This window comes from Gigantopelta aegis, chromosome 7, assembly GCF_016097555.1.
Source record: "Gigantopelta aegis isolate Gae_Host chromosome 7, Gae_host_genome, whole genome shotgun sequence".
NCBI classification, from domain to species: domain Eukaryota; kingdom Metazoa; phylum Mollusca; class Gastropoda; order Neomphalida; family Peltospiridae; genus Gigantopelta; species Gigantopelta aegis.
Genome location: NC_054705.1, coordinates 5,217,980 through 5,290,068, shown reverse-complemented (window position 1 = coordinate 5,290,068; position 72,089 = coordinate 5,217,980). Strand labels below are relative to the sequence as shown.

At 38.8% G+C, this 72,089-nt stretch overlaps 1 protein-coding gene across 1 annotated transcript; it reads right to left on the bottom strand.

The window, feature by feature from the left end:
• Window positions 1-13,800: 13,800 nt before the first annotated feature.
• LOC121377341 (sialin-like) lies at window positions 13,801-46,229 on the bottom strand. The gene is made up of 11 exons (XM_041505290.1): window positions 46,019-46,229; window positions 37,384-37,574; window positions 34,862-35,101; window positions 29,468-29,555; window positions 23,771-23,866; window positions 23,118-23,239; window positions 19,602-19,751; window positions 17,758-17,890; window positions 16,670-16,825; window positions 14,881-14,966; window positions 13,801-14,329 (listed from the first exon to the last, which is right to left on the bottom strand). Exons 1-11 carry the CDS (start codon window positions 46,116-46,118, stop codon window positions 14,183-14,185), a joined length of 1,509 nt encoding a protein of 502 aa, XP_041361224.1. The 5' UTR covers window positions 46,119-46,229; the 3' UTR covers window positions 13,801-14,182.
• Between the last annotated feature and the right edge of the window lie 25,860 nt (window positions 46,230-72,089).

Sequence of the window (72,089 nt, the reverse complement as noted above, 5' to 3'; positions counted from 1 at the left end):
TGTGGCGTGCTATTATATAGTGCATGGTATAAGTCGTCTGTGGCCCAGGCGTGCTATTATATAGTGCATGGTATAAGTCGTATGCTATATATAGTGCATGGTATAAGTCGTCTGTGGCCCAGGCGTGCTATTATATAGTGCATGGTATAAGTCGTCTGTGGCCCAGGCGTGCTATTATATAGTGCATGGTATAAGTCGTCTGTGGCCCAGGCGTGCTATTATATAGTGCATGGTATAAGTCGTCTGTGGCGTGCTATTATATAGTGCATGGTATAAGTCGTCTGTGGCCCAGGCGTGCTATTATATAGTGCATGGTATAAGTCGTCTGTGGCCCAGGCGTGCTATTATATAGTGCATGGTATAAGTCGTCTGTGGCCCAGGCGTGCTATTATATAGTGCATGGTATAAGTCGTCTGTGGCCCAGGCGTGCTATTATATAGTGCATGGTATAAGTCGTCTGTGGCCCAGGCGTGCTATTATATAGTGCATGGTATAAGTCGTCTGTGGCCCAGGCGTGCTATTATATAGTGCATGGTATAAGTCGTCTGTGGCCCAGGCGTGCTATTATATAGTGCATGGTATAAGTCGTCTGTGGCCCAGGCGTGCTATTATATAGTGCATGGTATAAGTCGTCTGTGGCCCAGGCGTGCTATTATATAGTGCATGGTATAAGTCGTCTGTGGCCCAGGCGTGCTATTATATAGTGCATGGTATAAGTCGTCTGTGGCCCAGGCGTGCTATTATATAGTGCATGGTATAAGTCGTCTGTGGCCCAGGCGTGCTATTATATAGTGCATGGTATAAGTCGTCTGTGGCGTGCTATTATATAGTGCATGGTATAAGTCGTCTGTGGCCCAGGCGTGCTATTATATAGTGCATGGTATAAGTCGTCTGTGGCCCAGGCGTGCTATTATATAGTGCATGGTATAAGTCGTCTGTGGCCCAGGCGTGCTATTATATAGTGCATGGTATAAGTCGTCTGTGGCCTATTATATAGTGCGTGTGCTGTCTATTATATAGTGCATGGTATAAGTCGTCTGTGGCCCAGGCGTGCTATTATATAGTGCATGGTATAAGTCGTCTGTGGCCCAGGCGTGCTATTATATAGTGCATGGTATAAGTCGTCTGTGGCCCAGGCGTGCTATTATATAGTGCATGGTATAAGTCGTCTGTGGCCCAGGCGTGCTATTATATAGTGCATGGTATAAGTCGTCTGTGGCGTGCTATTATATAGTGCATGGTATAAGTCGTCTGTGGCCCAGGCGTGCTATTATATAGTGCATGGTATAAGTCGTCTGTGGCCCAGTGCTATTATATAGTGCATGGTATAAGTCGTCTGTGGCCCAGGCGTGCTATTATATAGTGCATGGTATAAGTCGTCTGTGGCGTGCTATTATATAGTGCATGGTATAAGTCGTCTGTGGCCCAGGCGTGCTATTATATAGTGCATGGTATAAGTCGTCTGTGGCCCAGGCGTGCTATTATATAGTGCATGGTATAAGTCGTCTGTGGCCCAGGCGTGCTATTATATAGTGCATGGTATAAGTCGTCTGTGGCCCAGGCGTGCTATTATATAGTGCATGGTATAAGTCGTCTGTGGCCCAGGCGTGCTATTATATAGTGCATGGTATAAGTCGTCTGTGGCCCAGGCGTGCTATTATATAGTGCATGGTATAAGTCGTCTGTGGCGTGTGCGTGCTATTATATAGTGCATGGTATAAGTCGTCTGTGGCCCAGGCGTGCTATTATATAGTGCATGGTATAAGTCGTCTGTGGCCCAGCGTGCTATTATATAGTGCATGGTATAAGTCGTCTGTGGCCCAGTGCTATTATATAGTGCATGGTATAAGTCGTCTGTGGCCCAGGCGTGCTATTATATAGTGCATGGTATAAGTCGTCTGTGGCCCAGGCGTGCTATTATATAGTGCATGGTATAAGTCGTCTGTGGCCCAGGCGTGCTATTATATAGTGCATGGTATAAGTCGTCTGTGGCCCAGGCGTGCTATTATATAGTGCATGGTATAAGTCGTCTGTGGCGTGCTATTATATAGTGCATGGTATAAGTCGTCTGTGGCCCAGGCGTGCTATTATATAGTGCATGGTATAAGTCGTCTGTGGCGTGCTATTATATAGTGCATGGTATAAGTCGTCTGTGGCCCAGGCGTGCTATTATATAGTGCATGGTATAAGTCGTCTGTGGCCCAGGCGTGCTATTATATAGTGCATGGTATAAGTCGTCTGTGGCCCAGGCGTGCTATTATATAGTGCATGGTATAAGTCGTCTGTGGCGTGCTATTATATAGTGCATGGTATAAGTCGTCTGTGGCGTGCTATTATATAGTGCATGGTATAAGTCGTCTGTGGCGTGCTATTATATAGTGCATGGTATAAGTCGTCTGTGGCCCAGGCGTGCTATTATATAGTGCATGGTATAAGTCGTCTGTGGCCCAGGCGTGCTATTATATAGTGCATGGTATAAGTCGTCTGTGGCCCAGGCGTGCTATTATATAGTGCATGGTATAAGTCGTCTGTGGCCCAGACGTGCTATTATATAGTGCATGGTATAAGTCGTCTGTGGCCCAGGCGTGCTATTATATAGTGCATGGTATAAGTCGTCTGTGGCGTGCTATTATATAGTGCATGGTATAAGTCGTCTGTGGCCCAGGCGTGCTATTATATAGTGCATGGTATAAGTCGTCTGTGGCCCAGGCGTGCTATTATATAGTGCATGGTATAAGTCGTCTGTGGCCCAGGCGTGCTATTATATAGTGCATGGTATAAGTCGTCTGTGGCCCAGGCGTGCTATTATATAGTGCATGGTATAAGTCGTCTGTGGCCCAGGCGTGCTATTATATAGTGCATGGTATAAGTCGTCTGTGGCCCAGGCGTGCTATTATATAGTGCATGGTATAAGTCGTCTGTGGCGTGCTATTATATAGTGCATGGTATAAGTCGTCTGTGGCCCAGGCGTGCTATTATATAGTGCATGGTATAAGTCGTCTGTGGCGTGCTATTATATAGTGCATGGTATAAGTCGTCTGTGGCCCAGGCGTGCTATTATATAGTGCATGGTATAAGTCGTCTGTGGCCCAGGCGTGCTATTATATAGTGCATGGTATAAGTCGTCTGTGGCCCAGGCGTGCTATTATATAGTGCATGGTATAAGTCGTCTGTGGCCCAGGCGTGCTATTATATAGTGCATGGTATAAGTCGTCTGTGGCCCAGGCGTGCTATTATATAGTGCATGGTATAAGTCGTCTGTGGCCCAGGCGTGCTATTATATAGTGCATGGTATAAGTCGTCTGTGGCCCAGGCGTGCTATTATATAGTGCATGGTATAAGTCGTCTGTGGCCCAGGCGTGCTATTATATAGTGCATGGTATAAGTCGTCTGTGGCCCAGGCGTGCTATTATATAGTGCATGGTATAAGTCGTCTGTGGCGTGCTATTATATAGTGCATGGTATAAGTCGTCTGTGGCCCAGGCGTGCTATTATATAGTGCATGGTATAAGTCGTCTGTGGCCCAGGCGTGCTATTATATAGTGCATGGTATAAGTCGTCTGTGGCGTGCTATTATATAGTGCATGGTATAAGTCGTCTGTGGCCCAGGCGTGCTATTATATAGTGCATGGTATAAGTCGTCTGTGGCCCAGGCGTGCTATTATATAGTGCATGGTATAAGTCGTCTGTGGCGTGCTATTATATAGTGCATGGTATAAGTCGTCTGTGGCCCAGGCGTGCTATTATATAGTGCATGGTATAAGTCGTCTGTGGCGTGCTATTATATAGTGCATGGTATAAGTCGTCTGTGGCCCAGGCGTGCTATTATATAGTGCATGGTATAAGTCGTCTGTGGCGTGCTATTATATAGTGCATGGTATAAGTCGTCTGTGGCCCAGGCGTGCTATTATATAGTGCATGGTATAAGTCGTCTGTGGCGTGCTATTATATAGTGCATGGTATAAGTCGTCTGTGGCCCAGGCGTGCTATTATATAGTGCATGGTATAAGTCGTCTGTGGCCCAGGCGTGCTATTATATAGTGCATGGTATAAGTCGTCTGTGGCCCAGGCGTGCTATTATATAGTGCATGGTATAAGTCGTCTGTGGCGTGCTATTATATAGTGCATGGTATAAGTCGTCTGTGGCCCAGGCGTGCTATTATATAGTGCATGGTATAAGTCGTCTGTGGCCCAGGCGTGCTATTATATAGTGCATGGTATAAGTCGTCTGTGGCGTGCTATTATATAGTGCATGGTATAAGTCGTCTGTGGCCCAGGCGTGCTATTATATAGTGCATGGTATAAGTCGTCTGTGGCGTGCTATTATATAGTGCATGGTATAAGTCGTCTGTGGCCCAGGCGTGCTATTATATAGTGCATGGTATAAGTCGTCTGTGGCCCAGGCGTGCTATTATATAGTGCATGGTATAAGTCGTCTGTGGCCCAGGCGTGCTATTATATAGTGCATGGTATAAGTCGTCTGTGGCCCAGGCGTGCTATTATATAGTGCATGGTATAAGTCGTCTGTGGCCCAGGCGTGCTATTATATAGTGCATGGTATAAGTCGTCTGTGGCCCAGTATAGTGCATGGTATAAGTCGTCTGTGGCCGCGTGCTATTATATAGTGCATGGTATAAGTCGTCTGTGGCCCAGGCGTGCTATTATATAGTGCATGGTATAAGTCGTCTGTGGCGTGCTATTATATAGTGCATGGTATAAGTCGTCTGTGGCCCAGGCGTGCTATTATATAGTGCATGGTATAAGTCGTCTGTGGCCCAGTGCTATTATATAGTGCATGGTATAAGTCGTCTGTGGCCCAGGCGTGCTATTATATAGTGCATGGTATAAGTCGTCTGTGGCCCAGGCGTGCTATTATATAGTGCATGGTATAAGTCGTCTGTGGCCAGTGCTATTATATAGTGCATGGTATAAGTCGTCTGTGGCCCAGGCGTGCTATTATATAGTGCATGGTATAAGTCGTCTGTGGCCCAGGCGTGCTATTATATAGTGCATGGTATAAGTCGTCTGTGGCCCAGGCGTGCTATTATATAGTGCATGGTATAAGTCGTCTGTGGCCCAGGCGTGCTATTATATAGTGCATGGTATAAGTCGTCTGTGGCCCAGGCGTGCTATTATATAGTGCATGGTATAAGTCGTCTGTGGCGTGCTATTATATAGTGCATGGTATAAGTCGTCTGTGGCCCAGGCGTGCTATTATATAGTGCATGGTATAAGTCGTCTGTGGCGTGTGCTATTATATAGTGCATGGTATAAGTCGTCTGTGGCCCAGGCGTGCTATTATATAGTGCATGGTATAAGTCGTCTGTGGCCCAGGCGTGCTATTATATAGTGCATGGTATAAGTCGTCTGTGGCCCAGGCGTGCTATTATATAGTGCATGGTATAAGTCGTCTGTGGCCCAGGCGTGCTATTATATAGTGCATGGTATAAGTCGTCTGTGGCGTGCTATTATTATATAGTGCATGGTATAAGTCGTCTGTGGCCCAGGCGTGCTATTATATAGTGCATGGTATAAGTCGTCTGTGGCCCAGGCGTGCTATTATATAGTGCATGGTATAAGTCGTCTGTGGCCCAGGCGTGCTATTATATAGTGCATGGTATAAGTCGTCTGTGGCCCAGGCGTGCTATTATATAGTGCATGGTATAAGTCGTCTGTGGCCCAGGCGTGCTATTATATAGTGCATGGTATAAGTCGTCTGTGGCCCAGGCGTGCTATTATATAGTGCATGGTATAAGTCGTCTGCTATTATATAGTGCATGGTATAAGTCGTCTGTGGCCCAGGCGTGCTATTATATAGTGCATGGTATAAGTCGTCTGTGGCCCAGTGCTATTATATAGTGCATGGTATAAGTCGTCTGTGGCCCATTATATAGTGCGTGCTATATATATAGTGCATGGTATAAGTCGTCTGTGGCCCAGGCGTGCTATTATATAGTGCATGGTATAAGTCGTCTGTGGCCCAGGCGTGCTATTATATAGTGCATGGTATAAGTCGTCTGTGGTGCGTATAAGTCTGTGGCCCAGGCGTGCTATTATATAGTGCATGGTATAAGTCGTCTGTGGCCCAGGCGTGCTATTATATAGTGCATGGTAGGCGTGCTATGCTATATAGTGCATGGTATAAGTCGTCTGTGGCCCAGGCGTGCTATTATATAGTGCATGGTATAAGTCGTCTGTGGCGTGCTATTATATAGTGCATGGTATAAGTCGTCTGTGGCCCAGGCGTGCTATTATATAGTGCATGGTATAAGTCGTCTGTGGCCCAGGCGTGCTATTATATAGTGCATGGTATAAGTCGTCTGTGGCCCAGGCGTGCTATTATATAGTGCATGGTATAAGTGTCTGTGTGCTATTATATAGTGCATGGTATAAGTCGTCTGTGGCCCAGGCGTGCTATTATATAGTGCATGGTATAAGTCGTCTGTGGCCCAGGCGTGCTATTATATAGTGCATGGTATAAGTCGTCTGTGGCCCAGGCGTGCTATTATATAGTGCATGGTATAAGTCGTCTGTGGCCCAGGCGTGCTATTATATAGTGCATGGTATAAGTCGTCTGTGGCGTGCTATTATATAGTGCATGGTATAAGTCGTCTGTGGCCCAGGCGTGCTATTATATAGTGCATGGTATAAGTCGTCTGTGGCGTGCTATTATATAGTGCATGGTATAAGTCGTCTGTGGCCCAGGCGTGCTATTATATAGTGCATGGTATAAGTCGTCTGTGGCCCAGTGCTATTATATAGTGCATGGTATAAGTCGTCTGTGGCCCAGGCGTGCTATTATATAGTGCATGGTATAAGTCGTCTGTGGTCCCAGGCGTGCTATTATATAGTGCATGGTATAAGTCGTCTGTGGCCCAGGCGTGCTATTATATAGTGCATGGTATAAGTCGTCTGTGGCCCAGTGTGCTATTATATAGTGCATGGTATAAGTCGTCTGTGGCCCAGGCGTGCTATTATATAGTGCATGGTATAAGTCGTCTGTGGCCCAGGCGTGCTATTATATAGTGCATGGTATAAGTCGTTGGTGTCGTCTGTGGCCCAGCTGCTATATAGTGCATGGTATAAGTCGTCTGTGGCCCAGGCGTGCTATTATATAGTGCATGGTATAAGTCGTCTATTATATAGTGCATGGTATAAGTCGTCTGCGTGCTATTATATAGTGCATGGTATAAGTCGTCTGTGGCCCAGGCGTGCTATTATATAGTGCATGGTATAAGTCGTCTGTGGCGTGCTATTATATAGTGCATGGTATAAGTCGTCTGTGGCCCAGGCGTGCTATTATATAGTGCATGGTATAAGTCGTCTGTGGCTGCTGTGCATGGTATAAGTCGTCTGTGGCCCAGGCGTGCTATTATATAGTGCATGGTATAAGTCGTCTGTGGCCCAGGCGTGCTATTATATAGTGCATGGTATAAGTCGTCTGTGGCCCAGGCGTGCTATTATATAGTGCATGGTATAAGTCGTCTGTGGCCCAGACGTGCTATTATATAGTGCATGGTATAAGTCGTCTGTGGCGTGCTATTATATAGTGGCGTGCTATTATATAGTGCATGGTATAAGTCTGTGGCTGTGCATGGTATAAGTCGTCTGTGGCGTGCTATTATATAGTGCATGGTATAAGTCGTCTGTGGCCCAGGCGTGCTATTATATAGTGCATGGTATAAGTCGTCTGTGGCCCAGGCGTGCTATTATATAGTGCATGGTATAAGTCGTCTGTGGCCCAGGCGTGCTATTATATAGTGCATGGTATAAGTCGTCTGTGGCCCAGGCGTGCTATTATATAGTGTCATGGTGGTATAAGTCGTCTGTGGCCCAGGCGTGCTATTATATAGTGCATGGTATAAGTCGTCTGTGGCGTGCTATTATATAGTGCATGGTATAAGTCGTCTGTGGCCCAGGCGTGCTATTATATAGTGCATGGTATAAGTCGTCTGTGGCCCAGGCGTGCTATTATATAGTGCATGGTATAAGTCGTCTGGCGTGCTATTATATAGTGCATGGTATAAGTCGTCTGCTGCCCAGACGTGCTATTATATAGTGCATGGTATAAGTCGTCTGTGGCCCAGGCGTGCTATTATATAGTGCATGGTATAAGTCGTCTGTGGCGTGCTATTATATAGTGCATGGTATAAGTCGTCTGTGGCCCAGGCGTGCTATTATATAGTGCATGGTATAAGTCGTCTGTGGCCCAGGCGTGCTATTATATAGTGCATGGTATAAGTCGTCTTTGGCCCAGGCGTGCTATTATATAGTGCATGGTATAAGTCGTCTGTGGCCCAGGCGTGCTATTATATAGTGCATGGTATAAGTCGTCTGTGGCCCAGGCGTGCTATTATATAGTGCATGGTATAAGTCGTCTGTGGCGTGCTATTATATAGTGCATGGTATAAGTCGTCTGTGGCCCAGGCGTGCTATTATATAGTGCATGGTATAAGTCGTCTGTGGCCCAGGCGTGCTATTATATAGTGCATGGTATAAGTCGTCTGTGGCCCAGGCGTGCTATTATATAGTGCATGGTATAAGTCGTCTGTGGCGTGCTATTATATAGTGCATGGTATAAGTCGTCTGTGGCCCAGGCGTGCTATTATATAGTGCATGGTATAAGTCGTCTGTGGCCCAGGCGTGCTATTATATAGTGCATGGTATAAGTCGTCTGTGGCCCAGGCGTGCTATTATATAGTGCATGGTATAAGTCGTCTGTGGCGTGGTATTATATAGTGCATGGTATAAGTCGTCTGTGGCGTGCTATTATATAGTGCATGGTATAAGTCGTCTGTGGCCCAGGCGTGCTATTATATAGTGCATGGTATAAGTCGTCTGTGGCGTGCTATTATATAGTGCATGGTATAAGTCGTCTGTGGCGTGCTATTATATAGTGCATGGTATAAGTCGTCTGTGGCCCAGGCGTGCTATTATATAGTGCATGGTATAAGTCGTCTGTGGCGTGCTATTATATAGTGCATGGTATAAGTCGTCTGTGGCCTAGGTGTGCTATTATATAGTGCATGGTATAAGTCGTCTGCTGCCCAGGCGTGCTATTATATAGTGCATGGTATAAGTCGTCTGTGGCCCAGGCGTGCTATTATATAGTGCATGGTATAAGTCGTCTGTGGCGTGCTATTATATAGTGCATGGTATAAGTCGTCTGTGGCCCAGGCGTGCTATTATATAGTGCATGGTATAAGTCGTCTGTGGCGTGCTATTATATAGTGCATGGTATAAGTCGTCTGTGGCCCAGGCGTGCTATTATATAGTGCATGGTATAAGTCGTCTGTGGCGTGCTATTATATAGTGCATGGTATAAGTCGTCTGTGGCCCAGACGTGCTATTATATAGTGCATGGTATAAGTCGTCTGTGGCGTGCTATTATATAGTGCATGGTATAAGTCGTCTGTGGCCCAGGCGTGCTATTATATAGTGCATGGTATAAGTCGTCTGTGGCCCAGTGCATGGTATAAGTCGTGCTATTATATAGTGCATGGTATAAGTCGTCTGTGGCCCAGACGTGCTATTATATAGTGCATGGTATAAGTCGTCTGTGGCGTGCTATTATATAGTGCATGGTATAAGTCGTCTGCTGGCCAGACGTGCTATTATATAGTGCATGGTATAAGTCGTCTGTGGCGTGCTATTATATAGTGCATGGTATAAGTCGTCTGTGGCCCAGGCGTGCTATTATATAGTGCATGGTATAAGTCGTCTGTGGCCCAGGCGTGCTATTATATAGTGCATGGTATAAGTCGTCTGTGGCCCAGGCGTGCTATTATATAGTGCATGGTATAAGTCGTCTGTGGGCCAGGCGTGCTGTTATATAGTGCATGGTATATGTCGTCTGTGGCGTGCTATTATATAGTGCATGGTATAAGTCGTCTGTGGCCCAGGCGTGCTATTATATAGTGCATGGTATAAGTCGTCTGTGGCGTGCTATTATATAGTGCATGGTATAAGTCGTCTCTGGCCCAGGCGTGCTATTATATAGTGCATGGTATAAGTCGTCTGTGGCCCAGGTGTGCTATTATATAGTGCATGGTATAAGTCGTCTGTGGCGTGCTATTATATAGTGCATGGTATAAGTCGTCTGTGGCCCAGGCGTGCTATTATATAGTGCATGGTATAAGTCGTCTGTGGCGTGCTATTATATAGTGCATGGTATAAGTCGTCTGCTGCCCAGACGTGCTATTATATAGTGCATGGTATAAGTCGTCTGTGGCCCAGGCGTGCTATTATATAGTGCATGGTATAAGTCGTCTGTGGCGTGCTATTATATAGTGCATGGTATAAGTCGTCTGCTGCCCAGACGTGCTATTATATAGTGCATGGTATAAGTCGTCTGTGGCGTGCTATTATATAGTGCATGGTATAAGTCGTCTTTGGCCCAGGCGTGCTATTATATAGTGCATGGTATAAGTCGTCTTTGGCCCAGGCGTGCTATTATATAGTGCATGGTATAAGTCGTCTGTGGCCCAGGCGTGCTGTTATATAATGCATGGTATAAGTCGTCTGTGGCGTGCTATTATATAGTGCATGGTATAAGTCGTCCGTGGCCCAGGCGTGCTATTATATAGTGCATGGTATAAGTCGTCTGTGGCCCAGGCGTGCTATTATATAGTGCATGGTATAAGTCGTCTGTGGCCCAGGCTTGCTATTATATAATGCATGGTATAAGTCGTCTGTGGCGTGCTATTGTATAGTGCATGGTATAAGTCGTCTGTTGCCCAGGCGTGCTATTATATAGTGCATGGTATAAGTCGTTTGTGGCCCAGGCGTGCTATTATATAGTGCATGGTATAAGTCGTCTGTGGCCCAGGCGTGCTATTATATAATGCATGGTATAAGTCGTCTGTGGCGTGGTATTATATAGTGCATGGTATAAGTCGTCTGTGGCGTGCTATTATATAGTGCATGGTATAAGTCGTCTGTGGCCCAGGCGTGCTGTTATATAGTGCATAGTATAAGTCGTCTGGCGTGCTATTATATAGTGCATGGTATAAGTCGTCTGGCGTGCTATTATATAGTGCATGGTATAAGTCGTCTGTGGCGTGCTATTATATAGTGCATGGTATAAGTCGTCTGGCGTGCTATTATATAGTGCATGGTATAAGTCGTCTGTGGCGTGCTATTATATAGTGCATGGTGTAAGTCGTCTGTGGCGTGCTATTATATAGTGCATGATATAAGTCGTCTGTGGCGTGCTATTATATAGTGCATGGTATAAGTCGTCTGTGGCGTGCTATTATATAGTGCATGGTATAAGTCGTCTGTGGCCCAGGCGTGCGGTTATATAGTGCTTGGTATAAGTCGTCTGGCGTGCTATTATATAGTGCATGGTATAAGTCGTCTGGCGTGGTATTATATAGTGCATGGTATATGTCGTCTGCTACTGTGATGACATAATATGTTGAGACTATAGTACTATAGGGCGGGACGGAACGTAGACCACTGGTAACGCACTTGCTTGATGTGCGGTAGGCCTGCGATCGATTCCCGTCGGTGGGCTCATTGGGCTATTTTTCGCTCTAGCCACGGATTACGGATGGTGTATGGCTAGCTTAACTGAGTAGCTAATCCTGAGGCGCGATCTAGACAAGATGGCAAAACGCTCGCATGAAGTACTTGGGCCAAATGTTCGAATTGCTTCGATGGGTATATTAGCAAAGGGACACGCCCTAGTTACGGCTAGTTGTTAACCATTACGGCGTTGTTTTTCGCTATTAAACCCATTTTTTCACAAATAAAATTGCACTTTACTTACATTTTATTATTTAGAATACACATTTCCATTCACCTGAAGTGCTTTTTGGTAATCCTGGTAATCCTGATGTTTGTAAAACCACGAAATGCATTTTTTGTATTTCTTAACAAGCCGCGTGCACTCGAGAAAAAACCCGTTAAGCAAGCGAGGTCCAATCTATTTTTAGAGCGAATCTTCCTGTGTAAACGTCACAGACGTTGGTATACCACGTGACCGTTATCACTTTGGTTCGTTTTGTTTTCTCGTGCACGGTTCGCGCAATCAACATCCGATTTGTTGTCGTTTGCTTGTTGTTCATTTGTGAGATTTTTCTTCACAGTTCGTGAACATTTTCAGTAACAATAAAGTTCAGACAAGTAAGTGTCTCAAAACAAAACGTTACAAACCCTTAAAACCAATACTTTTGCTAAGTCTTACGATATCTGGAGAGGGGATACAACCAGGACAGAACAGTTGGAACATGTCCAGGAGAGGTGAAAAGAACACACCCCGAGTCTGTGCGCACTCTGCAAAATTTGTCGTGACGTAGGCATTGTTGTGCTTCGAGCAACATCTACCGGTGACATCAGAATACTAACTTTCAAAATTTTTTCAAGCAATTGGGACATGGGGATTCCCATGGTATTTATCGATATAAAACCTGCTTTTTCACTCCATTTGATAAAAACGTGATCTAAGTGTGTTACAGGTTTGTAGATTAACCAAATTATAATTTATTTTCGCTGGATGGAACTAGGGCGTGCGGCTTTAGCAATGTTTTCACCCCCAACTCAGTCAATGCCCAACTATTACGAAAAACTGCATAATAAAGATATTTTGTTGTTAAAGGACAAATGTAGCGGGTTTCATCTAAACATTTCACAATTATCATGTTTGAAAAGCCGCGGTATGTGCTATCCTGTCTATGGGATGGCGAATATAAAAGATCCCTTACTACTAATGGAAACATTTAGCGGGTTTCCTTTGTTAGACTATATGTCAAAATTACCAAAATTAATGTTTGACATCCAATAGCAGATGATTAATAAATCAATGTGTTCTAGAGGTGTCTTTAAACAAAACAAAATTTTGGCAAATAATAATAATATTATTAAATAAATAAAATAACATAATGGTCTCTTAAGACATCAAAGCATGAATCTGCGCCATATGTGGTCTAGTGTTATATAACACATCTATATATCACCTCTGTTTAACACATTGAATTTATGTTGGCTAATGAAAATTCACACAAATTTTTCTATGCAATACTGAACAAGATCGGACGGACGCAATATCCACCATATTCGTTGATCTTACAACCATCATGGCTTATGTTATTATTTTAAGTGATTATATGTAATGTTGACAATTAATATAATTTATCACACAATATGTCCAGCACGTGTAAAGTAAGTCTAACACTAAGTATGAACTGTACTTACATAATAGCATTTCTAATTCATGTTTGGTGTGTATATTTAGGTTTGTGTTTTGATCTGCTGATGCAAATGAGTCAAACTAATTATTATAAATGCATTTTGGTACAGACAAAACGTCGCACTCTCAGTCAAGTCTTCCATTCCAAAATATAAAACCTTATACTAATTGCAATTTACTGCAGTAGTTCTGTTGGCTTTTGAACCTTCACAAAACGCATTAAAATAACATAAAATATGGTGACATATCAACAAAAAACATTTAAATATCTCAATCATGAACCATATAATATATATATATATATATATATATATATATATATATATATATATATATATATATATATATATATGTGTGTGTGTGTGTGTGTGTGTGTGTGTGTGTACGTACGTACGTACGTACGTACGTACGTACGTACGTATGCGTGTGTGTGTGTGTGTATGCATGTATATATTAGTAGGTGTATAGTTTAGAATATTGATAAGGTACTCTTCACTAGCCTGTATAGTGCTGTATACTTGAGGTATTTGCGGTTTGGGAACGTGAGAACACTGGCGAATCTCTGACATTGTAAGTTGCATTGCGTAACAGAAAACATACAATTTAAATTGAATTGATGAATATATATCTGGTACGCTTATGTTTCAATATTTACAATTTATTTGATGTGCTGATAATAAAATCCTTTATGAGTGATCATGTCTAGATTACACCATAATAAATCATAATTGCATGTCAAACCATTTCACATAATACTTCATCACACTTATGCAAGATCTACAACAATGCTGCGAAATATATTTAAAACGAAAATCACAACATAGTGCAGTCAATTCACCATGTAATTGACACGAACTTGCTATATGTACCTGGACAGAATTATGTCCATGACATGGGGCATTTGATGTCTAAGACATTTTTTCTGGAAAAGTGCAACAATTATTGGTGCTCTTTCTCATGCGCAAGTGAATAATCAGCCCCTTTGATGTATCATGGTTCTATAATAATATCCGTCTCAGAGTTTTTTCGAGACCACGGCATCTCCTCACCACGGGCGAGAAGTGCGAAAATAGCAGCTCCGAGTAGTATGATTCCTGCAGATATGAAAAAGATGATCCGCCATTGGCCACTTGTTTCCTGTCAAAGAATATATATATATATATATATATATATATATATATATATATATATATATATATATATATATATATATTTATGTTTTATTATTATTATTATTATTATTATTATTATTTATTAATGTCATCATTATCATCATCATCATCATCATTATCATAAAAATACATAATCTAGTGATGTACCAATACTGAAGTTAATTAATTACTGCTATCAAATAATGTTTAAATAATTATATTCACGTTACATCCATTACAATTTAACTTTATGTCATTGGTCCAGTGTAGCAATCCGAGTTTGTTAATTTATCAGTGAAAGTAAAAAATGCATTAAGTGTTATTGTTAATGCATAAAACATTAATTCAGAATAAAATATGGGCTTTTATTGTTATTATTAAAAGGTATAAAATTGGGGTATGAACAAAAACAAATCATCTCCAAAGTTATGAGTGAATGGCTTCTTTTTAAATGATTTCTTTTCCTTCCCAGTTGAATGTATAGGCTATAATTGACAATCCTTAAAGACATCCAAAATGTTCAAGCAATAAACTTACATTGTGATTGGTAAGCACCCCAACAACAATAGGCGCCACAAATCCTGGAATAGTTGCCACGGTATTAGTGATTCCAAGCAGAATTCCTGGAATGCAGAAATATGTAATAACTATCACATTTATAAGCCAGTCACAGAATACCTGTTAAACAGAAAGATAGAAACATTGCAAACAGCTAGATTTTATTTTAGAAAACAGCAAACACAAACACAACAGTAGAAAACACGAGCTTTGCCTCACCTACGACAAACTTATTTAGCGTTGTTTAAAGGGACATTCCTGAGTTTGCTGCAGTTTTTAAGATGTTATCGACTAACAGAGAAGTTTTAACGATTGCAATTACACATCAAATATATTTTCTGCATATAATATTAGTGGTTATGCATTAAACTTGTTTCTGATCGTTCTAATATTTGTGCAAGGTTAAATTTCATTTTGTTTCCTAAAATATTTTTTCGTACGTTCGAAATTATTTGAAGACAAACTCTAGTTTGGGCTTCTTACAAATATTAAGACGACCAGGAACACATTAAATATACAGACACTGATATTCTAAACAAAAAAACAAAAACAAAAATAATATGTAAGTTCAATCGTAGAAATATGTTATTAATCGGAAACATCTTACAATGCAGCCAAATATGTTACTGCGTTGAAAAAGAATGTATGCATACATTCATACACAAATACACATACATACGCACACACACACAAATACATACATACATAAATACATGCACACACATACATACATAAATAAATACACACACACACACACACACACACATGCAAACATACATGCATACACACACACACACATACACACACATAAATAATACACATACATACCACACGCACGCACACACGCGCACACACGCGCACACACAAACACAAGCTGTTATTGTGGTGGCCTGAGAACTGCGGCTGATTCGGTGCCAGCATTGGCGTGAGAGTCAATTGGTGAGGCCAAAATACACGCATATTACATATGAAAAAACCCACTACGTGTTCACTGTTTTTTTTTTTAAATTAAGATTTGTTTCTAGGGTTCACCAAAAAACCCACCCCCCCAAAAAAAAAAAAAAAAAAAAAAAAAAAAAAATAATAATAATAATAATAATAATAAAAAAAAAAAAACAATGCGGCAGCAGAATGTTTTGGAAATTAAACATTATTTTTAATTACTTATATCAAATGCTTTTTTCTTTGAAATTTCGGGATTTGGTGGTACGTAACGTAACGATAAAAAGTTAACGTTTATTTTGTTTAACGATACCACTAGAGCACATTGATATATTCGTGATCGTCTATTGGGTGTCAAACATTTGATAAATTTTGTCACGAAGGTTTAGTGGAAACCCGTTACATATTTTCCATTAGCAGCAAGATATATTTTATAAACGCTTTTCCATAGACGGGACAGCACAAACTACGGTCCTTGATAAGCTAATCGTAGAGCACTGGTTGCGATGTAAAAAAAACAAACACCCAAAAACAAAACAAAAACCAGCCGGAGAATGGGTCCCCTGAGGTGGTTCGATCCCATGAACAAGCGCCTAAAGCGAGCACTTTACCGACTGAGATGAATCCCGTGTTGTACTTGGTGACGTCAGGACACTCAAGACCAAATCGTCAGTAGTGGCTGCTATACAACCGCCGTGTATTGGAATAATGAAAACAAAACTGAATTATCCTGTTTTGAAGTAATTAGATCCGTTTAACACTTAGCTAAGCCACACGTCTGACTAATTCACTGACATGCCAATAATATTCCTAAATTTTGACAGACCTGCAAATTTCGGTGCAATATCAAGAGGGTTGACGACGTATCCTGGTGTGGTCAACGCGGAAGTACCCAACGTCAGTGCTAACAGAACAACTGCAAGAGTATGGTCACAGCCAGTGTAGCCGACACCAACAATAAGGACTGCCGGTATTAGAAAACCTGGTGGAAAAAACATATTGTTTTAAAAAATCAAGTTGAAACTTTAAGCAAATTATTAGCAGTATGCAATATGGTGTAACCTTTTTTCTGTCACCAAAAGTCATGCGCTATACCGTAATCACGCACAGTATCCACTATTAAGGTCGACAACAGTCACTTTTCGCACCCTTGTTTTGGGTTCGTACACAATAAATATAGCATATATCCATATTTCGTAAAAGGTAAAAAAATTTAATCACAAGATTTTCTTCAGACACATTCAGATGCATTAGTAATGTTCAAACAAAAAAAATTCAATAACAAGTTTGCATTGGAATTTTTCCAGCATTCTAAAAACGGAAACGTCATGTACCCAGTGTATGGTTATTGTAAGGCGATTCAAAGTGACGTCATTGGAATACTGACGTCATTAAAATAAAAACTGGTCTACTAACAAGCGGACAACGTTGTTTACAGATTGGTATTTTGTTATTTTTCATAATTCTGGACAAAATATTAATTTTAAGTTTCAAAAGATGAAATAAATAAAAAGTACCTTTTGTCAAATATATCATATAAAAAAAATTACCGTTGGATATGTTTTATTTACTGTGTACGAAGCCAAAACAAGGGTGCGAAAAGTGACTGTCGTCGACCTTAGGCAGTTGAGGTGTTGATAAATGCATTCCACCAGAATAATAAAAACAATTATTTGAGCTCCGTGTTTCAGCATTACGACTTGTATTCTACAAGTCCCCAATTTAAACAACAACAACAACAAAGTCACTGGAATCACGAATGATTTGATACATGTTATACAAGCTGAGAAACCTTAAAACTGTGTACACTGGGTCCAATATTACAAAACAGCTATAATCCTATTCATATACGTGTATGTGCTCTTGAGTGAACTAAATCCACCTGAATGTGTTAGATATTTCAAAATAACCAACCTGCTGTGGTGAATAGCTGTCTTGTCCTTTGAGTTGATAGATAGTGGTTTGCTCGCAAGTAGTCAGCAAAATAACTTGAAACCATTTGTATAAACCACGACAACAGGTACGGCATCCCAGATAGAAATCCAATCTACATCAAAGCAAAACAATCCAATAAGTTACTGGGACGGATCCAGCTTTTCTGATGAGGGGGGGGGGGGGGGGGGGGAGGGGGGGGTCCAAGACAAAAAGGTCACCATAACATTATGAAAAGGCACTATTGAAAAATTACACACGGTTCACATGGACCATCATATAATAGTGCTACAACAGGGATGCTGGCAGACGTATTCTTCAGTGTTCTATACATTGACAGAAAATGCCAATATTTTATAATATTAAATTACCGTGGTATTTGAACAAATCAAAACGGATATGATCGTTCAAATATCATGTGAGTTATACTGAGCTTGCGCAAATCTAGTATTGTTGTGCAGGCAGCGGGAGCCCTCTAATCGTTTGAAAATAATAATTTTAAAAAACTAAATAAATTTGTAAAAAAACCCTTAAAATCCTAAATAAAAGGGGCACTTCTCAAATTTGAGAGGGGGGGGGGGGGGGGTCCAAGGTGTCCAGATCCGCCCCAGAGTTACAATAAATGCAGCATTTAAGTAAAATAGTTAATGCATCAAAAGAGGAAAGACAAATCCAATAGTTTACAATAAACACAGAAGTTAAGTCAGACGAGGAAAAACTAATTTAGCAATTGAAACAAATAAGAACATGGACCTTAATCCTTGGCCCTGATGGCACCAGAACAGGCTTTTTTTAAACAAAAGAGAAAATGCATTAAACAGATCGAACAACTTCTTGTTGCAGCCAGTTCACCATGACTGAACAATGAAATGCCGTGGTATGTGTTGTCCTGTTTGTGGGATGATGTATAAAATAGATCCCTTGCTGCTAATGGAAACATGTAGCGAGTGTCCTCTCTATATGACAACAGTACGAAATGCTTGACATCCAATAGCCGATGATTAATAAAACAATGTGCTCTAGTAGTGTCGTTAAACAAAACAAACTTTAGTTTGACATCCAATAGCCGATGATTAATAAAACAATGTGCTCTAGTAGTGTCGTTAAACAAAACAAACTTTAGCTTGACATCCAGTAGCCGACGATTAATAACGGAAAGAGTATCCCATGAAGTGGCGACAGCGGGTTTCCTATCTCAATCTCTGTGTGGTCCTTAAAGCCTACCGCACACGAGAGTTATCAGCTGAGCAAAACGTTACTTGAGACGTTTTGCTCAGCTCATAGCTCTCGTGTGCGGGCAATGTTGCTGAGTTTTTCGTCTCTCATCTCATGGTCGTGAGGAAGATATCTATTGTGTTTGATATTTTTGGCCTCGCGTGGCAAAAATCTCATCGTGTGCGGGCTACGTGAGCTATCAGCTGAGCTGAGCTGAATTTACTAACTGACCAGTGGAAACACGAACATTGCGTTAGAGTGACGTCATCGCTACAGTCGTAAGCAAAGTAGCTCAGCACTTAGCTCATCGTGTGCGGTGAAATTGTTCAGAGCTATTAGCTGAGCTAAAAAAGTCTGAAGTAACTTTTTGCTCAGCTGATAGATGTCGTCTGCGGTAGGCTTTAACCATATGTCTGACGACATATAACGGTAATTAAAATGTGTTGAGTGCGTCGTTAAATAAAACATTTCTTTCTTTTCGACGATTAATAAATGAACGTGCTCTATTGGTGTCGTTAAACAAAACAAAGAAACCTTTTTATAATAAAAAATGTACAATAATAATATCGACTGTGGATTAATGAAATGATGTGACAAATTCACGAACATACCGACTTCATGTCAAACTTGAGTATGTTCTTCATGTAGGTCGGAAGGCTGGTCAAGATCATGTATAATAACCAGTTTTCTGCAAAATGGGCGGCGGCGATACCCCACAAGGCTGGACATGTTAGTATCTTCTTCCACGGAGTAGGCAAGTACTGGAAGGAAATTATTAAAAATAAATCAATAATGCAAAACGAGAGTTCCTACAGTTGCAATTAAAGAGACATACCCTAGTTTTTAAACACTAAGGCATATTTTTTACTATTATAGCCGTTTTTGACAACTAAAATCATACTTTACTTATATTTTATGGTTTAGATTATCAATTTTCGTACATTCGAAGTGTTTTGGGGCATCCTGGTGTTTTTAACATCACAAAATGCCTGTCTCATATTTTTAAAAACGCACGTGCGTCTGAGAAGTAACAGTTATGGAGTCGAGTTTTACTAAATTTTCAGAGGGTATTTCACCATTTCAAAGTTACAGACGCATGTTTCACTAAATTGTAACTTTATCCAAATGTGTTACAGGTTTGTAGATTAACTAAACTTAGTGTTAATTTTCAAGAGTTGAAACTTGGGTCTGTCGCTTTAAGTTATTTATTTTAAATAACGTTTTAGTTTATGTACATTTAGCCCATAATTTACGGATTACATAGCTCTATAGAATTAATTCATACATATTATACCTGATTTATTTTGTTTGCCCACAGCACTTAATTAGCTAGCGTTTGCAAGATGTAACTTAAATTTCAACTTATTTTCGTCCTTATAGCCAATTAAGGTTCAATCACGCTGTCATGGGCACATACCTCAGTTATCTAGGCTGTTTGTCTATGATAGTGGGTTAATTGTTAAAGGGACATACCCTAGTTTTTAAACACTAAGGCATATGCTTTACTATTATAGCCGTTTTTGATAACTGAAATCATACTTTACTTAGATTTTATGGTTTATATTATCATTTCCCATCAATTCGAAGTGTTTTTGTTCATCCTTGTGCTTTTAATATAAAATAATGCATTTCTCATATTTTTAAAAACGTACGTGCGTTTGAGAAGTAACAGTCATATATATATATATATATATATATAGAGAGAGAGAGAGAGAGAGAGAGAGAGAGAGAGAGAGAGAGAGAGAGAGAGAGAGAGAGAGAGAGAGAGAGAGAGAGAGAGAGAGAGAGAGAGAGAGAGAGACGAACTGTTAAAAGTGCTGGAAAATGTCAGTTAGTATACCAAGCAGACCACATTCTTGTCGAGATATTCAATTCCTCTTTTGAATTTGAGCCAAACCCTCTATTTCTACAACACATTCACCCTGAACGTCTCCCACACTCCCCAGCAAGTTTAATCATGCACACAATAAAACCATGTTGAATTTGAAGGGGGTAATGTTTTTGCTGTTCCTGATGAATCCAAAAATACATTGACAAAAAGAAAAACACAAATACACGATTACAATGTTAACGTCATCAAAAACTACTTAAATTCCACCCCTCAACATGCTAACGATCTGCTTCGGTTTATCGTGAGTGTTGTGGCTATATACAACTCTGTTTTGATGCTGACATTGGCTCTAAATACTTAGTATTTGGAACACAAACAAAGGCAAAACAACAAACAAAACAAAAAACACGAACAAAAAACAAACACACACACCCCCCCCCCCCCCCCCCCCGAACTGGTGTTGATATATACAATGTTGTATGTGAGACAGATGTCACTATATTTGGCCGCCGTGGACTCGTTAACTAACGGAACGACAGTGGCGTGACGTCACTAATGTTAGGTTTAACGCTGAAACTTACACAGTGACGTAACAAAATAATGTCTTGTGATTAAATTTAGACCAATCAAGATTATAAGAAGCGATATCATCTAGGACAATATCGCAGGAGATATCTCAAATAATAATAGTGCCAGCGATATCTTCTAAAAAAGCCTTTAATGGATGATAAATGAATGAATGAATGAATGAATGAATGTTTAATGACACCCCAGCACGAAAAACACATCTGCTATTGGATGTCAAACAATGGTAATGCAAACAAATAAGGTGATGATCAACATCAATATAAAACTTCAAAATTTAAATAAAAACAGTGTAAAGAACTGTGCAAAAATACAAATATCACTGATAGATACTGACTTTTACTGAAAAAATCAATTTGTGCTGTATTCGCCATTCTCAAAGAGAATGTTACTCCCCTGCACATCGGTGAGGTTACAGCACGCGCAGGGGTTAATGGTTGATAAAGACAGAAACGTAAAACACTGTAAAACGCTCAGTGACCAACATGACAACAGTGAAAGTCAGTGACGAACTAACGACAGCGAGTGATGTCATACATTTTCTCTCAAAATTGTATTGAATTATTTATTTACAAAGATGCCGATTCGTGTATTTATTTAATATTTTTATATTATGTTCGCTGACTTTTGTCGTTGTACAAGAGACTATATTTTTGGCGTATGTGGTTTATTCAATTGTAGGAGCAATGTGTACAGTGAGCCAACAAAAGATTGCCAACTAAATAAATAGTTTACAAATGTTGTCTTCGTTTTAACATTAAGTGAACAAGAAAACTGTATCAATCAGTGCAGACGGTACGGCCGGTATGGCCATGGCCGTACCACTTTTCAAACTCTGGCAACCACGAGCCGTACCACTATTTTTTACACTGTGCCGCCCGTCAAACTTCGATAACTTGATCTCGAAGGGGACGAGGAACTAGTTCGAGTTTCAGGGAGTTCGAGGTTTCGAAATTATTATATATGAGTTCAAATTTCAAACTGTATTGCAGCTGATTGATTTCGCTTAATATTGTAAGAAGCGTGCACTTCGCTACATACTTCTGAACTCTGAAAACTATACATCCCAAGTTGACAGACGAATAAATATATTACTGTCGCCAGACTCCAGGCCACCCCATCCCATCCCGCCCACCCCACCTGTTATTGGCACCTTCGACGATGTGGAGTACATTAATTTTGCGTATATTGTAAAAGCAAGTAAATATCAAAACACAAAATATAACCCAGATGAATTTGAAATATATGCTTGGGTATATAGGCTAAATATATTTATTGACAGAAAAATCGAAAAAAGAAGACACTTACATACATTAGTTATAATTGACGTTGACGAATTACAGAGGTCAAAACCTGGCGGTGCGTAACTAACAAATAAAACACTGAATGCACTAAGTACATTTGTTTCAAACAGAATTGTTTACGCTTCGCACCTTTACTTTCTTTCTCCATATAAAATAATATATATATATATATATATATATATATATATATATATATATATATATATATATATATATATATATATATAAATATATATATATACACACACACACACACACACACACACACACAAGGCAATTCCAACCCACGGACAAAAATGCTCGGCCATCACAAACAATTTTTATAAAATAAAGCAATAACATTTGCTCGAGTTGGAATAGATTACCCATAACTAACATCCATGATATATTGTATTGAAACACAGTACCTCTTTTTCACCAATGGACTCCTCAATATACTGCCGTTCTGCCTTTGTTATTGTTGGGTGGTCGGCTGGTGTCTCGTGAATTATCCACATCCAAAACACAAACCACAGTAAACCCAGGCCACCTGCAACATATTTTACATAATATATTACTGATATATCAATAATGCATTAAAACAATACCAGATTTGATAGAATCTATTACAAATATAACAATAGCAGATTTAAAAAATAAAACACAATACCCACTGATAGAAAATTTCACAGATGGGCACATCGATAGTGTGTTAGATAAAGCCACCACGGGAACGAAACACAGGAATGAATTGAACCGAATAACACATACCATGATGTATCTACCAGAAACAACAACAACGATAATAATAATAATAAATATAATAATAATAATAATAACCATAACATGTTATTCACATCAGCTTCAGTACCGTGACATATGTACCATTTTTTACTATCCTTTAGACGTAATCACCAAAACGTGCACTGGTTCGTTAACAACATTCAAGACACGAATAAAGGGATGCATCAATGTTTAAAGACACCCTATCACGAAATTTTCATCGGCTCTTGGTTGTCAAACTATGGTAAATCAAGACACCTATCAATAAAGACGCCACTGGTAACACCATGTCACTTACCAAACACATAGAACACAGAGGGCCATCCTCCAAGCAATCTGGAATCGCAGAGGATTCCTGATATTGGCATTCCGAATACTATCCCAAATGAAGATCCTAAAATATTTAAAAGAAAAACGTAAAAAATATATAAATCCTATAAGCGCAAAACAATATACAATTTAAAACATACAACAGTTTCGTAAGTAAGCATTTAAATGTACTCTCCTGTGTATCAATGTATTATATTTTACTCAGCATAGTGTTTATTGTTATCAAGATAAAATGCATATACCTGTGCTCCCACTTGTTTAATCAACGCGTATGTTGGCCATCAAAATGTTTGTAGTAGTGCAGTGTGACCCCCCCCCCCCCCCCTTTACCACCACCACCACCACCACCGCATTATAATGGTATATGCAAATAAATGAAATTAAAAAAATCGACCTAAATATTTTTTATTCAGTTGCTTTGTAGCCAGATAAACTAGTTGACAGGGGCAGACAGACAGAGAGGATACAAGAGAGAGATAACACAGCAAAAAACAAAACGAGAAAGAAAGAGAGGAGTCGAAGCAGAAGGACAACAGAGACATAACGATCAAAATAAACATAAAGAGACAGGGAGACAGACAGACAGATATAGAGGCACACACAGTTATAGTACCCAGGGGACAAATTGGAAACATTAACTCGGCGCGTTGTAAAAGGTTTGCCACCTAAAATCATATCTACATATCTCTAGGATCACAATCTAGGTGGACAGCCTTGACAACTGATTTTTGGTTTATTCGTTGTTAAATATGATGCACCTTTGTGAAATTCGCGCAGTGCTCTCCATTTGCCCACTAGACAGCCTCTGATTTGTTCTCGGTTTAGAAAGTGTTTAGTTTATGTTTGAAGTTGATTCCAAATTGATTTTTGCAAAGGAATCTAATGGTGCAAACCGATTTGTGATAAATGTTTTGCTGGGCGGTCAACAAGAAAACTTACTTATATATGTAAATGTTGGTCGATTTGAATATGTTTTGCGTCGATTTATATCAATTAAAGGATGGCCAATTCAATAAAATCATTTTCAAAATCCACGAAGGCCGGCATTAAGCTCAACAGTAAAAATGGCCTCGAAAAATGGTGACATTTTCTAATGGTTTCACAAATCAATTTCAAATTTCGTTAATATCATTGCCTTATATATTTACTGCCACTGTATTGTTACAGTTGACTGGAAACACTTACAAATTACTAAACATAAATGACCACCTATTGTTCTTCCTAGCCTCCATGAATATTATTGTCGTTTTATTTTCAGTGATGTGAAAAGTAAAATGTTTTGGAAATAATAAAACCCCACTATTTTTGTGTCAGTTTAGAAAACAGTTGGCCCAGAATTAAATAACTTGTAGTAAATATCATAGTAAGAAAATGGCGTTTCTTCTCGTAAGGACTACATACTACTAACATGCATCATATATAGTAAAACGACAAAATTGATATCATGATTCAAAAAGTATCTCAGCCGAAAGAAAAGTATGGCAGTTGTGAGTCACTCTCAGATGGGTGATGTATACAGAATACCTAGAATAATGTAATAATATGGAACAGTGTTGTAAACATAAATGTCACATTTCCGTCACTGAACTGAACATTGTCTTCCGATTTCGACCTTTCATCATCGGTATCAAACTGGAATCATTATTATATTAGCTCATCTATTATGTCATGTCTAGTAGGTCAGTGGTGTTGGCCAACTTGGTATTCAGGCAGGTGTTTCATAAGTCTGAGTCGCATCTTTATCCCTTTGTCAGGGAATAGCACGATGTACTGACTTTCCCCAGATGTTTCTGTTTTCCTTTGGTCCAGTTGTCAGTAAGAATGTTGTGTCATGACGTTTTCGCATCATGAAACTCTGAAACTTGGAAAGCCCAAATAATGGATGGGTATAGTCGGCCCCAGTTGCCACATGAAAAGTTGATAGGCATTCACAAGGTGTTCCGCCAATGCCTTGAAAATGTGGTAGATTATCCCTCTTTACAATGTTGGTGGTCCTTGCATTTGATAGCAATAAGAAGCATGAGTTCCAGTATGTAAACATCAGTGTAGTCAGCTACGCACATGTGCCTGCATGCCTCGACGAAACATTGACAATATGCAGCCTCTTTGAGGAATTAACGAAGGTCAGAGAAATCTGTATCTAGAATGCATTTATTGGTACATTTATATTTATACTGGCATAGGCGTACGGACTTCCATTTGTGTAGGGGGCAGGCTGTTTTTTTCTGAATTAAAGGAAAATGCATGAATCTGGATAAAAACATTTATTCATATTAGCAATACTACCAAACAGCTATATATAGTGTTGCAAACGAATTTTTATATGTATTACAACTAAGTTTTAGGGTAGAATAATGGAAATGCATGTACATAGTAAAACGGTCTCAGGTTAACACATTTTCCCGAATATCTCCTGCCCGAATTTGAGGTTTTGCTCCAGCAATTTCCCTGGATGGAACCGATGTTGGTGGTTGTGAGCAAACATTCTGGATATTGGTTTTTAACAAAGACTTTGGTGATGTTCTAGTTGCACCTCGCTTATAATACGTTTTGTGATCAGCCACGTCATATTAAATAGGTCACGTCCAGAGGTTTTTTTTCATCAATATCAGCAAGAATCTTTGGTATTTTTCTATTAATTTGTAAAGTGTGATGTGTTATTTCGTAACATGATCACTGTATTTGTGGCTTCTGTTTCTGATGTAGTTAGAGATTGTTGTTAGGGGTCTGAAGTGATGTTCTTCGTGATTCGCAGTTTTCTGCATTCGCTTTACACCAAATTCAGTAGCCCGTTGCCTTTGTGCCCTTTTTGCAATATTGACTGTAGCCAAAGCATACTTTATATACATCCATCTCTCAATAGCACACGACAGACCACCTGCATTCATAGAGAATGTGTTAATAGGTATTCCCATGATCTGATCCAGTGGTATTTTAGTTTGTTTTTCAACACGCAGGAATCCATTAAAACCTTTCTTTCAAGATACGCTAATAAACAGCAGGGATTCTGAGATGTTGAATAGTTATCATCTCTTCAGAGATATAAGACGTGTTTGTCAAAGTTTTGGCGATTAAAAATAAAACAGCATAACAGCAACTGGAAAATTGTTTTCTGTACGTTGGACGTGAACCATATTTAGAAAATCAACATATCAGTGATCTATTTGGGCATTCCTCAACAGTGTGGCGGAGACAGTTTAGTGTTTTATTGTTTAGTACTTTATTAAGTGTAGTTGATGCCAGACTTGAAACGGCAATTTCTATACAAACATGTTACTTCCCATATTGCTGAACTATCCTAATCTGCTGACAAGGCGACAGCAGGTTTGTATACTATCAGGATGAGGGTTTTCACATGTGGAATCTATCCAATGTATCTAAAGTTGATCTTAGAGTGCTTTAAACAAATGCTTGTGGTGGCTTATACCCTGTTTTACATTTCCCACTTCAGTTCCCATATCACATTTGCAAGAAAAAGGTAAAGGTAACACAAATTTTATTTTCCCGTAATTTATTAAACAAATAGTCCATCAGTCCCCCTTCCCCAAAAATAATTTAATAATAATAATAATAATAATAATAATAATAATAATAATAATCCAACAAAAATAATTCATAAACTCATAATTTATTAACTGAATAGTCCATCAGTCCCTCACTCACTCAAAAAAAAAAAAAAAAAAAAAAAAATAATAATATTAATACTTCAACAAAAATAATTCATTGTTATAATTTATAAAACAACTACTAGATCAATAAACTTCGACATAAATTATGTTCATCATCAATTATTTCCAATAAAATTCACAACATAAAGGCATAATTTTTAACAAGTTTAGTCTACGTATTGTGTTTCTTTGTGAACTTGTTTTACAAAGTCTGTATATTAGATGCATATCTGATAACATTTTTCTATTTGTGATGACCATTCTGAGTATTTTTTTTATATTGACTACAAAGATGCGACAATAAATACTGTATACAAGAAAAAAACATTAAAGGAATTTGAAATATATTTCATGAACCCATTAGAACATTTTACCATTTTGGCGGCCATTTGGAATGTTGAGCATAATAGCGGTCATCTTGGATTTTGAAAATTATTTTATTGAATTGGCCATCCATGAATTGATATAGATCGCAGCAAAAATTATCCAAATCAACCAACATTTACATATATAAGTTAGTTTTCATGTTGACCCTCAGCAAAACATTTGGGGGGGGGGGGGGGGGGGGGGGGGGGGGGTGCGAGAGGTCATGTTGGACACACTTTATCAAAAATCGGTTAGCACCATCGTATTCCGTGGAAAAGAAATCCATTTGGAATCAACTTCAAAAATAAAGTAAACACTTTTCAAAAAGAGACCAAATCACAAACTGACTACTAGCCAAATGTAAACACTGCGTGAATTTGGCAGAGAGGAATCATATTTAACAGCTAATAACAAATTTTCAGTAGCTTGTTGACAAGGTTGTCTACCTAGGTTGTGATCCTAGATATATGCAGATATGTTTTTTGGTGGCAAACCTCTTACAGCACGCCGGGTCCATTTTTCGAAGAAAACAATGTGTGTTTCCCCCTGGGTATAGGGGCAGACACAAACAGACATATATAGACGCGGCACTAGATCTTTCGCCCCAATACCCAAGTCTGACGATCAATTTGCACGTCGCTGTGGACTTCAACCAGAGTTCCTTTGGCTTCGTCCTGCTTAGGCATAGTTCACCATCTTTCGGGTCCCAACGTGTGCGCTTCACCGACGTGTGCGGGACGAGACGGCCAGTTGTGCGCCCTCGCGCCGAACGAGGGACGGGGGAACCCACCGAGTGGCCAGCCCGACGAGGGTCAGAATTTCATGGAATCAAACACTAACTTGCCTTTTGCCTTTTCGGCCCTGCATTATGCAGATATATGGTCCTAATCACGCGCTACTGTTTTGTCGTTCGGATAGCCACAACGACACCAGTAGCTCACATTGATTTATTATTCATCGGCTATTCTAATACAACTTTCATATAAGCTTTTTTCCCATTGTTTAATTGTCGTGATAAATCGGACGGTATATGTACGCTGTCATGGGCAACCAGGATTTATCACGATAACAAAATTCCGAAAACTGTCACTTGGCCTCATGTGTGGTGTTTTCGTTTGTATATTAATTCCGCGTCTTCGATTATATTTAAACGTCGATATAAATACTTTTCAACAAAATTACTTACTTCAGTTGAAAATGATATTATTGTTTACTATCTTGTTATTATTTCGTGCCATTATAACTTTCAACACTTCGTTAACAGCAATGAACGTGCATCCATCCACGTCCAAGTGAGGTCCATTCACTGATCGATCGCAGCAGTCACCAAGCATGTGTCTTGTGGTCTGCTCTTCTAGTTTGTGTTCCCAAAAGGGTGCAAACAGGTTCATCAGAAATAATTAAATCACAATCTGAAGACCGACCGCGCATCAGGCGAATGCATTATCATTGGCCTACGCCCCAACCCAAAAGAGTGAAGAAGACTAGGGGTGTCGGGCGCAAGGTGTGAGCATCTGTTTTTGTCTGCCACGAGAAGACCCGCGAATTGTTTCTGGACTTTAATCACCTCATATGTTAGGTTATATGCTGTGAGGAACAGAACACTGATATTCACATAATTAGAGTAATACCCGCAATGACAAATCCAGTTAATTGACTGCGTTCCAACGTAGGGGCCCAGTTGCCCCATAAGACATACATGCCCGGAAATGTTACTCCCTGTAAATATATAAATTAATACATATTATATAGATAGGCAGATATGCACACATACACATACACACACACGCACACGGGAATAACCTACGATGTCACACTTTTAGCATTTTGACATAACTGAACTTTAAATGTACAACTCTGTACTAATGTAATCGTGAATACCTAAGAGTGCATGGTTTACCAACAACCATTACTGGCCTACTACAATGATATAATTTTAGTTTATTGTCCTACTTTGACCTTGACCTACACGACATTTAAAACATTCACTCTCTCTACAGCATACCGGCCTCGGTGGCATCGTGGCAGGTCATCGGTCTACAGGCTGGTAGGTACTGGGTTCGGATCCCAGTCGAGGTATGGGATTTTTAATCCAGATACCGACTCCAAACCCTGAGTGAGTGCTCCGCAAGGCTCACCGACCAGTGATCCATAACTGGTTCAACAAAGGCCATGGTTTGTGCTATCCTGCCTGTGGGAAGCGCAAATAAAAGATCCCTTGCTGCTAAGCGGAAGAATAGCCCATGTAGTGGCGACAGCGGGTTTCCTCTTAGAATCTGTGTGGTCCTTAACCATATGTCTGACGTCATATAACCGTAAATAAAATGTGTTGAGTGCGTCGTTAAATAAAACATTTCTTTCTTTCTCTGTACATCATATTTATCAAGAGTATTCTGTGTTTTTGATAATACAACTCCACGTTATTTTTGTTACATTATTTACTACCTGTGTGACCTATTTTAACGTAACGTCAGTGAAATATAGATAACTAAAGTACTGTCGGAAATGGAATACAAATGATTTTCGTCGATTATTTCTTTCATATTAAACTGACAAGTAAATATTTTGTAAATACCCATTCAGTGATACTTTACCTAATTTAGCATCTACTTGGTTTGTGCGCTCATTGATATTCAAGGTGGTGTTTACTCTTGAAATTAAAATAAAAATGTCAGTAAACAGGTGATTTGTGACCTTTATTGGAACATAATATAACACATTTTGATCGATATGTGTCAATTTCATTTACCCTTAAACAAACTTGTAATTTAAAACTGAAAGTTAACTGATTATTTTGAATTGCAGCATAAATTATTAATTATGACAAGCATATTTATTGAATATAAATTCAATAAAAGTACATTAGAAATTTACACAATCTTACATCAATTTAAAGGTGCTATATAATGTGCGCTGTGATAAAGATTCTCCAATAAAAATGTATTTTCTACCAGTAGATAAAATTATTTGCTATAATCATTTATTGGGCATGTTGTTAAAGGTGTCTTCTTTAAATGTTAATCAAAATTTTTATATATATATATAATTTGCAATAGCTGTCATTGGGCAACATTGAGACAGCACCTTTAATACCGGTATAATGGATCACTCATAATGGCTCTTCACAGTTTTGCTCAAAAGTACTTATAAATGACTTCAAATATTTTGTTTTGGAGAGGGATAGGGGCAAACCATCACCAGAAACAGTCCCTCACCTATTGTAACAGCAATGAAATTGACACGTAGACCAAAATTTGTTATAGTCTGTTCCAATAAAGTGCACAAATCACCTGTTTACTGATATATATTTTTTTTAATTTCAAGAGTAAACACCACCTTGAACATCAATGAGCGCCCAAAACAAGTAAATGCTAAATTACGTAAAGTATCATTGAATGGGTATTTACAAAATATTTACTTGTCAGTTTAATATGAAAGAAATAATCGACGAAAATCATGTGTATTCCATTTCCGACAGTACTATAGTGTACTCTTTCCTATTAAATGCATTTTAAATACGCTTATACCGTGTGAATGAGCATGATCTATCTATATATATATATCTATACGTCTGTCTGTCTGTCTGTCTGTCTCTCTATCTATCTATCTATCTATCTATCTTACTGAATTTGTTAAAAAGTGCATACTCTAAATATGAGATAGAGCAAATAATTGACACAGACAGTAAAGTACACTTATAACGAACATGCTTAGAACGAACTACTGCATAAAATGAACTGACCGTAAAGTATCTCCATATAATGGAATGGGTATCCTCTGAAACAAAGTCCTTGCATAACCGTATAATATTGGTTCCAACAATAACAGGGCACACAGCAGTAAAATCTGTATCATGCACTACCAAAACGGGAATGGTAAACTCTGTGTTGGACAAAAATGGGATGACAATAGCACATTCAATATAACCTAAATACTTCAAAGAAGATCCATCTGCCACAGACACCTTTATTCCTAGTGAATCTAGGTTCCGAAGATCTGGTTCATCTGTTAAACTCTGATAACCACTCTCTGAAATAGTTGTTACCATTGATCCACTGTCGATCAATGCTGTCATTTGCTGTTTCTGAATATGTATCATGCCCTCATTGGATGAACCAATCAGTCTTTTAACAAAAGTTTGGCCTAGAAATTTCTCATCAACCCTGACCTCTGGTTGGCCACCATGAGAGGTCACTGCCCGCTTGGGTTAGTAATATCACCATCATCCAAAAGAAGACCATGATCCACAACTTCACGCTGGTTGAAATAACCTCGACCTCGTGGTTGAGTAACGTTACCTCTACCACGCTGATAGAAGTAATTGCCCCTACCACGGGGTTCACTGAAATTGCCTCTGCCCCGTGGCTCAGTAAAGTTACCTCTACCACGTGATTGATGGATCAAAGGATTAATATTTCCCAATCATAAAAATAAGTTTTGTGAAATAGAACACATTTTACAATGTGATACCATGATTGCAATTGCAATGTGCAGCAGCACAATACAACACACTCAAAAGATGAAATCTTCGATTCTCCCATCCAAGAGCATCAACCATAATCACCTTAAAAACAGTTAATACTGATACATTATATACACATTATAAACTATGACTGACACACAATCTAAACAAACACTTCATCGTGTACCTGTTGGCAATAAACCCAGTCTCGAAATCTATCGGGAGATTTTCGATTCCGTTGGGAACGTCTATTCACTTGTTCTGGAGTTTCCAGAGATTCTTCTGCTACGACATCCTCCACAGTCTAAGATACTGTTACGTCTCTGGAAACTGTCAATCACCAGCTCCCTAGAAGTATCCTCTTCTAGGTGAATTGATGTCTCCAAAGATACTGGCACTGTTCTTCTTCGCTGGGGAATAACATACTTCACGTATGTGTGAGAACTGTTGCTTCCTGAACTGGAAGACTCGGAACTCGAAACAGACTCAATATGACGAGGTACGACAACATGTGAAAGAAATGTTGAATGCGGGTATTATTAGGGAGTCTAATAGCCCATTTGCTTCAAACGTAGTACTTGTCAGGAAGAAGGATGGTTCGTTAAGGTTTTGTTTGGATTTTAGGACTTTGAATTCGAGAACTCACAAAGACAGTTATAGGCTCCCTCGGTTTGATGATGTCATAGATACTCTTCATGGTTCTAGATACTATTCCAAATTAGATCTTCGTTCGGGGTATTGGCAAGTTGAAGTAGAAGAGAGGGACAAAGAAAAGACAGCATTTACAGTGGGCAAGTTAGGATTTTATGAATGTAACCGGATGGGTTTTATTCTAACTAACGCGCCAGCTACTTTTCAGAGGTTGATGGAGAAATGTATGGGAGAAATGCATTTAAAGACATGTTTGATTTTTATTGATGACATATTGATATTTTCAAAGACATTTGATGAACATGTGAGACGTTTAGAAGCGGTCTTTGCCAGACTTGTCCAACACAGAGTTTACCATTCCCGTTTTGGTAGTGCATGATACAGATTTTACTGCTGGGTGCCCTGTTATTGTTGGAACCAATATTATAAGGTTATGCAAGGACTTTGTTTCAGAGGATACCCATTCTTTTGATATTCCTACTGTGTGGAAAGTTGCATTTGATAGTATCACCTGTAACTCTTATGTTGTCAAGTCATTGAATAAAAAGGCCGTACATGTAGCTCCATACGAGACGACAGTTGTTAGTGGAATGGCAAAGGGAATTGAATTTAATATTTCTGAAGTGGTGACAGAGAATATTGTGGATAGTTCTCGGTACACAGTCTGTCCCAGGGTTATCAAGTTGAACCAATACAAAACAAGTGTACGACTACCAGTGAAGATTTGTAACATGACCGCAAAGCCTCTCATTATAAAACCAAGAATGGATCTGTGCAATATTCATGAAGTTAAAGTCGTTGACAGCTTGATAGAATGCAACTTGCCAAGTGATGAGTTGGGGTCATCTACTCTGGAATATTGATAGCAGCAATTTGAATGAAGACGGGTTGAACAAGATGTTTTGGTTTTTCTTTATGGTATGTTTTTATTCTCTTGAATAAAAATGGCTGAACCTACGCCGAAGTGTTGTTAACATTACTTCAACCGAGTGAGGGTTACAGATGGCGCCCAACGTTGGGCGTTCAAGAGAATAAAAAATGCCATAAAGAAAAACCTAAAATACATAAAAACAAAGCATCCTTAACATTTAGTTTGTAACACATATGGATGCGAGACAATATATACAAAGTACAATGTACACGTCGTCGCGTGCACACATAAACAAAAATGCAATTTCCTCACCAGAACATCTTGTTCAACTCGCACCAAACACAGCACTCGAATATATATATAAACGAATAATATATATATATATATATATATATATATATATATATATATATATATATATATATATATATATATATATATATAAACAATTAACGACTTTGCAATCTGTTAAGATCTACAGTTTAGTTTTCACTTCATGTAGCTCTACATTTGCATCTCGATGTCCCAAGAAAAAGATGGAAGTGCCCAAGGTGTGGTTATTTTTGGCGGGGAAAAAGATCGGAATTTTACCAGCATGCATTGCTACCTGTCATGTGTCAGAGTGTTCAGTCAAGCGTAACTGTCACTAACTTCACGTGCCCTGATCTCACACCCAACTGCATAAAACACAACACAGCTAACCAACTGCTAGACAACTGATAAAATAATTATGCAACCTGTTGTGACACTATTAAAAGTGTAACTGAAATAAATGTAGGATATATAAATAGTAACAATAGGTATTAATATAATATTCAAATGCGGTAGTTATCATTAATTGCAAAACTACCCCTGGTTACACATTAATAACCAACTTTCGCAAATGTGTACAACGAACTACTTATATAATGAATTAACCTTTCTGGTTCGTCACAAGAGTATTTTACTCTATGTCCAATGTGGACATCGTAGTTTATTTTCTTGGACCTTTCATATATAATAAAATAAACAAACAAATTTAGGTTTTGTCACTCGACTCACCTCTCCCAGTCCACCGACAACCCTTAGCACTATCAGAACACCGACGTGAAGTCTTCCCGCCATTGGTATGAGCATCGTCATGGTGGAGGTACAGAAAAGTCCAACGGCGAGAAGACGTTTGGCGCCAAATCTCGTGGCCAGATATCCACCTGGGATCTGTGTGATGATGTAGCCATAGAAGAAGGCGCCAAGAACCCAGCCTTGAGTCTTCTCGTTCCAGGAAAATTCTCCTGACTGGCCCTAGTTTCAGCCCGACAAAATGGAAACCAAGCTTAGTTAATCTACAACGCTAGGGGCTGGACGTACCCCAGTGGTAAGGCGCCCGCTTGATGTGCGGTCTGTTTGAGATCGATCCCCGTCGGTGGGCCCATTGGGCTATTTCTCATTCCAGCCAGTGCACTACGACTGTTATATCAAAAGCTGTGGTATGCGTTTTTCCTGTTTTTTGGATGTGCATATAAAAGACCCCTTGCTACTAATGGAAACAAATATAGCGGGTTTCCTCTCTAAGGCTATATGTCAGGATAACGAAATGGTTGACATCCAATAGCCGATGATTAATAATCAATATGTGATGTCGTTAATAAAAACAAACTTTAATCTACAACCATGTAACACATTTGGATAAAGGGATGAGATTTAGTTTAATCACTTCAGTGATCGCTTGAGGTACGTGCACTGAAAGATCGAACCAGCTCGATGGATCCATTCAGCTACTTGAATTTCTTTCTCGACTCAACCAGTGAACCACAACTGGACAAAAGTCATTATTGCTTTCCTGTCTGGAAATACATATAAAATATCCCTTTCTGCATTATGAAAAATATAGCAGGTTTCCTCTGATGACTATGGGTCAGAATTACTAAATGTTTGACATCCAACAGCCGATGATTAATTAATCAATGTGCTCCATTGGTGTCCTTAAACAAAACAAATAAACAAATATTTGGATAATTTTACACCAGCACGAAACACCATTATAAAATAAACTAAAACTCAACTCCATAACCGTTACTTTTCAGACGCACGTGCGTTAAAAAATACGCAAAATGCATTTTGTGATATTAAAAACACCATGATGTACGTAAACTGATAATCTTAGCAATAAAATCTAAGTAAAGTATGATTTCAGTTATCAAAAGCAGCTCTAATTATGACCGATATTATATAGTGTTTAAACACTAGGATCTGTCACTTTAATACTAAATATTAAAGATAAAAGTGTACTGTGTTAGCGATAAAAATAGCGAACGTTAAATAAATAATCGACGGCTATTTGATGTCAGGTATTTAGCAATTCTGACTTGAAGTCTTCAGATGACACCTGCTATTTTTTTTTCAGTTAACAGCAACTGGTCTTTTATAATAATTATTATGCACTTTCGCACAGACAGACCTGTTCACACCACGTCCTTAGATGTACCAGACGTGGGAAACTTGTTTAGAAGGTGGACATGTCAATAAAAGAATGGACCCACGGAATATATCAGGCGCCCGTTCTACCGACTGATATAGACAACACTCAGTATTAATAAGAAGGACAAGAAGGAAGTGATTTATTTAACGACACACTCAACACATTTTATTTACGGTTATATGGCGTCGGACATATGGTTACGGCCCACACAGATATCGAAGGAGGAAACCCGTTGTCGCCACTTCATGGTCTACTCTTTTCAATTAGCAGCAAGGGATCTTTTATATGCACCATCCCATAGAAGGATAGCACATACCACAGCATTTGATGTAGCGGTCATGGTGCACTGGCTGGATCGAGAAATAGCCCGATGGACCCACTGACGGGGATCGATCCCAATCCAACCATGCATAAAGCGAGCGCTTTACCACTGGGCTACGCCTTACCCCTATTAATAAGAATACATTAAAATAAAACAATAAATCATTGTATATGCTAATCAAGAACTAGAAATCATTTTAATTACTTTCAAGAGGTATATTGTGCACGATTGCCAATGGTGTGTGTGTGTGTGTGTGTGTGTGTGTGTGTGTGTGTGTGTGTGTGTGTGTGTGTGTGTGTGTGTGTGTGTGTGTATGTGAGAAAATTAAAACACTAATTGTATGAATTCAGTTCATGGTGTGTCCATCCCAATACAGCCTTTCGTCGTTTAAGGAGAGCTATCAATTTGGTACTCCATCACTCCACGTGACTGACCGACAAATTCCTAATAGGTGGTTACGTTTGTATCTATGCACGATGCAGAGTCGAATGGGAATTTGACAAACTAGGGCTTGATCTCATGATTCTCTCTCTAGCTTCTCGTCTAAAGCTTATTTTTATTTCACCTTAGCTTGCTAAAGTTTGTGAAGTTTTGAGCTGTCTGTCTTATCCTGAATACCGTCTAGTTGTAGAAACGTCGCCCTTTGTTGTACAAATGTTGTAAGATATATATCTAACGGCGTATCATATAATACTCTCTGTAGACCACCGACTGTTTTGTTGACATACAATATCACAAATAGTTAATATAGAGACCACTCATGCAGTATTATATACACATTACCACATCTTGTTTTGTCGTATAATTGGGTCCAATGCATTCGTTGTTTTGCGATTCATTCTTTGTCGAGGCTGTGTTATTCACCATGGCCACTAGGGCCACACTGAGACCGACTCGCATAGCGTACATAGTGCCGATACCAAAGAAAGCCCAGATAGCCAGGATATGTCGCTTCTGCATCCTCGAACGACACACTGAAATAAATGTAAACCAGATATTAAATGAGGAATGTGTCCCTTTATTACCCAAGGATACGATGACCCACTGTAGATATTCATCTGAATATCAAAATCGTATTTCTGCACCATGCAGAGTCGAATGGATATTTGGCAAAAGTGTAACCAAGTGCAGTTTTGTCATTAAATATAGAAATAATTATGTATTTAGGGTATTAATCGTTTACATTTATATTCACTTACTTTATCACAGTTTATATATTAATATTGAGTGTAATGTTATTTGTTAGTTTGTTTAATCGTGTACGTTGGTTTGTTGTGTATTCGGGTAAAGTGCACGGTCGGTGTGGGATCGACCCCCGTCAGTGAGTCTATTGAGCTATTTCTCGTCCCAGCCAGCGCACCACGATTGATATGCCAAAGACGTGGTATGTGCTATTATGTCTGTGGGATGGTGAAGATATTAAAAATACCTTGTTACCTGAAGGATGTTGTGTTGTTTGAAGTCGCCATACATTTATATTTATGTATTATATACATGGCTGCATCCATGTTTGAGAGAGAGAGAGAGAGAGAGAGAGAGAGAGAGAGAGAGAGAGAGAGAGAGAGAGAGAGAGAGAGAGAGAGAGAGAGAGAGAGAGAGAGAGATCTAACACTAAAGCAGCAATATACAATGTATACACCCAAACAAAAACCAAAAACAAAACAACAAAGACAGACAGTCGTATATATATACACACACACACACACACACACACACACACACACACACACACACATACATACATAGAGAGATAGGAATAGATTAGATGCCAATGTATTTATCTACTGAAAATAATCGTCTGATCATACCATATTATGTGTAGTTCATGATCATTACAACTGTAGACATGTTGGATTCCATGTTAAATGACAATTATTGCAACTGGTTGTAAACTTACAGGTGGAACTGACGAGCAAGCTGTTACAAACCAGTTGTTTCGTTCCTTTCAATCTAGAACTGAAGAAACATCGTGCACTGGTATATACATATACTGGATTTAACAGACATTATGTCCCTTTTACGAAAACCTTAGAATACGTATTTAACCACCATTGCCTTTATTTCGTTATCAGGTGCTGAGGTCGACTACAGCCACTTTCCGAAATGTATATGTGCTGGCTCCCATTTGTGCTGTGGGGGAGGGGCAGAGTGATATTTGCCCAAATTAAACAAAAGTGTCCGAATCTGGATGGCAACGTGTATTCATATTAGTATTGTTGACAAAGAGCTACAAAGGGTTGGAAACGAATCGCGAAGCATTTTTACATGGATTGCAAACAATATTATGGGTAGAATGTTGAAAATGCATAGTCAAAAGTATTCAAACCAGCTCATTTTCCCCGAATATCTCTTGTTATTTTTGCCCGAATTTGGGGATTTTCTCCTGGACTGGGGGGAAGGGGGGGGGGGACGGGCAATGGGCTGTCTCTTACTCTTATGCTTTGTACACAGAGAGTATAACATTCCTAACCATATTTTCTTTAATTATAACTGGTTATACAATCAAGGGTAATTAAATTACTAATCTTCAAGCAAATGTGTTCCAGCGTAGTTTGAAAGCGGAAGTGTAAGGCACTAAATTGATTGTTATTGCAGGGGGATTAATTCTCTCTCTCTCTCTCTCTCTCTCTCTCTCTCTCTCTCTCTCTCTCTCTCTCTCTCTCTCTCTCTCTCTCTCTCTCTCTCTCTCTCTCTCTCTCTCTCTCTCTCTCTCGAAACATGACAAGCTCGATTCGGAAACGTTTCCCTATGTCACAAATACATTTTATCGAGCTTAAATTTTCGGACATACTTTTGGCTAGTCAAGAAACCTGTCTTCGCGCGTGTGATTCTGGCTGGGCAAGACACCACCCACCGGACAGGAACAACTGCCAATAAACTGTATCGCAGTTGGGTGTGGTACTTAAATTTAAACTAAGGCCGGGAAAGGGTAATGTCCACCCTGATTTAGGACTACGAACTAACATTGTTAACCTAACTGGTGACACTAACCTTCTAACATCCGCTGACAAATCATAACTGGGGGTATGCATTTTGTTCCCACCCCCAGCCAACAACAGGCTTAGAGGCTAAACGTGACAATGGTATAATGAATATGACAGTTTTTGGACCACAAAATGAAACTGGCTGACTGTTTTCGGCATTCAACTGGAGAAAAAATTCCATTCACAGAAAACTCAGGCTGGTTACCCCCAAACTGTAGAGTAGATCCAGAAATCATTAAAGCTCATAAAGGGATAGTGGAAAAGGTGGGTCATATGCTGGTTTACACAAATCAGCAAATTCGTTCTGTCATGGAAAGTCGTGCTCTGACCAAACTACGCAAAAACCGCAAAATTGTTATAAAACCTGCAGATACGGGGCCAGCCACTGTCATTCTATCAACTATATCCGGGAAGCCATCGGCAGCTTAATAACTGAAAGAACTACAACAAAATTAGACAAAGGTATTTGGCCTGAGAATTGTAAAACGTTTAATGCAATTATTCAATGTCTAAAAGATCAATTACATATTAATAAAAAAAAAAGGAAACATATTTAGAAGCCAGGACACAATCACAAACCCGGGAATTTTACCTACTTCCACAAATCCACAAGTCATCCGATATATTGACCGATATTAACACACCACCCGGTCGTCCAATCATTTCAGACTGTGGATCAGAATCGTACAATATTTCAGAATACATAGACTTCACTTAAAACCAATTGCAAACAGACATGACAGTTTTGTAAAAAGAACACTGAAGATCTTCTATCAAAATTATCAAAAACAAAAATCCCAAAAGATTAATTTTTGTAAACCTTGATATTGACTCCATGTGCACCAACATAGGTATTGATGCGGGCATTGATTCAGTTAAGAGGATAAGTATACAGATCGCAACAGATCAGATATAAACACTATTGAGTTGTTAGAATTAAGCCTAAAAGGACATGATTTTGAGTTTGATGAAGAAATGTATCAGCAAGTGTGTGGTTGTGCTATGGACAAATGTTTTAGTCCAATTTTTGCATCTATCTTTGTCGCCGAATAGGAAGAAGCTGCTTTAAAGAAATCGAGTAAAACACCTCTTTTGTACCTCAGACATCACGACGATATACTTATCATTTGGCCACATTCCAAACAAGAATTTTGGAACTATTCTGAGCTATTAACGCAACCGTATGACAATATCAAACTTAAGGCCACAGTATCACGTAAATCAGTTGACTGTTTGGATATAACAATTTATAAAGGTGCACAGTTTGAAACACCAGGTTACCTAGACTACAAAGTGTTTTTCAAACCCACAGACACACACCAACTTCTCCACTGCAAGTCATTTCACCCACGCCACACCTACAAATACACTGTTAAATCTCAGATTATTCGATTTCACAGAAATTCCAGTAACAAACAGAATTTCATTGAGGTTTGTTCACTTTTATTTAGTGCTTTAAAACCTAGGGGATATTCAATCCGATTTTTAAGACAAATTAAATCAAAAATTAGAAAATCCCCTTATGACAACTGAAGACTATAAACTGTATAAACTTCAGCATATCCAACCACCTCAAATATGCTCTGGCTTGTGACCAAACCAGGTGTAGACTTCACAACCTACTTAAAACGCAGTCGACTTTCAAAAGCCAACCGACCAAAATTGAATATCAAATTCGGAGAGACATGAACTGTGATTAACAAAATGTAGTATATATAATCACATGTAATGTATGTAAATAAAATCCCCAGTACCGACTGAGAATTAGTGCAGCTTCTCACAAGTATGATATTCGGCATGAAGTTGACAACCCCTGTCGCCAATCACTTCAATCTGTCTGACCATTCGTTAGATGAAAATTTTGTAATATTTACAATTGAACAACTTGCTACTTGTTCCAAAAGACGAAACAGACCTCTTAAGACTTGAACGAGAGGTCTTCTGGATTCGTACATTACAGACAAAACAGCAATTTGGGATCAACGTTGAATCTGGTAAAGCCGTAGAAAGAGATAAAAAAGAAAAAAAAAAAAAAAAAAAAAAAAAATCCAATAATTTACAGTAGACGTAGCGTTGATATTGGTAAACGTATGAAGGAGGGATTTTTAAATCTGCAAACTGTTATGAAAAACCTTATTGCAGCACGTCCGGTTATCGCATACACAAAACAAAACAATTCAAGTCTCAAGGATATATTATTCTCTAAACGACTACCTGCCGCGCAAGCTTGCGTCTAAGACTCTAAACCAGTCAATGTTTTTCAGCGATTGGTTTGTTTGTTATCCCTTTCCCAACAAACTTTTAAAACAAATGCATCGTATTCGCCAGATAAACAAAACACAGTACCAGCCAAATCTATTTCAAACAAGACTGGCCAAAAAACAGTTTTATTTTGTATATTACAACGGTCAATTTAAAATCAGTTTTGAATCCCTGGGGCAAAATTAGAAAGAAAATTTGTTTTAGATTTCAAAAAAAAGAAAGTCTGAGCTGTTCATTTATTCTTAAATCCATACACACATACATGCATGCATGCATGCATGCATCCATCCATCCATCCATCCATCCATCCATACATTAATATCTATTTATGTAACAATCAACCTCAACATACGATATATAGATATAAATACATCAATACATACTAGCCAGTGACCAGGTCTGCCCACTGTTTCATGCACGATAGCGGGGTCGACCGCGTAGATTGTAGACCGCATGAATGTAGTTGAGTTAAAGCGCATCTTTTTTATGAATGCCTCAATAGCTCAATAGGTATCGTGGCAAGTCTGCAAGTTGCAGGCGATTCTTTGCCATAGGTTCGAGTACCAGCAACGACATGGGCCAATTTGTGCGGTCAGAAATGACTTAACTATTCCCTGCGCCAGTGCGTTAATATCAATGTATGTTACAGTGAACCTCTACATATAATGTATAGATATTCATACATTAACAGTCAACCTCAACATGAAATATATAGATATTCATACATTAATACATACTAGCCAATGCCAGGTCTGGCCACTGTTTCCAGCACATAAGCGGCATCGACTGCGTAGCTTGGAGACTCGTGCATATAATTGAGTTAAAAAGCATCCCTTTCTTTGTATCCCTAAAAGGTTTCTTGGCAAGTCTGCAAGTTGCAGGCAATTCAGTGCCGTGGGATCGACTCCCAGCAACGGCATGGGACAATTTGTGAGGCCAGAAAGGATTTAATTATTCCTTGCATCAGTGTGTTAATATCTATGTCAACGTCGACACACACACACACACACACACACACACACACACACACACACACACATATATATATATATATATATATATATATATATATATCTATATATATTCATTCATTCATACATCAATACATACATACATGTTTTTATTTAATTATTACATTAACATTTATTTAATAATACTGCTGTGCAAACATACCTGACAACGCAATCCACCCAAAACACCCACAAAAACAAAACAAAACCCCCAAACAAATCGAACGCCAAGTTTAATTTGAAAACTTACGCTCAAAGCAGGCCATTGTGGCATCATTGTTTAGCTTCGCATTGAATTAAGATTAAATATCTTATTGTAATTATCCCTTTTTATATGTACAATTATTTAAATTACTTTTTTTTTAAAGTACAATCAAATTTTAAATACGAAGAAGTGACACTTGTCTCAATAATCAAAACAGACTAATTTACAAGGGAGATAATTTAACCATGATCTTTAAAAAAAAAGAAAAAAAAAAGGGATAAATACCATGCATAGGTTATCACTGTAACTAAAATAGAGAGAATAATACTTGTATGGTTTCTGTAGATCTCTATACTCTTAACAAGGTAGAGGAACTAATACGAATTTACAATTGCCAAAATTGTAAGGTACATTACCTGTGTGGAATGGTTATATGATAATAGTGAATTAATTTGGGCAAACAATACAACCGGTTCTTCAGTATTACGGTAGGTTTTATTAACACTAAATATCTTGAAGGACGATTGGTGTCAGAAGTGAAATTTGAAATTTGACATTTTTTTATCAGTAAGCCGTAAATTCAAAGAATAAAAATGACTAAAAACTAAATAACAACAACTGTATGATCAACAGAATGAAAAAGATTGACAGAAATAATATTCCATAGTGATTAATCGACCTTCTTGGAAATTGTCGAAATCGACAATGAAACCCCACGCACGTGTACGGGGCAACTGCGTAAAGCACGTGCAAACTATGGAATGTGTTTCGGTGTGTTGTTAAACAGACCTGAACGTTCTTTACTAGGATGTCTGTGGTCAAAACGTATGTTCGGTCTAATAGTTGATATTAACATTAATATTTCAGGTTCCTCTACTTTTTTGAAGAATATATTTCATTGCTATGTTTATAGTACAGATTTGGCTTTAAAGTTACTTTATATTATTTAATATATATATATATATATATATATATATATATATATATATATATATATATATATATATATATTACATTTTTTACTAGAGTTAATTTGTGCAATCCAATGTGTCTACTCACTGGCGTAGGACGCAGGGGAGGGGGTAGAAGCGATGTTTTAAAATATATTTATGCACATAGTTAGGGCATAATATCACTGTATTTCGTTTTTAACTATAAGGAATTATCAAACAATTTGGAAACACATTTGTTTGATAAATTAATATAGTTAACAACGAAACAGTGATATTATTTCTATTCTAATACTACACCTATTAGGTGTACGAAATGTTATTGAGTATTTTTTATTAAAGAAATGCCACAAATTAAAAAAAAAACCCACCTAATTATCTATTTTCCTTACATACGATATACAATGAAAAAGTTTATAGTACGTACAAGTTTGACATAATATTACGACTGACTGAAGCAAATGCAAATTTATTAGTTTGTACAGTGGCGTAGGAAGGTGCCAAAAGTGGGGGGCACACTTTAATATTTACACTTTTACACTATTATAAAGCAAATATAAAGCAAAATATCTGAAAAGTGGGGGGCACTTGCTCCCCCCTACACACACACACACACACACACACACACCCTCCCGCTTCCTACGCCCGTATTGTAGTCCGTATGTTAAACATGATTCCTACACTAAAATATATGTTTCCTTTGCTTCAAGAGGGGTGAAAGCATCCAAAGTATGTGACGTAATTAATATAGACCGGCCTCGGTGGCGTCGTTGTTAGGCCATCGGTCTACAGGCTGGTAGGTACTGGGTTCGGATCCCAGTCGAGACATGGGATTTTTAATCCAGATACCGACTCGAAACCCTGAGTGAGTGCTTCGCAAGGCTCAATGTGTAGGTGTAAACCACTTGCACCGACCAGTGATCCATAACTGGTTCAACAAAAGCCATGGTTTGTACTATCCTGCCTGTGGGAAGCGCAAACAAAAAATATCCCTTGCTGCCTGTCGTAAAAGAGTAGACTATGTGGCGACAGCGGGTTTCCTCTAAAAAAAAACAGTGTCAGAATGACCATATGCTCGACGTCCAATAGCCGATGATAAGATACACAAATCAGTGTTCTCTAGTGGCGTCGTTAAATAAAACAAACTTTACTTCTTGTTTTTAATTAATATAAAATCAATGTTCTCTAGTGGTACCTTTAAACAAAACAAATTAAAAAGAAAATCAATGTGTCGTCATCACGTTTGCTTTTATATCATGACACGTTATGAGGTTGTTAGATCAAGTCATATCCTTTCACCCCTCTTGGAGAATATTCCGTAAAAAGGCAAAATGGAGTCAAATACCACGTTACACCGGCACAAAATTACATGTCTTTTGCCCTAAGTGCTCTCAGAAAAGTCGATATAGGTGACATAGTTATCTTCTAGTGTGTGGAATCTGTCTCACTGTAATGGTGGTTTGAGGACTTCCGTCTTCACAAAATGTGGGTAAAATCTAACGAAAAATAAAGGTACGAGAACATTTTATCGTAGTTGTTAACATTTTGGTTTCGGACATTAGAATAGGAGGCAATAAGACACATGAAGGAATTGACTGCTGCGACCGGACCGTACTCGAGGGTGGTGTGTGTCAATTGCTGCTAATGAAGTATTAAAAATTGTAATGACACGAAATAAGAACAATAACCTAATTTTCATCTGAAGTTAGTAATATTTTTGAAAATTATTTGTAACGACGTTTAAATATAATGGTAGACGCGGAATTAATATACTAACAAAAACACCACATGTGAGCCCAAGTGACAGCATATCGTAATAAATCCTGGTTGCCCATGACAGCGTGCATCTATCGTCCAATTTATCACGAAAATTAACCAATGCAAAAAATGCATATATGAAAGTTAGAATGTTATATACATGAATATGCGCCCCCCACCCCCACCCCCTACACTCGGACTGTTGGCATATTCATACGCCCGAACTACTTCCATAACGTAAAAGATTACCACACGAATCGAGTTTCTTCTCATCTTTCGATTCACACTTAGCTTCAGACTTTGTCTTAACAAGATGAATTAATTCGCCATCATTTTCACTGAAAGTCATGCTGCCGTCCTGTTCGTGTATTTCCTGTCATTACAACAGGGAACAGTATAGATAAACTTTCCCACATCAAAATTACACGAGCCGTAACATGCGCCGAACCAGGTGTTAATGGGACAGTCCTGAGTTTATAGCCATGAAATTGTGATATGTTTGCGACAATAGAGCCTGTTCGATGGCGTAATATACAAATTGAATGCATTTGCTTATTTTAAATATCAGTGTCTGTATTTACAAGGTGTGTGTTGTTGTCCTAATGCTTGCAGTAGCCCAAACCGGATTTTACCTCTCAGTAATTTCGTATGTACGAAAAAATATATATCACAAATTAAATTAAAACTGAGTGCTGCAAACATTAGTATACGACCGCAAACACAATCAATATACAACCACTGGCATTCTAAATAAAAACATGTATTTAGTATAACATAATACTCGCCAGGAAGTCTCTGTTATCGCAAACATCTTACAATGGCTGCACACTCAGGACAGTCCCTTTAAGTACAATTAATTAGTTTTCCTTTCCAAGTGATCGAGTGCTGGTTCCATTTAATGTAAGCGATATCCGTTCAATTAGTTTCGCCATGGCATTGAATCTGTTGAACAATCAGGCTGACCAATGAAATGTACGTCTTCTCTTTCCGGAATTTCATACAAACAGGCTGAACTTATAAATAGCCCCAGAAATAAAGAGTACAATTTGAAATATGATTTTCCGTCAGTAGGCACCGTGGGATTTGTCTTGTTCCAACCATTGCCGCACTACTGGTATTCCAAAAGCAACATGAGACCAGGCATTGGCAAATAGAGTGCAAGGGACACCCCTGTCTTAGTATAGGCATTTTGGCATATTTCCATGTTAATAAGTACCATTACGTATTAATACATTTTGTTTTCGTTAGAATATCAATACCTGTTTTTATCAACTGTGTGTCTGATAAGTAGTTGGTTTGTAATAATTGAAACTATATGTCTCCATCAATAGCTACATGTCACACAAAATGCTGTTTTCAGCTACTATACACATTGGAAGTAATGGAAACGCATGGGATGCACAACACTAAAATTCTAAGCACGAACATGTACTAAATATGTCATTATATTAATTAAAAACCTCTGTTAGCGGGATCCATGTTGAAATGTCTGCAAAGTTAAGAATATGCATCCTTAAGAGTGATGACTGTCATTGTTAACTGATGTATATTGATGAAAAACACAGTTAAAACATATATGTAGATATGGTATAATGTGTTCATTGAAAGTATACCGGTGAAATGTATAAAAATATAAAAACTTATGTGATGCTATTGTTCAAAGGTGCTATGTCAATGTTGTAATGTTTATAAATTGTTGCTTTGAAACATAAAGATTATACCTTCAGTTATGTGCCTATCAATACTACAACCGAATAATTCCATTTACTAGCAGAAACGAATACATTTTAGGTGTGTGTGTGTGGGGGGGGGGGGGGGGGGGGGGTATGCGTTGCTGTTTTATGCGTACGCATTCACCACACTATGCGTTTGGTCTAGTTATATTATTTGGGAAACACCCTCTTGTTATCCAGTACAATATTTTTTAAAATTATTATTATTGTCTTAATTTTGTAGGATCGATTAATTTGTACTTATTTATTACAAATAAATGTGAAAATAACAAAATATTGTAGTTCCAGCTTTGACATATGACCTCTAATATACCCTACCAGTGGCGTAGGAAGGTGCCAAAAAGTAGGGGGGGGGGGGGGCACACTTTTATATTTACACACTTTGACACTATTATAAAGTTAATATACAGCAAAATATCTGAAAAGCGGGGGACACATGCCCCCTGGAGCACCCCCCCCCCCTCCCCCTCCGTTTCCTACGCCAGTGCCTACTCAATTTGAACAGTATGTTTGAAGTGTAGTGTGTAGCAATTGTTGACATACACCGGCCTCGGTGGCGTCGTGGTTAGGCCATCGGTCTACAGGCTGGTAGGTACTGGGTTCGGATCCCAGTCGAGGCATGGGATTTGTAATCCAGATACCGACTCCAAACCCTGAGTGAGTGCTCCAAAAGGTTCAATAGGTAGGTGTAAACCACTTGCACCGACCAGTGATCCATAACTGGTTCAACAAAGGCCATGGTTTGTGCTATCCTGCCTGTGGGAAGCGCAAATAAATACAGTTTCCTTACAGCACATGCGAACTGTTACATAAAATAAAATATGCGCATCTAGATATGCCGACACCTTTTCATTAATATAATGGGGGTGTTGATACAACTTGGTATGCCGACACCTTTTCATTAATATAATGGGGGTGTTGATACAACTTGGTATGCCGACACCTTTTCATTAATATAATGGGGGTGTTGATACAACTTGGTATGAATGGTAGGTGCTCGGACGCCGTGAGAATATGCTTTGCAATTTTATAAATACCGACAAAAGGTGAAGGCAATGGATGGAACAAGATAAAAAGAGTTGTATCTATATCGCTGTGCATTTAGTATTTTGATGTACAAAACAATTTGTTCAGTGTTCTGCGACACCACTGTGAGTTTATCAGAACAAACCGGCCTCGGTGACGTCGTGGCAGGCCATCGGTCTACAGGCTGGTAGGTACTGGGTTCGGATCCCAGTCGAGGCATGGGATTTTTAATCCAGATACCGACTCCAAACCCTGAGTGAGTGCTCCGCAAGGCTCAATGGGTAGGTGTAAACCACTTGCACCGACCAGTCATCCATAACTGTTTCAACAAAGGCCATGGCTTGTGCCATCCTGCCTGTGGGAAGCGCAAACAAAAGATCCCTTGCTGCCAATCGGAAGAGTAGCCCATGTAGTGGCGACAGCGGGTTTCCTCTCAAAATCTGTGTGGTCCTTAACCATATGTCTGACGCCATATAACCGTAAATAAAATGTGTTGAGTGCGTCGTTAAATAACACACTTCTTTCTTTCTTTATCAGAACGATGGGCGTGTTTGTAAACTAGTCACGACAAGCAAATGTTAATGTGTGTTTATATTAACGACACCACTAGAGCACTTTGGTTTATTAACCATCGGCTATTGGATGTTAAATTGTTGATAATTGTGACATTTAATCTTTGACAGGAAACCCGCTGCACTTTTACATTGGTAACAAGGGGTGATTATATGCAGCATCCCACAAACAGGATAGCATATACCACGGCATTTGATATACAATTTGTTTCATATGTTTTAAAAACGCACGTGCGTCTGAGAAATAACGGTTATGAAGTCGAGTTCTAGTCGTTTTTAATAAATGCTATTTATCTGTTTCAACGTCATAAACTCTTGCGTCACACTGTTCTAACTTTATCCAAATGCGATATAGGTTTGCAGATTAACTAAACTTAGTGTCCATTTTGTACGGGTTGACACTAGAGTGTGCGACCGTAACCTCGTGTCATATACTATTAATCGATATATAAGTTGTTGTTGCTTATTGCAGCACACACTACAGCGGCGGTGAGATGAATGCATGTCATGTTTAAGTTAAGCATTATCTAACTTTAAAGGCCACAGTTACCAGAACCAGTATTCACAAGCGCATCGTATTATGCATATTAAAAACTCCACACACACACACACACACACACACGCACGCACGCACGCACACACACACACACACACACACACACACACACACACACACACACACACACACTAACTCCATTGTACTAATAAGTACTTTAAGTGTTTATATTATTGGATTACATGGTATTTGAAGGGTGTATGCCACCAAATCAAATCCCATACACGACAGTAGTAACATATTTGACTAAAACTGCTGACTGAAACGTATCAATCGACATATACACCACAGATATAAATACTACCACCCCTTAGAATAAAATGTGGGTCAAACTGCTCGTTTTAGAGACAACGGGTAGCGTCTATGACTATTATATTTCCGCACAAAATATGACAACTTCGTTTTGCAGGTACCTCATACGCGTTCCAAGCAAAAGTGTTGAAGCCCAAAAATGTCCAAATTGCCCAAAATATCCCAATTGGGACATTTAGGACCGACCACCGACCCATGATATCCCAATTGGGACATTTAGGACCGATCACCGACCCATGATATCCCAATTGGGACATTTAGGACCGATCACCGACCCATGATATCCCAATTGGGACATTTAGGACCGATCACCGACCCATGATATCCCAATTGGGACATTTAGGACCGATCACCGACCCATGATATCCCAATTGGGACATTTAGGACCGATCACCGACCCATGATATCCCAATTGGGACATTTAGGACCGATCACCGACCCATGATATCCCAATTGGGACATTTAGGACCGATCACCGACCCATGCTATCCCAATTGGACGGTGCTCGGCCCAACATGTCATTGCTAGGAGATGATATATACTTTGTTATATTTGCTTAAATCGTTCAAATTGTTTTTGGTTTAGCGAAACCTCTACAGCACATTAATTAAATAATCATCGGCTATTGAATGTCAAGTCTTGAGAGGAAACGTGAGACAAGTTTCCATCAGCAGGAAAAGGTTTTTAATATGCACTTTCCCGCAGAAATGACGGTACATATAACATATTTTGATATACCAGTCGTGGGGCTCTGGCTACACCATTTAAAGACATGTGGACATTTTGAAGCTGTGCGTGCCAAAACGAGTGGGATTGTTCCTCGGATGCAATCCGTTCGTTTGAAATGGACTGCAATGAAAGGTCGAACCTCCTGGTGAAGCTATTGAGTTTTCCTATTCCATTTTTGCATTAGTAGCAAGGGACATTTTGTGTGCAACATCCCACAGACTGGATAGCACATACCACGGTATTTGATATACCACTCGTGGCGCACTGGGTGGAACGATAAATAGTCCAACGAGTCCACCAAGGTAGACAGACCGCGCATCAGGCGAGCTATCTACCACTGGGTCACATCCTGCCTCGAATGGATGGATGGATGGATGGATGGATGGATGGATGAATGGATGGATGGATGGATGGATGGATGGATGGATGGATGGATGGATGGCTGTGTGTATCCATGTGTGCCTGTATGTGTATCTGGTTATGTAAATGTGTTTGCGTGTGCATATTTGGCAATGTCTCAGTTTTGGCGATATATTAATATTGACTTTCACTTATGCGTCTCACGTATCTTACAGTCAGCGTATTTCCCACTACTCAACACACATGATGATATCCCGGTTCTTCTTTCACAACAATATATTATGATCACTGTATGTTCGTGTGATATCTCCCTTTCCCAGTTTACTCTCTCTCTCTCTCTCTCTCTCTCTCTCTCTCTCTCTCTCTCTCTCTCTCTCTCTCTCTCTCTCTCTCTCTCTCTCTCTCTCTCTCTCTCTCTCTCTCTCAGAAGAGAAAGGTAATAATCTCTTTATCATATAATCTCAAGTTTAATACAATATGTCTTTGTAAACTTCATACTCATCTTTAATTCCAGTCAGTCATCACTAGACATTCAAATGACGTATGAATTTATGATGCAGTGTCTTTTCAAAATGATTACCCTTACATTAAAATAAACTAGTACCTGATATTTTGTTTTTCAGAACGCTGGACAGCTTTTAATATAAAGTTGCTCTATAAAGCGTGTTTTTTGTTTTATGATTATAAATGAATACGTCAATTCTACAGAGTCGCTGTAGCACGTTTACTTACATGCCAGTAGACGTTGTGTTGCTGTGAGTGTCAAACTCCGTTATCTCGACCTATGAAAACTCGAGTACCCAACATATCTCGAGGTCCAGTGCCGGACCCGTCAATTGTCCTATGCAATGTTACGAAATTAACACTGTTATCTCCAGCATATTTTGGTGTTCCTAGGTGCACTTTCCTGTTGTTGTTTTTTGTTTCGAAGTACATAAAAATGTTTACATATAAAATGACAAGTCTTTTAGTTATGCTTAGGGTATTCATTGTGTATGTCATTTCAGTATTCCTTCTTCCCTAAGTCACTTAATAAAACGCTCTGTTGCATTAAACACTAATATTGTTGTTGCTAGCATCGATAGGTTCCAAAGTTTATTTTAGTTTGTTTTGATTTGTTTTTTCTTCTTCATTTAACAAACTAGGTCGTCTCATTATATATTGTGGTGAAGGAACGTGGCTGCATGGTAACCATACCTGTCCAACCAAGTATTTCAAGTTGTCGGGTTACTAATAATGACTAATCACCTGTTTAGATAGCCAAGGCGGGGAGGATCAGAGCAATTGAACCGGCCTCGGTGGCGCAGTGGTTAAGCCATCTGACTACAGGCTGGTAGGTACAGGGTTCGCAGCCCGGTACCGGCTCCAACCCAGAGCAAGTTCTTAAGGGCTTAATGGGCAGGTGTATGGCCACTACACCCTCCTCTCTCTCACTAACAACTAACAACTGACCACCTGCTCGGGACAGACCGTCCAGATAACTGAGGTGTGTGTCTAGGACAGTAACAGTGTGCCTGAAATTTAAATGGATATTAGCACGAAAATACGTTGAAATGAAAGAAAATAGTGCAGAACCATTAAATCTTAATTAAATTCCTAACGGTACACAAAACAAAGCCGGCAAGCGTCATATAGTCATACGGGTATTATTATCAACTGATTTAACATGCCTCTTTCATTCACTTTCTATTTACTTGGAAACTAGACATAAATTAATCTGCACACATAACAGAAAATGTTCCCCATTTATAAAACCAGTACAAAGTTTAGCATCATTAAACAGTAAAATATGCCAGTAGATGCCACATGCCGTCGGAGGGGACTGTTGAATATAGCATTCACAAGAAAACGGGCGTCAAACAAAACTTTATTTTTAGAACGATAGAAACGAAATTCGACGCAATTATTGCCTTTGAGCAGAATATAAAATCACAATCGGAAATAGCAACAATTCCCTATTCCTGGAAAACACTGACCAATTAAAGAAGCACAGCTGCAGTGTGCTCGATGTTTTACGCATGATCAATTAGGCATGGAGAAATGAAACGCCGAACACAATTAAGAACTATTTCCGATACACATAGTTTGTTAAAACTGATGACTAGCCAGAACCAGACAGTGTATGTATGTATGTATGTATGTATATATGTATGCATGCATGCATGTATGTATATTGTCCTATCTGCGGAACAGTGCACATAAAATATCTGTTTTTTGCTATGCCGTATGAGTAACCAGTGACATTGTAGCATGTTTCCATTTTCTACCCATAAGTTGAAAATGGCAAATTTTAGCAAAATAACTGGTGATTTCATAATTGTCTAACTAGTGTGTCGTCTGTATACGGACAGACACTCAGGGCACGCGGGGAAATCCTTGCATAAAGAAGACTACAACTCCCAGACTAGTTTACTAAATCGAACCTAGCACAGGACAGAGCTAATTGGAATAGAGGTGATGACATGCACACATGAATCTCTGTCAAAACAGTGATGATATCAGGTGTTCCCATATATATATATATATGTGTGTGTGTGTGTGTGTGTGTGTGTGTGTGTGTGTGTGTGTGTGTGTGTGCATGTATGTCGAGGTTGACTGTTACATGTATATATATATATATATATATATATATATATATATATATATATATATATATATATATATATATATATATATATATATTAACGCACAGGCGCAGGGGATAATTAAATCCTGTCTAGCCTCACAAATTGTCTCATGCCATTATTGGGACACGGACCTGTGGCACCGAATCGCCCGCAAAGTGCAGACTAATCACAATGTGTTCTTAGCTATCCAGGTATCCAGGTATGTGTGTATGTGTGTCTCTCTCTCTCTCTCTCTCTCTCTCTCTCTCTCTCTCTCTCTCTCTCTCTCTCTCTCTCTCTCTCTCGTGTGTGTGTGTGTGTGTGTGTGTGTGTATGTATGTGAATGTATGTGTATGTATGTGTGTGTGTGTTTGTGTGCCTGTTTTTATATAGCTTAGTTTGGAGACCTGTATCTCGTTGAATCTCTATGCATAGACTTTGGTTGTGTGAAGCTGATCAAATAACTTCAGATGTTTCTTTTATTTCAAACACTCATGAGTAAATCAGCGGAAGGTAATATGTAATTTTGCTATTATCGAATGATATAAGATCGTCAGTATAGCGAAGAATAAAGTTACGCGTTATTTGTCTGTCTGAGTATATTGTAGTCTGGATTCACTTTCGATCTTTACGGATTGTCCAGATCAATGGGAGATTAAAATAGACATGTATCTGCGTTCACCGTTCTTTGTAACAAATGTTCCGGTGATTAAGGAATGGAATTGTTCCTTCAGTTTGTCATGGGAGATGGTTGTGTATAATGTTGAAAAATCAAATTGTTTAAAATTAGTGAACTTGATCTGGATTAGGAGTATATATTTATATATCCTTGTATGAATTCTTATAACGTATTGGAATCTAATATATAAGAGGAATGGAAATCTTCGGATTTTAAGCTCAAACCAAATGTCCGAAGGACAGATTCGTTTGTTTAGCACATTTCTTCTTCGGACAATATACTTGTCTTATATACAGCACTACTCGAATTATCAAACCCAATTTCATGTAGGAGATATTTAATATAATAGTGCTTAAATATGATGATTATGTTAGTTGGCCCTATCACAAACTGTTCATGTAGTGTATCCAAAATTCTATTACATATGACCATGACAAAAAGGGCTTCCTGATATAATTTGTGTTCTTTTGTAATTTGACAATTTTTAGTGATGTATTTTGTCTAGTCGATATTTGAGCAATATCACATGTTCCTGTCTGTGTGTTGATTCTATGTGTTTGCCTGTATGAATCTTTGTATTAATGCCTTGTTGTTTTTTTCGTCTGTCAAATACACAAAATACACGTTTTACATACATGGAAATGGAACAAGGTCAATCCAAACAATTATACGTCTTGAATCTAAACTAAATATTTAAAATAACAGGCAATTTGCAGGATTCGAACTTACTGTACCGGTTCGCATGACAATTGACTGCTCGCGACGTTAGCCACTCGGCCACCGATTAACTGTATGGTATTAATTCAGTTTGGTGTTAATATACTTGCCCATATCAAAATGCATCATATCAAATAATAATACACAGATATAAAAAAAAAAACCCCAGCAACAAACAGGTTATCTGCCTGAGTCTAAACAGCTGGAGTCCATCTAATAATATTATCCTTTGTATAATTATTGTTGCATAAATAAAAATAAATAAATAAATATAGATATGTGTGGTGTGTGTGTGTGTACTTTGTCAAATTGAAGAAGTGCATTTACATTGTATATTTTAACCGGAGGCTAGACGTTGTAACTGCACTAATGTTATCATCCTCTTTCTTTACATTGTATATTTTAACCGGTGGCTAGACGTTGTAACTGCACTAATGTTATCATCCTCTTTCTTTACAGTGTAATTTTAACCGGTTATCGTATCCTCTTTCTTTACAGTGTATATTTTAACCGGTGGCTACTAACTGCACTAATGTTATCATCCTCTTTCTTTACAGTGTATATTTTAACCGGTGGCTAGACGTTGTAACTGCACTAATGTTATCATCCTCTTTCTTTACAGTGTATATTTTAACCGGTGGCTAGACGTTGTAACTGCACTAATGTTATCATCCTCTTTCTTTACATTGTATATTTTAACCGGTGGCTAGACGTAACTGCACTAATGTTATCATCCTCTTTCTTTACAGTGTATATTTTAACCGGTGGCTAGACGTTGTAACTGCACTAATGTTATCATCCTCTTTCTTTACAGTGTATATTTTAACCGGTGGCTAGACGTTGTAACTGCACTAATGTTATCATCCTCTTTCTTTACAGTGTATATTTTAACCGGTGGCTAGACGTAACTGCACTAATGTTATCATCCTCTTTCTTTACAGTGTATATTTTAACCGGTGGCTAGACGTTGTAACTGCACTAATGTTATCATCCTCTTTCTTTACCGTGTATATTTTAACCGGTGGCTAGACGTTGTAACTGCACTAATGTTATCATCCTCTTTCTTTACAGTGTATATTTTAACCGGTGGCTAGACGTTGTAACTGCACTAATGTTATCATCCTCTTTCTTTACAGTGTATATTTTAACCGGTGGCTAGACGTGCACTAATGTTATCATCCTCTTTCTTTACAGTGTATATTTTAACCGGTGGCTAGACGTTGTAACTGCACTAATGTTATCATCCTCTTTCTTTACCGTGTATATTTTAACCGGTGGCTAGACGTTGTAACTGCACTAATGTTATCTGCACTAATGTTATCATCCTCTTTCTTTACAGTGTATATTTTAACCGGTGGCTACACGTAACTGCACTAATGTTATCATCCTCTTTCTTTACATTGTATATTTTAACCGGTGGCTAGACGTTGTAACTGCACTAATGTTATCATCCTCTTTCTTTACAGTGTATATTTTAACCGGTGGCTAGACGTTGTAACTGCACTAATGTTATCATCCTCTTTCTTTACAGTGTATATTTTAACCGGTGGCTAGACGTAACTGCACTAATGTTATCATCCTCTTTCTTTACAGTGTATATTTTAACCGGTGGCTAGACGTTGTAACTGCACTAATGTTATCATCCTCTTTCTTTACAGTGTATATTTTAACCGGTGGCTAGACGTTGTAACTGCACTAATGTTATCATCCTCTTTCTTTACCGTGTATATTTTAACCGGTGGCTAGACGTTGTAACTGCACTAATGTTATCATCCTCTTTCTTTACATTGTATATTTTAACCGGTGGCTAGACGTTGTAACTGCACTAATGTTATCATCCTCTTTTCTTTACATTGTATATTTTAACCGGTGGCTAGACGTTGTAACTGCACTAATGTTATCATCCTCTTTCTTTACATTGTATATTTTAACCGGTGGCTAGACGTTGTAACTGCACTAAGGTTATCATCCTCTTTCTTTACAGTGTATATTTTAACCGGTGGCTAGACGTTGTAACTGCACTAATGTTATCATCCTCTTTCTTTACCGTGTATATTTTAACCGGTGGCTAGATGTTTTAACTGCACTAATGTTATCATCCCGTTTCATCTCTATTGCAGGTATAACTAGTTTCTGTATCTTTTTTGTTTTTCCTGGCAACATTTACCCAATAAAGATAGTATTTCTCTTTATTGTATTGAATTGTATTGCGTTGTGTGGTATTGTGTATTATATTGTGGTTGTACGTGCTTTATAATGAACAGGGTTTTTGTAGTCCAAAAGAAATATTTCGACGAAATAAAATAGTGCTATTTATTCTTAGAAACAATGTTTCTAATGTCTGAAGTTAGTTTTGCAAATAACACAAATGCACTGAAAACCAGCGGATTACTCTTCCAACCCTCCAATAATAAAACCAAAAAGCAAACCATAACAAAATAAAACAAATAACAGAAAATAGAGGTTGAAAAACCATCATGCGGATTCTGATTTTAAAAGGGAATGGGATCAGGCAGAACAAACTGTATTTAAAGGGACATTCCTGAGTTTGCTGCATTGTAAGATGTTTCCCACTAATATAACATGTCTACGATTAAACTTACATATTAAATGTAATATCTTGCTTAGAGTATCGGAGTCTGTATAATTCAATGTCTTTCTGGTCGCCTTAATAATTGTAAGAAGCCCAAACGTACAAAACAAAAAAATACTTTAGGAAATATATAAAATGTAACCAAGTACAAATTTTAGAACGATCAAAAACACATTTAATATACATCCACTAATATATTATGCAGAAATATATATTCGATATTTAAATATAATCGTTACAAAATCTCTTTTTTAGTCGATAACATCTTAAAAAATAGCAGCAAACTCAGGAATGTCCATTTAAGTTTTGTTTATAGTGTGATCGGCCTCTAACTACTGAATTCAAGTTAATAAATTCAGTACACACACGCACACACACACACACACACACTCGCACGTACACACACACACACACACACACACACACACAAAAACAAACACACATACATATCACGACTGGTATATCAAATGTATTGGTGTGTGCTATCCTGTCGGTGGGATGGTGTATATAAAACATCCCTTTCTACTGATGAAAAACATACCAAATACTTGACATCCAATAGACGATGATTAATACATGTGCTCTAGTGATGTCGTTAAACAAAACAAACTTCAACACACTAGTTAGCAGTTGGGACATTTTGGGCCGGTTTGGTACATATTTTTTAGAATTGGGACATCTTGAGCCGGTGCTCGGCCCAAGATGTCGCAATTGGGACATGTTGGGCAGTTCGAACATTTTGGGTTTCAACAACAAGGCTACTGGACACAGTGGTACTAGATGCAATAAAGCTGCATACACGTTTTGCCCACGTGAAACCTTTTTGTTTACAACCAACACGCTTATATTTATCACCAACCACCTCGAACTTTAACCCAGCCGGACGTTATTTGGTTTAGTACATCCTGAAACGCTGCGTGTAGCAATTTCAGTCGCGTGGCTGTTGTCTGTAGGAGTCAATGAGGTGCTACGCTTAGCTGGTTTAATGTCTTACGTTCTTTGTTAGACGTTTCAAAAGGTAACCACTATGTCTGACCTATATTTCTTTACTCAGTTACCTGTACGTTTTATATATTAGTGCTTAGTAATCATTCATGTAGACGCCGTGTTTAACCGTGTGTTTTGTTAAAATGTCGTCACGTCAGTAAACTCAGCTAAGAAATTAATTCCTTCTGAGATATTTTTAAACTGTATTTCAAAGTTTAAGCTAACACCTCTAAAAATAATTGCATGTCTCGCTGTATTATTATTATTATTATTATTATTAGTAGTAGTAGTAGTAGTAGTAGTGGTAGTGGTAGTGGTAGTGGTAGTGGTAGTAGTGGTGGTGGTGGTGGTGACAGTGGTAGTGGTAGTGGTAGTGATAGTGGTGGTAATGGTAGTGGTAGTAGTAGTAGTAGTAGTAGTAGTAGTAGTAGTAGTAGTAGTAGTAGTAGTAGTAGCAGTAGTAGTAGTAGTAGTAGTAGTAGTAGTAGTAGTAGTAGCAGCAACAGCAGTAGTAGTAGTAGCAGTAGTAGTAGTAGTAGTGGTAGTGTTAGTAGTAGTAGTAGTAGTGGTAGAGGTGGTAGTAGTAGTAGTGGTAGTGTTAGTAGTAGTAGTAGTAGTAGTAGTAGCAGCAGTAGCAGCAGCAGCAGCAGCAGTAGTAGTAGTAGTAGTAGTAGTAGTAGTAGTGTGTTAGTAGTAGTAGTAGTAGTGGTAGTAGTGGTGGTAGTAGTAGTGGTAGTTGTAGCAGTAGCAGTAGCAGTAGCAGTAGCAGTAGCAGCAGCAGCAGTAACAGTAACAGCAGCAGCAGTAGCAGTAGTAGTAGTAGTAATAAGAGTAGTATAAGTAGCAGTAGTAATAGTGGTGGTAGTAGTAGTAGTAGTAGTAGTAGTAGTAGTAGAAGTAGTAGTAGTAGTAGTAGTAGTAATAAGAGTAGTATAAGTAGCAGTAGTAATAGTGGTGGTAGTAGTAGTAGTTGTAGTAGTAGTAGTAGTAGTAGTAGTAGTGGTAGTAGTGGTGGTAGTGGTGGTAGTATTTAAATGCGTGGTGCATTATTTTACTTCAGGTGCGAGATGTAGTGGCAAAGTGCTCCCTGGTGGGCGGTCGGTCTACGATACATCTCTGTCCCTGCTGATTAGTCTATTTCTCGTTCCACGATGACTGGAGTATCAAAAACGTTGGTATGTGCTATCCCGTCTGTGGGATGGTACACATAATATAGTAGTATAAGTAGCAGTAGTAATAGTGGTAGTAGTAGTAGTTGTAGTAGAAGTAGTAGTAGTGGTAGTAGTAGTAGTGGTAGTAGTAGTGGTAGAAGTAGTAGTATTAGTAAGAGTAGTGGTAGTAGTAGTAGTAGTAGTAGTAGTAGTAGTAGTAGTAGTAGTAGTAGTAGTAGTAGTAGTAGTGGTAGTAGTAGTAGTAGTAGTAGTGTAGTAGTAGTAGTAGTAGTAGCAGCAGTAGTAGTCGTCGTAGTAGTAGTGGTAGTAGTAGTAGTAGTAGTAGTAGTAGAGTAGTAGTAGTAGTAGTAGTGGTAGTAGTAGTAGAAGTAGTAGTAGTAGTAGAAGTAGTAGTAGTAGTGGTAGTGGTAGTAGTAGTAGTAGTGGTAGTAGTAGTGGTAGTAGTAGTAGTAGTAGTAGTAGTAGTAGTAGTAGTAGTAGTAGAGTAGTAGTAGTAGTAGTAGTGGTAGTATTTAAATGCGTGGTGCATTCTTTTACTTCAGGTGCGAGATGTAGTGGCAAAGCGCTCCCTGGTGGGCGGTCGGTCTACGATACATCTCTGTCCCTGCCGATTAGGCTATTTCTCGTTCCACGACGACTGGAGTATCAAAAACGTTGGTATGTGATATTCCGGCAGTGGGATGGTACATATAATATAGTAGTATATGTAGCAGTAGTAATAGTGGTAGTAGTAGTAGTAGTAGTAGTAGTAGTAGTAGTAGTAGTAGTGGTGAAGTAGTAGTAGTAGTAGTAGTAGAAGTAGTAGTAGTGGTAGTAGTAGTAGTAGTAGTAGAAGAAGTAGTAGTAGTGGTAGTAGTAGTAGTAGTAGTAGTAGTAGTAGTAGTAGTAGTAGTAGTAGTAGTAGTAGTAGTAGTAGTAGTAGTAGTAGTAGCAGTAGTAGTAGTAGTAGTAGTGGTAGTATTTAAATGTGTGGTGCATTATTTTCCTTCTGGTGCGAGATGTAGTGGCAGAGCGCTCCCTGGTGCGCGGTCGGTCTACGATCCACGAGCGACATAATATTCGTGCAAGCAAATGATGTTATTAACGTACGAGGTTCGTTTAAATCGGAATTTTAGCAAAAGTGGGTTTAACAAGCATACTTTGTGTAAAAATATGGTGCTAATTTGAAACATAGCTGGCTTTTTTTTTTCACCACTTAGGTCAAAATTGTCAATTTGTTTTACATTGTTTTAGCCATAAATGACAAAAATTTATAATTTGTTATACAATCTGGTGTATCAAAAAAACAAAAAACCCTCTAGCTAGTTTACAGTACTAGTTTGTATCAAACAAAGGGAACGTTCATTTAACGACGCAGTCAACACATTTTATTTATGGTTATATGGCGTCGGGCGTTAAGGACCACAGAGATATTGAGAGGATAAATCCGCTGTTGCCACTCCATGGGCTACTATTTTCGATTAGCAGCAAGGGATTCTTTTTTATATGCACCATCACACAGACGGGATAACACACACCACGTCCTTTGATATGCCAGTCGTGGTGCACTGACTGGGGCTAGAAATAGCCCAATGAACCCACCAACGGGAATCGAGCCTAGACCGACTGCGCATCAAGCGAACGCTTTACCACTGGGCTACGGCTCGCCCCTATTTTGTATATATTCATTACGGCGGTGTTGATATAGGTAGTACTAAAAGAAATAACTTCCGACTGGGTCAAACGTTTGATAGAGAAGTGAACACCACAAGTCCTGTGATAGTTGATTGTGTTGGTTGTAAAAAAAGAAAAAAGAAGTTTCATCTGGGCAAAAAAGGTATGCAATTTTATTTCACCTAGCCTTGTGCTTGAAACATGTATGGGGTACCTGTAATAAAAAAAAGTACTCGAATTTTGTGCGGAACTAGGGTCGTCATAGACGCTGCCCGTTATCTCAGAAAAGGGAGAGGGGTGGTAATATTTGTATCCGTGGTGTTTATGTCGATTGATACGCTACAGGTAGGAGGTATAGCCGCATATGTTACTGTTGTCGTCTATGAGATTTGATTTGGTAGTATACACCCTGTAACTTGATATGGACTGTCGGTGCTCAAACACCGTCACAATTGTATTTGCATTTTTATTACTACTCGACAAAAGGTGAAGGGAGCAGCCATTGTGCCTCGATTGCCACCCTCGGCGAATTCATAATGCAGGTGTAACAGACTGGAGCTGGTTTTGTAATTGAGGGAATAAGATAGCACTATGTGTATCTAACTCGATATTTGTTTAGCGTTTTGTTTGTGGGGAAAAATAAATAATAATGAACACATAAAACCTATTATGATGGTTAGCAGACATACATGCAAACACGCGCACGCACACACAATCACACGCACACACATTCACATACACACAGACACACACACACACACACACACACACACACACACACACACACACACACACACACACACACACACAGACCGACACATACATACGCACATACAAATACATATACACATACATACATACATACTGACATACTGACATACATGCATACATACTAACATACATGCACACAACACACACAGGCACAGACACACACGCATACATACTCATACACACACATGTATACGCACATACGTACGCACATACACATATATCACGTGAGTGTGTGTGTGTGTGTGTGTGTATATATATATATATGTGTGTGTGTGTGTGTGTGTGTGTGTGTATGTATGTATGTATGTATCTATTGATGTATGAATATATGTATAGTGTATGTATGTCGAGATTGACTGTTACATACATAGATATTAACGCACTGGGCAGGGGATAATTTAATCCTTCCTGGCCTCATATATTCGAATAACAAATGCAGCTTGGCAATGTCTCATAGTAGAACTATTATTTGCCTTAAGAAACAGGGGATTATAACGTCTTGATTATCAAATGAATGTTACCCAGGGGATGAACACACACATAGTCATAATGGTATCTATCGTGTTTACGTTTACTATAAAACCACTTGAATGAATACAGCGTTCTAGCTACAATATATAAAAGGGCGCTGCACCATGCCCTGATTATGTGTCTTAATTCATTGCCATATATATATATATGGAATAACTGGTTACCGTCTTAAGATATCGGCTTTATTCTGCGAAGGTTAGAATGGCGAATGCAGCGAGGCTCTGCCGAGCTGTATTCATCATTCGACCTGAGCAGGATAAAGCCGATATCTTAAGACAGTAACCAGTTATTTCTTTTATTCTGCAATCCTACAGGAATATTCGGAAACTAATTGTTTATTCCAGTTTTGTGTACGCAAATCGAGCACCGTCAACCTAGCAAGGTGTTTGCCGCATGACGTCATACAAGATGCATGACGTCATATTTGCAAGACGCTATAATTCTGTCACATTAAACAAGCGTTTCTAAACTCTAAATCATAAATAAATATACAAGTTTTGTATTGTTATCGCAAAACTAAAAGTTATTTGTATTTACTGCACTTCAACAAATCATTTAACGAGTATGTTTATTGAAAATCTACTCTGAAATATTAGAGTCCAGTCTGGCTTATGTCACGTGACCTATATTTTTGGTCAGTGACTGAAATATAGATTTATCTAGTCATCATATCTTGCCAATGTATACAGTGATTGCTGGATAAATATGTATATAATATATATATATATATATATATATATATATTTGTGTTATAATAAAACATTTGCATTCCTCTGAATGCATATACATCGTTATCACGGGCCTGAATTCAATTAAGAAACCGCTTGACAATATCTCGTTTTGTCGCAGGTGTGAAAGTCCACCAATGGTACCGCGGTAAACTTTCTTTTCCTTTGTTAGTGATTACGACTGCAGACGGGCAACCAGCCAGTCGTATCAAGCTTGATTCCATGGGCAGTCATCCTCACTCTGTCGCAGACACAACCACAAATAACGTAACTAATTAAGCAAACACCCAGTTGAAAGTAGTCTATCACGATAAACCTTTGTTCATTTTCGTTTAAAATAGCTTAAAATATTAATATGTCTGATAAAAATTCCCGAAAGCTGATTTTAATAGATGGTCTACGAAACGCGGCGCTTGTAATAATACCAAAATAAACACACCCAGACCAAAATGCCCGAATCTGGATAACAAAATTTATTCATATTAGCATTACTATCAAACAGCTATATAGGAATGCAAACGAATCACTACGTTCTTTTACATGGATTACACATATATTCAGGGTAAAAACTCGCACGTTATCCCTTTGTCTAACACCCCTAGTTTTATCTGGATGCAGAACTTCCACACAAACTCTTACTGGCCTCTGTGGCATCTTACGTCTTTGGTGCCGCACCAAATGCTTGATGCCAAGGACATTTCTTGCAAAAATATTAAAATCCATGACAGATGTACCTGAGAAGGATTGCTTTGCTGTTTGTGATATACTAGCTCTATTTCCTAACATTGAAAACCAAATCGAGAAATGTGTTAAGTATTTTGTAGGGTGCTAAAACAAACAGAAATGAGCTACTCATAAAGCCTATAACCAAAACAAGAATGTATTACACTCGGGCTGTTGCACAACTGTAGCGGGAGTGGATGTTAATTCATTTCATTTCAACTTATTTTCGTGCTTATATCAAGCAAGCTGTCCTGGGCACCCACATCAGCTATCTGGGTTGTCTTTCCCGGACAGTGGGTTAGTTGTTAGTGAGAGAAAAAAGGGTATAGTGGTCTTACACCTACCCACTGAGTCGTTAATCTCGCTCGGAGTGGGATCCGGAACCAGGATGCGAACCCTGTACCTATTTGACTTACATCTGATGGCTTAACCACGACACCACCGAGGCCGGTTTTTCATTTCATTTCAACTTATTCCCGTGCTTATATATAGTTAAGGATCAAACACGCTGTCCTGGACACACATTTCAGCTGTCTGGACTGTTTGTCCAGGAAAGTGGGTTAGATGTTTATTGTTAATGAGAGAAAAGAGGGTGTAGTGGTCTTACACCTACCCATAGAGTCATTACAACTTTGTGTGAAAGCCTGTACCGGTCTGCGAACCCAGTACCTAGCAGCGTTATGTCAGATGGTTTGTCCATGACATTACTAAGGCCGGACCGGCCTCGGTGGCGTCGTGGTTAGGTCATCGGTCAACAGGCTGGTAGGTACTGGGTTCGGATCCCAGCCGAGGCATGGCATTTTAAATCCAGATACCGACTCCAAACCCTGAGTGAGTACTCCGCAAGGCTCAGTGGGTAGGTGCAAACCACTTGCACCGACCAGTGATCCATAACTGGTTCACAAAGGTCATGGTTTGTGCTATCCTGTCTATGGGAAGCGTAAATAAAAGACCCCTTGCTGCTAATCGGAAAGAGTAGCCCATGAAGTGGCGAAAGCGGGTTTCCTCTCAAAATATGTGTGGTCCTTAACCATATGTCTGACGCCATATTAGACTGATACCTAGCCCTGGGGATTCAAAAGAAGTCATTGTGTACTTAACGCAAATTGACTCTGAACCATAGGAGGGGCTGTTTCACGATGAAACATGCCCCCGCCCCTCTCTTACCTTTTACGACAAAACCATGGTGGGTTCAAGGTATGATGGGGAAACAAAAAGGGCTTGGAATTAGTACAGAAATTGCAGATAATATCGATGCTCTCAATATAGTCCACCCGACAACGTTCTTCGAGTCTAACCTTACGAATAATACGGAATATTTTTCAGGAACCACCGTAACATCAGAATCTCCCAACCAGGATATAGGCTATACTCAGTACTCAAATCAGTTTAGTTAGCAGGCTATGTTTTACAGCAACCACACATTCACGAGCAGGACGGTAAAATATTGTCCAGGCGAAAAGATGACAAAGTGGATCGACTTATTCAGAAGACGTCAGGTATTGAGAGTGAAGTGAAGTGAAGACAAGACTAGATCATGTGGTAATATGCCGACCTGTTGACGTGGGCCCATCATGTAGGTTTGTCTTAAAGGTGTACTACACGACATGTTGATGTAGGTCCATCTTGTAGGCTTGTCTTAAAGGTGTATTATCCGACTTGTTGATGTAGGTCCATCATGTAGGCTTGTCTTAGAGGTGTAATATCCGACTTGTTGATGTATGTCCATCATGTAGGCTTGTCTTAAAGGTGTACTATCCGACTTGTTGATGTAGGTCCATCATGTAGGCTTATCTTAAAGGTGTACTATCCGACTTGTTGATGTAGGTTCATCATGTAGGCTTGTCTTAAAGGTGTACTATCCGACTTGCTGATGTAGGTCCATCATGTAGGCTTGTTTTAAAGGTGTACTATCCAACTTGTTGATGTAGGTCCATCATATAGGCTTCTCTAAAAGGTGTACTATCCGACTTGTTGATGTAGGTCCATCATGTAGGCTTATCTCAAAGGTGTTGTATTCCGACTAGTTGATGTAGGTCCATCATGTAGGCTTGTCTTAAAGGTGTACTATCCGACTTGTTGATGTAGGTCCATCATGTAGGCTTGTCTTAAAGGTGTTGTATCCGACTTGTTGATGTAGGTCCATCATGTAGGCTTATCTCAAAGGTGTTGTATTCCGACTAGTTGATGTAGGTCCATCATGTAGGCTTGTCTTAAAGGTGTCTATAAAGGTGTACTATCTATCAACTTGTTGATGTAGGTCCATCATATAGGCTTCTCTAAAAGGTGTACTATGTAGGTCCATCATGTAGGCTTATCTCAAAGGTGTTGTATTCCGACTAGTTGATGTAGGTCCATCATGTAGGCTTGTCTTAAAGGTGTACTATCCGACTTGTTGATGTAGGTCCATCATGTAGGCTTGTCTTAAAGGTGTACTATCCGACTTGTTGATGTAGGTCCATCATGTAGGCTTGTCTTAAAGGTGTACTATCCGACTTGTTGATGTAGGTCCATCATGTAGGCTTGTCTTAAAGGTGTGCTATCCGACTTGTTGATGTAGGTCCATCATGTAGGCTTGTCTTAAAGGTGTACTATCCGACTTGTTGATGTAGGTCCATCATGTAGGCTCTTAAAGGTGTACATCCGACTGTATGGCATCATGTAGGCTTATCTTAAAGGTGTACTATCCGACTTGTTGATGTAGGTCCATCATGTAGGCTTATCTCAAAGGTGTTGTATTCCGACTAGTTGATGTAGGTCCATCATGTAGGCTTGTCTTAAAGGTGTACTATCCGACTTGTTGATGTAGGTTCATCATGTAGGCGTGTCTTAAAGGTGTACTATCCGACTTGTTGATGTAGGTTCATCATGTAGGCGTGTCTTAAAGGTGTACTATCCGACTTGCTGATGTAGGTCCATCATGTAGGCTTGTCTCAAAGGTGTTGTATTCCGACTAGTTGATGTAGGTCCATCATGTAGGCTTATCTCAAAGGTGTTGTATTCCGACTAGTTGATGTAGGTCCATCATGTAGGCTTGTCTTAAAGGTGTACTATCCGACTTGTTGATGTAGGTTCATCATGTAGGCGTGTCTTAAAGGTGTACTATCCGACTTGCTGATGTAGGTGTTCCGACTTGTTGATGTAGGTCCATCATGTAGGCTTATCTCAAAGGTGTTGTATTCCGACTAGTTGATGTAGGTCCATCATGTAGGCTTGTCTTAAAGGTGTACTATCCGACTTGTTGATGTAGGTTCATCATGTAGGCGTGTCTTAAAGGTGTACTATCCGACTTGCTGATGTAGGTCCATCATATAGGCTTCTCTAAAAGGTGTGCTATCCGACTTGTTGATGTAGGTCCATCATGTAGGCTTATCTCAAAGGTGTTGTATTCCGACTAGTTGATGTAGGTCCATCATGTAGGCTTGTCTTAAAGGTGTACTATCCGACTTGTTGATGTAGGTTCATCATGAGGCTTCTTATGTGATTGTTGATGTAGGTCCATGTAGGCGCCCGACTTCCATCATTAGGCATGTTATCACTTGTTGATATTCATGTCGCCTTCTCTTACATGTTCAATATTACGACTTGTTGTTGTAGGCCTATTTTGTAGGATTGTCTTAAGGGTGTAATATTTCGACTTGCTGATTTAGGTATAATTTGTGGACCTTTCTTAAATGTGTTATATTCCGACTTGTTAATGTAGTCGCATCATGTAGGCTTATATTAAAGGTGTAATATCCCCACGTGTTGATGTTGGTCCATCAGGTAGGCTTGCCTTAAATGTGTAATATTCCGACTGGTTTGTGTAGGCTTATCTCAAAGGAATTTTCTTTTTAATTTACACTGAACTTTCTCCAATTTTATTTTTATGTGAGATGGTATGGTTTTAAAATTTAATAAATTAATATGTTTTTTATATGATTTCTAATGAATTTACATGTACGTGACACATCATCGATTAACTTTTGACGCAAACGAACAATAGCCTGAACATGAATAGTTTGCCTCAGTAAAATGTAATTATGCGCTCTCTCGCTCCTCTCAGTATACCACATGACAAGAAAGAGGCTTACATATTCGGATGATTTTATCCACTCGTTTTGTCATCAGATGGACGGCTGTCGTCTACCCGTGTAGGTGTCGCGGGAAACTCTAATCCCGAGAGGAGACTCGCCCGTTCAGTTTCCTAGATCCTTAGTCCTCTGAGTTTCTCGAATCAATACACACAATTTCATTTTATATAAGTAAAACGGTTGGCAATGAGTAGATATATATGTGACCAAATGTGTCCATAGTAGACCTCAAAATTTCATTAAGTCTAATTGATACTGAAAACGGAGGCGGGACGTAGCTCAAGAAAGAGGCTTACATATTCGGATGATTTTATCCACTCGTTTTGTCATCAGATGGACGGCTGTCGTCTACCCGTGTAGGTGTCGCGGGAAACTCTAATCGCCCCCGTTCAGTTTCCTAGATATATATATATATATATGTAGGTGTCCTTCTCGATATATATATATATATATATATATATATACCAAATGTGTCCATAAAATATATATATATAAAACGGAGGCGGGACGTAGCTCAGCGGTATATATATATATATATATATATATATATATATATAAATATATATATATATATATATATATATTAAATATACATAAAAAATTACATTTAAAAAATAAATAAATAATAAAACTACCACCAACAGTTCAATTATTTAATAATGACATGTTTTGGCATATTGCCTTTTTCAAATTAACAATAAGATGACGTAACAGATTATTTTATATTTTTTATACACTCTCATTTCCATTATTGTAATATTGTTTTATCAATTTGTACAGGATCTGCGTAGATACAACAGTAGTCTAAAAACAGCAGGTTAATGCATTGAAAAGTAGCCGTCAAAACAGACATTAGACCACTAACTGAACATATTGAAATTTTAAAGAACAATGTCACATTTTAAATAGAAAAAGGTAATAATAAGTGTATAAATGCATTTGATAGCAATTTTTTTAAATTACTATAAAGACAAGATTATTTAATTAATTATATATATATATATATATATATATATATATATATATATATAGAGGGGAGAGAGAGAGAGAGAGAGAGAGAGAGAGAGAGAGAGAGAGAGAGAGAGAGAGAGAGAGAGAGAGAGACGAGAGAGAGAGACAGAGACAGAGATAGAGATAGATATACATATACATATACACACATACATACATACATACATACATATATATATATATATATATATATATATGTGTGTGTGTGTGTATATATGTATATATATATATATATATATATATATATATATGTGTGTGTGTGTGTGTGTGTGTGTGTGCGTGCGTGCGTGCGTGCGTTATTACCAGAGTGTTTTTCGGTATCGCCTATATCAGATATTAGGAACAAAAACTGTACGTCTCTTGTGTGGGATATTTTTTTCTACTGTTTTAAAATTCCAAATGGACAAACATCGATGCACTTGCGAAACAAATGAAATACAATGAATGTACGGCAATATATGTGTGGGACATAACTGAGCGCATCGAGAGTGATCGATTCTGTCTCTAAAGGGCTTCGTTGCTGCATGGGGGGGGGGGGGGGGGGGGTAGCCCAGTTGTAAAGCAGTAGCCTGGTGTGCCTTCAGTCTAGAATTGACAAATATCTCAATGTGCCCAATTAGAAAAATCAATCGATTCGATGCGCAAAAATAAATATTTAACAACATACTTTTTCATCAGAATGTATTTATTTGGAACAGGGGTGCGAGCAGGCAGGTGTGGGTGGGGATGGGGTCTAGTATGTGGCGAGCAACGTTTATAGGTCGTTGGAAACAAAAGAGAAAATGTAGATGAAGAGTGCAGTCGACCACCGAAACCCAAACACCAGCAGTAACAGACGTAGTTGTCTTTGTTTAGATGTGCCATTTAAATAGCTAACAAACAAGATGACATTTGCCTTTTGTGAGAAATGGTCGTCGTCGATCAGGGCCCCCAACCCTCCGCTGAGAGACGTTCTGAATCTGTGTAGTGACGATCAGAAAGCGCCTGCAAGGATCATCTTTGATCTGGAATTCCTCTGGTCCTGTGGCGGGACGTAGCCCAAGTTGTAAAGCGCTCACTCGTGCTTATATCTAATTAACGTTCAAGCACCTTGTCCTGGGCACACACCTCCGCTATCTGCGCTGTCTGCCCAGGACAGTGGGTTAGATGTTAGTGAGAGAGAAGACGGTGCAATGGTCTTACACCTATACTACCCATTGAGTCCTTAAAACTCACTCTGTGTGGGAGACGGTACCGGGCTGCGAACCTAGTGGTTTTTAGAGGAAACCCACTGTCGCCACACAGGCTACTATTTTACAACAGGCAGCAAGGGATCTTTTATCTGCGCTTCCCACAGGCAGGATATCACAAACCATGGTCTTTGTTGAACCTGTTATGGATCACTGGTCGGTTCAAGTGGTTTACACCTACCCATTGAGCCTTGCGGAGTAGTCACTCAGGGTTTGGAGTCGGTATTTATATTAAAAATCCCATGCCTCGACTGGGATCCGAACCCAGTACCTACCAGCCTGTAGACCAATATAATACTAATATTTCTGATATGGAGGAACCTCTTTTATACTATTTTATGGAGTTATTACTCCTTTTTAATGGGTAAAATGGGGAATAGATAGAAGGGGAGGATTAGGGGGAGTTGGGGGTATAAAGGGAAGGGGGTGGGTTATGGGGAAGGTAAGAAGGGAGTGGTTTATTATTTTTTTAAGGGCATATAAACTGTGTAATTTTATTGTTTTCTTTACCTTTTGCCCAGTCAAAAATAAGCGTCATATACAAATACTATAGGTTATTTGAACGACGCATCAAAATTATCTCCTACCCTTTTTTTAAATACATTTTTCAAAATTGACCCATTAATAAGTTGTTGTTTTTTGTCCCACACTCGACCACTGGCCGTGACAGCGATTGAGTGTAGAAGAGACGTGCCTGAAGTTTGCATGGATAGAGGCGCGTTAATAGAGTTTACGCTATGCTATTTTGCGAGTTGGCAGAGGGTGAGTACAACTTCATTCGAGCTCCCCCCCCCCCCCCCATTATTTATGTGTGTTTTATTATGCTATAGATTATGTTTTTAGTGAAGCTTAATAGTAACAAATTACTTTATTTTATAAATACATTATTGAGTTTAGATTATCCTTTTCACTTGTTTGTGTTTCCTAGTCGGCTATTAATAATATACGGACCTGGGTTGACCTAATACGATGTTGTACGATATTATGTTTAAATAACTACACCTCCTGTTACACAACGGCATGGGATACATGTATAGGTAAACCATTTATAACATTCACGTGAATGTTTTGTTTCGGGCCAGTAGAATTTGTAAATTCAAAATTACCAACTGTTTGACATCCAATAGCCGATGATTAATAAATCAATGTGCTCAAATCAACGTTAAACAAAACAAACGTTTTTGTCTGGCTACCAATTGAAAAATGTAGCAGTCTTCCTCTCTAAGTCTATATATAAAAAATGCGAATGTTTGACATGACATAGCCTATGATCAATAGCATATTAAATGTGCTATGTAGGCCTACAATTCTTGACTATCTGCATCACCGGACTCCGTCATGAGTCTAGGTATGACGTCAGCGCGGTTACATTCAAGGGTGAGAGAAAAGATCGAATTGGGCTTCGGTTGTTCATTAGGGAATCTCCACACACAAGTACAGTTTATTCCAAATAGATCTCTGTCACATTCCCATTGCGCATGTGCGCGAAGAGTAACGTCCCTTGCCGAATTGGGCGGTATCGAGGCTATATACAAACTGAGGGGACAGTTGTCATGAGC

Bases quoted from the DNA above. Each gene is read 5' to 3' on its own strand.
- LOC121377341 (XM_041505290.1), bottom strand. From the start codon at position 46,118: ATGACTTTCAGTGAAAATGATGGCGAATTAATTCATCTTGTTAAGACA. The intron at 19,752-23,117 runs GTACTGTGTTTC...ATTTCCTTCCAG, and splicing joins AGTCCATTGGTGAAAAAGAG to TACTTGCCTACTCCGTGGAA. The intron at 17,891-19,601 runs GTATGTTCGTGA...GCTTTGATGTAG, and splicing joins TCAAGTTTGACATGAAGTCG to ATTGGATTTCTATCTGGGAT.